The sequence below is a fragment of the Empidonax traillii genome, unplaced genomic scaffold, assembly GCF_003031625.1.
Source record: "Empidonax traillii isolate 1590-97213 ecotype Southwest subspecies unplaced genomic scaffold, ASM303162v1 scaffold3:size4013460, whole genome shotgun sequence".
NCBI classification, from domain to species: domain Eukaryota; kingdom Metazoa; phylum Chordata; class Aves; order Passeriformes; family Tyrannidae; genus Empidonax; species Empidonax traillii.
Window position 1 is genome coordinate 1,083,536 of NW_020955196.1, and position 72,089 is coordinate 1,155,624.

The window sequence follows — 72,089 nt, forward strand, 5'->3', positions numbered from 1 at the left end:
TAAGCCCTTTCCAGCAAAGCAACCAACAGCAGAGGGAGGGGAGGAAAAAGAAGGAAAGAAAACTTAACTTCAGATAGCAAATCTCTCCCAAGCAAAGCCCCCACACACATGCTTGAAAAGACTCAAGGGGATGAGAAGACAGCATGGACTGAGGGCATTGTGATATATGTAGACTGACAGGAATTCAGAAACTCTTGCCACATGCCTGACTATCCATGCCAGGGATCCCTACTGACCTCCCAAAATAATTGTAACATATATAGATCACACCAGGCTGTGATTTTAAGGAACAACACCTTTGCTAACACCAGAGCAACCCCTGAGAAAGACTTTGGGGTAAGACGTTCCCAGCTTGCACCAGTGGAATCAAAGCAGAGGGGTTTGTGCTTCTGCTCCTCCCCAGACCTGGGCCCCCAATGATTCCCCTGCCCCACAAGGTTGCAGTAACCCCAGGAACAAGGTATTATCATTGCTAGGAGAAGAATATGAGCTCTGTACTGAGCTTGCCAGAGTGACTAAAAGCACTGCATATTTTTGGCTGAAGGGTTTGTTTTCCCACCTGGCAAGAGAAATGGAAACTCTGTGGAAGGAAAGCTTTGTCACAATCAGCAAAAAAGCACTAATGTCAACATTCCATGCTCCAACTCTGCAATCTCTGCTGCATGTTTACATTTAATGTTATGTTAGAAAAAGGACTTCATCCTCACCCACAGTTCTGTCTACACATTCTTATGAAACACTCTTTAATTGCAGAGGAACTAAGGAAACAGTAGTTTTCTTAGAATAACCTATTTGAAAAGACAGCAGAACAATTGTTGAGGAACTTACTCTGCTCACTCAACAAGGCCTGATGCATCTCAAAAGAAGAAACTAGTTACCTGTACTGGAGAAAGACATTGGCTAGAAGCCAAGAATATTTCTCCCTCATTACAGTGGTATTTGGCACAGAGACACTGATGAAAACAATGTCAGTATGTAAGAAGTACAGCATTTTCTGATGACTTAAGAAACTGGAGAAGGGACTTCAAGAAATTCCAAGGATGCAACATGTAAGAAAGAAAACACTAAATGAAAAGAAAATTTACAAAGGAAAAAGGAATGGAAGAGTATAGAGGACACAGAAAAGAGAAATGTAAAATAAGAGCCCTACAGGAGTGAAATTTATCTCACTTCGTTTCAGGTGCTTACCATGTATGTGTCCACACCTGAGTTGTCTGTCTTCCCTGTATAGTCAAGATTGATCATAACCCCACCACTGCAGCCTAGGGTACAGTTCACCTGGCCAAGACTGGACCCCACTTCATGGTGAGATAAACTACATAAGAATTTGCCTCCCAGTACTAGCCACCTCTCCACAGCTGAGAAAGCATGACCTGTTCAGGCACCAACAGAGCATCTTATTGCTCCTTCTAACGCAAAGGTGAATTCTGAAATTCTTTCTTTCTGTCCCAAGAACATACATCTAGACATTAGACTACATTCACCAAATTAATCACCTGCAAAGAGTACACTTTCCTTCACCTATTCTCTGAAAAACAATTTCAAAATATACCTGCTATTTTTCATAATTTCTCAGATGATGAAAGCATAATTTATTTTTTGTCATTTCAGAGTGAACTGAAGTGAAAAGAAGGCAAAGATATAATGAATTATAATGTCATTTAAATAAACTGTTCTAAATGACCTAGCCAGTTTTCTTTCATATCTAGGAATGTGTCTAGGAAAGTGTCATTGTGCAACGCAGCACTGTGCAAAAATTAGTAATAAATCTGTATGCCTAGTCAGCATAGGACCACACAACACCAAGATGCTGGAAGCAGAAAAGATGTGCTACTGCTGCACTCTGCCTGCAATACATTCCCAAGAGAATTTATCAGTCAACTCATAAGGAGCACTGTCTTAGAGGAGCTAACTTTCTTCAGGTTAGTGAAGTGGTTTGGAGTAAACTTGGGTTCATTTACTTATGAAGCATTGCTTTTGGACCCTCACTCTCAACAAAGAAAGATGAATTGATCAATCTTATTCTAAAAAATGTTGCTTCTTAATACTGTAATTTCATCCTCTTTCCATAGCTGACTAATGCTGCTCTTGCTGCTGCATGTGAATAACAACTGCATGATTATTTTCCAGATTAGAGAAATCCATAACCCTAAGTCATTATTCTACTAAAGAAGCTCTCCTTTACCCAAGGAGTCCTTCATCATCCCTTTACTGACAGATTATTATTCCTCGGTGTCATGAAGAGGGCCCTGGAGGGCAGTATCCCAGTAAAAAACTTGCTCAGTATAACATGGCAGTCTACATCAAGGGTCCTCAGTGCTAAAATCTGGGTGAAATTTAACACTTCAAGGTTCTTCTTTCTGGAAAATCACATCGTCTAAAACAGAATTATTACTGGCTATGTCAACAAAATTATTGATTTTTCTTTCCAGCTCCAGAGAACTAAACCAAAAAGGCAATAGTTTTCAGTTTGGTGGTTTTTTTTTTTTTTTTTTGGAAGTCAAACTTCTTATTTCAAACAACTGTTTCAAATATATATATTGTTCTGAAATAGCCTATTTTGTTCTAAATAAAGTCTGAATTATGCATTTAGACAGTCTTGGCTCAAAATATCTTTTTTTAATTCTCAGAAGCTATCTGATACTCAGAGTTTCCATACCAATTTGAAAGGGACATGAAATGTCAGCATTTCCCAAATACTGAAGACATTGTTTTCCCAGACCACTGCTTTTAGCACAGCTAACCAAGACATGTTCTCTCCATACAAAGATCAGGTCCTTGAAACAATAATAGTTACAATCTCTCCCCCTTTTAGTTCCAAAGAAACCAACTCTGGAAAATTACTGTAAGCAATTTTTAAGAAAATACAGAGAGCATGCAAGACAGCCAAACTAGAATTCCAAATGGCTGAATCTCATTTTATATGTGCTAACCAAAAGACCAAGGAATGGATCCTTTCACAAGCACGGGCATAAATGCAAACCTACCCCCCACCGGGCCTGTACCTGAATCACACAAATGATGTGAGAGGATTAGAACAGAATCAACATAAAAAAAGAAGGTAGGGAATGCTGTTTCTCTTTCTATTCAGTCTGTTCCAAACCCCAAGTATCCATGATGTTTTCTGGTGTTCCAACCGAATATTTTATTAGCAAAAGTAAAATATGCTTTTGTATATAAGCTCAGAAGTGACTGATATTTTGAGTTGAGTCCCCTATAGTCACAGACAAGCATGCTATGGATAAGGTTCAGAAGAATCAGCACATTCTACAACTTCCATCTTCCTCATAACATTTTTTGTACACATTTTAAAACAAACAAAAAACCCCAAAAACCAATCAACCAAACAAAAAAACCATCAGAGTCAAATAAGAGATGTTTGGCTCTTAACATAGCTTTTCTTCCTTTTCTGAGTCCCTCAAGGCCAGAGAAACATTTGGCTCCCAATAAAACAAGATTAAGAGGGTTTGACAATATTTTTTTCATCATCTACATCAAATCAGATTGCCTTAGAGCTTATTGTGTACCACAAGACAATTTCTGGGGCATCACATGCAGCTTGGGCTGCTCTCCCCCTTCTAGACAGCTTATAAGAAAAACCTTGCTAACCAAGATCTTAAGCAATAATCAACTCAACAATTGCTGTCCTTAACAGCTGATTATCTTTGTCGTTTTTTGAATTTTTAGAGTGCTCTGGCAATGACACATGGAGGATTAAAATCACTTATGTGTACTCTGGTGAAGGGAGAGAGGAAAAGCAAAAATAAGGTTGAGAATTCACCAGCCGCTGCAGTTACTTGCTCCTCCCCATCTTCCCTGGGCTGAGAAAATAGGGATGAAGTGCCAGCTCCAAGCAGGGACAAGGTACAAAACACAGGTCACTTTTCCAAGCTAGGCCACTCCTCCCTCATATCTTAGAAGCACCACTGTAAGATGGAAAATGGAACTTATCAGCTCTGAAATTTTAACAATAAATATTAATGGTAAGAATTTTTATTAATATGAGTTTAAATACTAAATTGCAAAGAATCATTACACAGTGCATTTCAACTGCACATGCAGCAACAGTTAAAGAACACTGATATTACATTGGAAAGTCAGTAAAGGCTCTTGATTCACATGACAACTATTTTGGAAAATCGTAAAAAATTATGCTCAAACAGAATAGTTCAGTGCTTCCTTGAAACATATTTTTGCATTAATTTGATATTAACCTTCTTTAACTTCTGGCTATGCAGTTAACTTTCAGAAAATGTGCAGAAATGCACATTGGAGAATCTTCATTTCCAACTGAAAATACTGGCTGTGGATGCACACCTTTTCTTTCACTGAGTTCCCATCTTTTAACACTGGTAACTTGAAATAAAAAGTGACAATGCTGCCTGCCAAAAAGTGGGAATGAAGGATGTTTTCAGCAATTGTAGCTGGCAGTCAGAAAGAGAAGCAACACAGTTTACCTGTAAAATCCCTTCTTTCAGAGGTAGCTTCTCAATGTTAAGTGGAACTCTGAAGGTAACATGAATCCAGCAAATCTGGAAACTTGAATGCAGTTTATTGCCTGTACTTGTTAGAAGGTCAGCTCTACTGACAAGGAGTCAGCTCCAAGTGTAGGCAGTGAAGGGTTTTCTTCCTGTGTTTGCATGATTTTTCAAGCAGGTTACCCCGCTAGATTCCGCAACAGCAGCAGGTTAACAGATGTCACTGAAACAATAAATCAAAATAAAGAGAATAAAACATTCAATGAAACATTCAGGAATAGAGTGTAGAAGTTTTAAAAGTATTCAGGAGTATCATATTTCTGATGCTGCTAAAACTAGAGGTAAAATTACTGGTAGGTGAGGCAATAAAGTTAGATTTCCTCGTGGCTCATTAGAAAAAAACCACAACATTATCCCAGGTCTTAAGGGTCTAAATAAACCCAAAGAAAGCCCTTTCTAAATTCCAAGTAGGTAAAAAAATAGTTTCCTATATAATTTTTTACAAAGTTTTACTTTGCACAATTACTTTTTGCACAAGCAAATATTTTTCTCCATGCTAAATTATTTTTGCATGTAAACATTGTCAGAACTAAATTCTTCAATCTAGGACAGAAAGGATTATGCAACCAGACAATTTCATAATAAGCATTTGATTTCGATGTGTGGAGATAATACTTAAGAACCATATTTAAGGATTCTTTTTCAACTATGGAAACAAGATTATTTAATCAATCTAAACCTGTCAATTAGTAAAAAAAAAAAAAACACCAAAACAAACCTACAACAACAACAGCAAAAAAACACTAACCTCTCATGCCATTAAAACTGGGTTGAAAACATAACCTTTCTTCAGGAAAATAATTTTCAATAGCAAATATAGTATCACTTCTATTCAAAATTCTTTATAAATATGTCCTTGATTTGTTAGACCTTCAAAGATCAATTATGTTTGGTGCTCTGGTAAATGTTCACATTTTTACAGGGAAAAAACTGTTTATTGAAGATGTTTTCCTATTTTTTTGTATCAACCACTATTTTGTTTGTAATGTGTGGTCTCAGTCTACAATCATTTATCTTTATCATCCAGAAATACTTGACAATACAAGACACCATCAATCCTGATTTCAAAGTGGCAGACAATTTCACACATACAGTGAGCTTCCCCAAACAAAAAATGCTTCATTACTACCAATTTTATGGTGGATGTTACTACCTCTTTTAAATACCATAATTTTCATAGCTAAAGTTAATAGTTTACTTAGAAATCTGAGTTTAAAAATAATGTTTAAAGATACAATTACTTAAATATAGTAATCAGTCAGTAAATATTTGATTTTCTGCAATTGACTGGCCGCCTTACACTTTACCAGTATTAAGATTTATAGACATAGACATCCAAAAATATCTCCTTGGTTTTGCCATTCTAAAGGAAAAGGTTTGTTTCAAACCCTTCTTATAACTGCCACATATCCTTTCATTTCAATATACCCCATACTGTAGTAAGCAACTCGGAATTTGGGGAAGCTGGAAACATGAACTGAACTTTACATCTGGAATCTGTGTTTAATATTGTATCATCGAATGTCTGAATGTTTTAGAAATAGTAATAGCCAAAAATCAAGTTCAGAAGGAAAGCATTTGTTGAAAGTTGAAGTGACCCACTGCAAAGTGGAACTCTGACCATTCTGTAACAACCAAGGCACTTAAGTCATTTCAACCCAGCCTCATCCACACAAAAGACTTTAGTAGGATGTCCTTCTCAATCCTGGCACAAGGCAGCTACCAGTTTCTTTCTACCTCTGCACCCTTGTTATTAAAAAAATCTAAGTTATATTTTCTGCTGCAAAATATTCCAAAGTTTCGTCATTCAGAAGACCAGAAAGATAAGTATTATAATGAACACCTCCTACTGCCCATCTTTTATTTAGTTCTGTGCATTACTCACTTTTTTTTTTTCTCCAAATAAAAGGGTTTTTTAGCCTTTCTCAGAGCTCTCCTTATCATATTAAATTGGTATTAGGACCTGCCCCAGAAGAGGAGAGTAACCCAGGTTCTTGTTAATAAATCCCTTAGGGTAGATTAGCGTGAAACAACATTGAATAATCGGTGTTTGTAAACATATATATCTGTAGGGTTTATTTTAGAACAGTTTTGTTTCAAAGGTAAACAGGAATGTTGCAGTTTTGGATGTTATCATCTATAGTAATAAAGCAATATTAAAGAGAAAGAAAGGATAAGAGTCCTAACATATACATAATCATCAGCCACTGGATCCAGCAGTGAAAGTTAGTAGCTGCAGCTTCCGTGTATGTTGGTTGAAGTGGTGGTCCCAGTCCTGTAGAAGTGATGGTCTTGATCTGTTGAGGCTGGGCGAAGTTCCCCCTCCAAACTCAAAGATTTTTTAAGTTGTTATACACTTCAAGCTCAGGTGCGAAAGCGTCTCATGTACCTTCCCAGGGGCAGGGAGTTTTACAATGGGTAATGTCACAGGATATTGATGCTTCCCAGAGGGGTCTTCACAGCAGAGTCATCATGTAAGGGAGGACAGTAGCACCCCTTATCTTGCGATCCAGTGTGTAGCTTCAGGTATGCATGTCCTCTGGCAGCTGGAATAGCTGGACAATAGCACTTACCTCATCTGAAGGTACTTTCACAGCATATTCAGGGAGGGGTAGGCTTTGCTGATTCTGTAGTTGTTTTCAGTTTGACAAAAGCCTTTTGGTGATCTTACCAATGTTTAAGCCATTAACTATTTCATCCTCCGAGATTTGGGTGAACAACACTATTCCTTCTTTTGAGGGGAAGCAGACTTAAAAAGGACAAACAGCCATGTAATGAGGGAGCTGGTTTTTAGTTCATTGCTATCAACTGATGCCCATAAGCAAATAATTTCACTTCTGTCTTACCTAGACTGTACTTCAACCAGATTGCTTCCACTTGAATGACACCCTCAACTGGCATATAGTCAATCATTCAGCAGCTTATGCTAAATGAAACAACTTCACAGAGGTGGATATCTTCCGTAAAATAAATAGCACATCAAGAGATGTCCATAGGATCTTTATTTTCCATAAAATAAAAGGACGTCGGTAGAAATTTCTTCACAGTAAGGGTGGCTAAGCATTGAAATGGGCTATCCAGAGCGGTGATAGAGTCTCCATTCCTGGAGATGCCATGGTCTAGTTGACAAGACGGTGATCAGGTAAAGGTTGGACTTATTCATTCCAGAGGTCTTTTCCAACTTAAATGATTCTGTGATAGAGTGAAAATTACTACAACTACAACAAAACCTCCACCGTATTATCTCTCAGAGAAACCTCCAGAGCCTTCAGGAGGATATGAGCAGGATATTGGGCACAACAGGTCTCTCTGCTGCTGGTTTGATCCTCTCAGATGACTACAGCCACCACACAAATAGCATTTAATCCCATCCTGATCCAGGGTCAGTTTAACCTTGCAGCAGCATTTCCAAAGGCAGGCAATATACCTAAAATCATCACTGCTGGTACACAAATGATGATTTTGCCAAATCATAGAAATATGAGGCAATCTCATTTATCACTCCATGGACTGAAATGCAGACAAGAAAGGAATGATTCTTGAAAACCACACGGGTTTCTGTAAGTACTTTTTAACCACTGTTATACAACCTTTCACAAAAATCAGGGGTCTGCAGCAACAGTCATTACCAAGCCAGCAAGCACTGAGAAAAACAGATTATTTTAAACAAGCCAGCCCACTGCCTTGTCAAGTGGAGGTGGTACCAATAGATCAGCATCGCCTCTGCTGCTTAAGTAGAAAAAGGTAGCCCACTATGCTTCATAAGCATCAGGACTCAGAAATAAAACTGTCTTAAATTCAACAGGGAATAAGTTTTCTCTACTGTGCTCCAAGTTTTAATGGTCTTATGATGAATCTGGAAGAATGCTTCTTACTTTAACCCAAGTATCTATGAAAACTTCTGGCCAGCAAATGAGGTTATACTTCATAGCCATAAAAACACTTCAGAAATCACATTCTGAAAGTATTTGAAAAATAGGTATGCGAGTGCAACATAATCCTCCTAAAAGCTTGAATGTCTTGAAAGCTTCAAATTTGTATGTTGTTGCAAGATCATGAACAGTGGTAGCATTTAGGAAATTAATTGAAAATGTTTACAAGAAACTGATTTTTTTTAAACTGGAAAAAATGTTACTGCATTTTCACCTGAAATTAACAACACAGAGTCCAAACAAGCAGCTATATTCAAGTTCCTGAACAGGACAATCCCAGGAACAAAAACCCAAGCTGTCTTTTTGTCTTTTCCCAGATGGTCATCAGAACATCTAATTATTAACTTTGCTACTTGCTTTGAGGGTATATTTCAGTGACAAAAGAAATTTCTTCATTTGCTTTCTCTACTTCATTGCTTCAACAGTGATTTATAAATGCAGTAAAATACTGGGTTTGTTCACAGGAACACCTCTGTGTTGAATCATAGAAGCATTTTCTAAAAGAGTGCTGGAAAATATTAGTTTTCTAAAAGTGGAAATCTGCAAATAACAGCTGTGTTTCTTTTTCACTATAAGCCTTTTATGCATATAATTACATTATTTATCAGGATTGATTTTGTTTCTCTGCAACTTTACATATTACATGCTAGTAGAAAGGACAAATTAGAAATGCAAAGAATCCATATGTTACTAATGCCATTTGCTTTATCTACAGTGTTGCAGATTCTCTTTTGGCTCCTAATTGATTTCATAATTTGCTTAGATGTACAAGAATCTGACTCCATAATGAGCCCCTGTGAGCCTGTATTTCCATACAGTCTATCTGAAGTGCTAAGAGCTAAGTTAAAGGTATTTCAGGAGACTCCTGCAGTGTAACAGGCAACACAGCATCTAAAATTAATTGGCACAGTAATAGTAAAAAATTATGCATTTTCATCTATGATTCAATATTTACAATGGTAAAGCCACCTGGAGCTTGTAACCTGCCTGAGTGGGAACACACTTCTCTCTCTTCTGTTGTGGCTCAGTCAGTAAATTTCAAATGCAACTCAAACTTATTTCTAGACTGCTAGGCCAACAGTAAAACTGTTCTTTTAGCAGCTTTCCCATAATTTCCTTTCCTCTCAGAAAATGAAACAGAACCTTTTGGCAGTGGAGGCTGGATCTCTGGCAGCACAGTAATACCAAGAAGCCTGCTGTCTCACTCCAGCATAAGGGATAGCACTGTAAGAGAAGGCTTGTGAGATGAAAAGACAGCATCCTAAAACAAACCATGGGCTGAGATATTGAGGAAAGGTGATATAATGTAATTTCAGAGTTTTAGCACATTGAAGTCATAACGCAGCATATTGTTCTTTTTTCTAAACTACCTCCACAACAACCTCACCTCTGTGGTCACTGTAAAAAGCTTAGCATTTTCTCTGTGAAAAAAAGCTTCCTCCCATCTGTTCCAAATTTGTTTCTCATTAATTTCCATTTCTGCTTACTTACCATATTTAAATTAGGCCATCATTACAGATTAGAATGGCACAGATTCAGCACTTAGCTGGCCACAAAGAACCTGCCTTGTCCATATTAGTTTTAAAAGTTCTCCATTAGTTTCAAAGGTCTTCCACATATGCTCACAAATGCTCGTGAATGGTTTTGATATGTTTTTATTAGACAAAAACTTCTTCAATATCGAAACTCAGGTCCCTATCTACATTTCAGCAATGCTTTCCTTTAGTAATGAACCAAATTAGGAATCCAGAACTGCATCTCAGATTTGGCCCATAAATCTCAGGCTACCTGATTGAACTGTCCTGTCTGACTCTAAAATCTGTGGTCTTCCCACAGTAATATTGAAGTGGACCTAGACATTTTTGCACATATATATTATATGTGCTGCAGAGCACAGCAAAATTTTACTCATTTGCCAATATTAATTTCCAACAGATAGAATAAGTCTACTTTGCTTTTCCTGACCACTGTTCCCTTCTTTTACTTTCAACTTGTCCCCATTTAATTCAGTGTTTCAAATCTTAACTTCTTGCTCATTCGAAATCAAAAGTTTTCTCCATCATTGCACCAATGTCTCTTGTATTGACCTAGGAAAGAAGGAATCAATAACAATAAAGAAGGTATACGTAGTTATCATTAAAATATACATATGTGTAAATATTTAAATATTATAGAAATATAGTTAAAAGTCTCAAACTTATAAACATTATATATTGCATTATCTAACTATAGCACTTCTCAGAGGTAGATCATTATCAGTAGTCCAATGTTAATGCTCAGAAAACTGAAAATAACTACATTTTGTAGTATTCTATTATATAGATAGTCTAATTCTAGAGATACCTCTGCAGTTATTCTATAGAGTAAGTCCTATAGGGAGTGGCTGGACTTGTTTAGCCAGAAGGAAAGGAGGCTCAGGGAAGACCTTATTACTTTCTATAATTGTCTACTACGTACCAGTTTCCAAGAAGCTAACTCTTTATCACAGTTTACTCCTGTACAAGTATGCAGATAAGCCATGTCTGCACTCAGGGATATTTCCTAACTGATTCAAATTCATTGGAACAGATTCAAGGACGTTAGCTCTGTGAAGGTGCTCTAAGTGTGCTGATGGTACTAAATCTCTGGGACGAGCTGTTGACTCCCTCAAAGGCAGAAGACCCTTCAGAGAGACCTAGAAAAATTAGCATCTGGGCAATCACCAACTTCATGAAGTTTTACCAGGACAAGTGCTGGATTCTGCAGCTAGGACAGTTCAGCCCAAGATGTACAGAAAGACTGGAGAACAGCACTGTAGAAAGGGACCTGGTGGTCCTGGTTGATGGCAAGTTGAATATGAGTCAGCTGTGTCCTGGCAGTCAGGAGGGCCAACTGTGTCCTGGGGAGCATCAGGCAAAGCATCACCAGCTGGTTGAGGGAGGGGATTGTCTCACTCTGCCCTGCACTGAGGCAGCCTGACCTTGAGTCCTGTGTGCAGTTTTGGACACCACGATATAATAATGGTAATAAGCTTTAGAAAGCATCCAAAGGAGGGCAGAAGTGAAAGGCATATGAGGAGGAACTGAGGTCACTTTTCTAATTCAGCCCAGAAAAGAGGAGATAGAAGGCAGACTTCACTGTAGTCTACAGCTTCCTTTTCAGAGGAAGCAGAGGGACAGGTACTGATGTTTTTTTGTGGTGACCAGTGACAGGGCCCAAGAGAATGTAATGAAACTGTGTCAGGGGAGGTTTAGGTTGGATTTCAGAGGGTAGCCAGCACTGTAACAGGCTCCTGGAGAAGTGGTCACAGCACCAAGCCTACCAGAGTTCAAGAAGCATTTGGACAACACTCTTGGGCATGTAGTGTGATTCTTGGAGTTACCCTGTACAGGACCAGCAGTTGGATTTTGATGATTTAGGTCCCTTCCAGCTCAGGATATTCTACGTTTGATTGATAAGTCCAGCCCCACAGACACTACAATATCCTGTCTGAGAAGTACTAAAGACACCTTGATAGCAAATCATAAAACACAGAAAAAAAGGTGCAAGTTTTTTAGTCATTGATTAAATTAAAGACCACCTTGTCACAGTTCTGTCAGATGATTTAAGAAAGCTGGGAACATAGCCACATTGCACATTTTGGTTGTATCTGATAACCAAACAGCTTTCACAGACCCTGAAATTTTTCTCTGCGAAGTTCACCATGCTGAGCAGCTGGCCTTGTCCAAACTCTTGAAAAGGCAATGTAACTGCCATCTGTAGACAGAGCCAAAAATATCTCAGTCAGGATTCATTATGCGCAAAATCAGAACAGCTGCATTACAATAACTTTGCAGTTCTATTTATTCATTTTGACTTGGAAACAGTTCTTGTGTATAGAAGATCTATATCCATACTACTTTTAAGAGCTACAGAGATCTGGCACTGTGTGATACTCAGGCTGGAAGGGAATGCTACTCAGACCCACAAAATAATGTGTCAGTGTTGTCTTCTCAAATGCAGAAGGAAAATACGTATCACAAGGACAATGCAGCAGAAGAGCACTAGCTTGGCAGAGGATGGAGTCAGAGGCTGATCTGCATACAACAGTGTCCCTACTCATTTTTTTCAAGGCTCTGGCCATTTTTCTCAGCATGAACAGGATGGGTTTTACAGTCCCCTCAGGACCACTGCCAGTCAGAGTTTCTATAACCATAAAGATGCCTTTGTCCACAACTCGCATCTAATCATAAATATATGTCAGGAGTGTGCTTAATATAGGTAGGTAGATAAGATAGACAGATATAGATAGATATAGTAATACAAATGAGCAAACAGTTAGATTATCAGAACAGCAGTACAGCTGTATCCCAAACATTTAACTACTTTAAAAATTTTCAGTGAATACTTACAGGCTGACCAGTTTAATTACTACCATGTCATGGTCACCAGAAAATTAGCTGCCACAAAACACTGCTCAATAACTGCCTGAAACACAGGAGCTTTCTATGGTTTTAAAACTGCTAAACTGTCTAAAAAAGCCTAAAATTCTGGAAGACAGGACTGTTCAGTTTCAGCCCTGCCCAGAGAAGTTGAGTGAATTGCTGTTAAGTATAATTAAAGCATCTAAACTGCATTTGTTCCCTTTTTATGTCTCTTGAAGAAAGATGACTCCCACATTACTGTTATAAGTTACTTCTTCTCTTGAATTTTGAAGACAGCAAAAATACCTGCAGGACAAAGAAATATAGCAAGAGATGTTTATTGCACTGCTGGTTACCCATTTCCAGCACTGGGTGCACCTCAGAATCACACAAAGAGCACGCTGCTGTTTGAACACCACGCCTTTTTGTACCCTTCGATATCAGTTGTTGAATATTCATTCATTGTCCGTTTGTTGCCTTAAAAGGTAATTTCCCTGCTTTGGAGGTGGGTGTTACCTTTTGGCTGGTTGTAACATATCTCCCCTGGGCTCGTACAGGGGGGTCTTGCATAATCCTCACATTGCAAGGCATGGGGTGTCTCTCTGTGTATCCACATGGCACAGAGGAATACACTTTTATTTATAATTTGTTCCCTGTTCCCGGCCGCAAAAGATTCCCTGGTGGTAGGTCCAGACAGGACCCTTCACCTTACAGCTTCCATGGTACGCCTGTAAGGCGTATTTAGTATAATAAAGATTTATTTAGTTATTTAGTATAATAAAGATTTAGTTTATTCAGTTTTCTGCCTTAAAAAGTCACAGTTGTCCACATATATATGCTTATATGTGTAAAGAAATAGATTTGTCTGAGTGCTACAGCCTGAAGGTAAACCACATTTAGCCAAGGTTAGAAAAAGCAAAGTCACTTTCGTAAGGTTACCTGCATCTATCTTTTTTGAAATGAAATGCATAGTGGAATGGAATTTAACCGCTTTTGCACACTAGGAAACAACCTGGGACACAGAGATACCTGGAAAACTGGAACCAAAGCTTCATGGCTGCAGCAAATAATGATTGTAAAGCAGAGGAAACAAAATAGCTTTACCTAAAATACCTTACCAATGGCTGTAATTGCAGTCACCAAGCACAGCTCAGAATATGTTAGACCAGTGCAATGTCTAACAATTACTGAAATTGCCTGAATTACCAGATTTTCCATTACAACTCCCTAAATCTACTGGTAAGCATCACACAGCCCAGGAGGACTAACACCACTTTAAGGAACCTTAATGTGATATCTTAACTTCATGCATAGACTCTGACAGTCTTCAATAAAAGCTGGAACTCAAGACATCCAAAGGATGTTATCTTTTACCAAAAAGCTCCCCTGTACTCATCATCAGTTCTTTTAACTGCAAATATAAAGTAAAAAGAAGAAATACAGGAAAATAAAAGCATAGTTTTGAGAACAGTGTGATGCATAGGTACATCTCATTGGATAAATTTTCAAAGCAACATAGAAGTTAGAAAAATCCAGTGCTTCTTGAAAACGTTTTTCATTTCCAGTCCAACTCTGAATTCTCAGTGTAAATGTCGTTCACTAGCTAGAGCTAATTTAGCAACATCATATCTAGCCACAGCAGGCAAGACTACAGTTGTCCTAATAGTGACTGTTTAGCATAAAGCTAATGACACTCACACAAATTTCAGCCACATCCACAAGGTTAAGCATGCATATTTTCTGCTGTCACAGCGTGTGCTCTTTCCTGAGAGAGGAAATGGGAGTGACTAGATTCTGACTTTTACACACACAAGAAAAACATGAATCACGAATGAGTTTACGGAACTATCCTGGCCAGAGATCAGAATGATCAGCTGTTATCTGTTCACAAGCCACAAGCTATATTTATCCACTAGGCTAACATCTTAAAAGTCTTGCTGTCAAGACAAAACATCATGGTTTATCTACTGCCCAAATCTTTCTCCCCCCTACCATGTACCCCACCATCCCTACCCATTCCTTGGGAATGTCTCTTCCCAAGAGGATCCTGCTCTTTTCTCACTGTTTCTTGCTATGAAACAGAAAAACATCCCAGTTGATTCCTGGACTATTTCCCAACCAGGAATTAAATCCACCCCTTTTGTAAGAATGTTTTGTTTGTGCACCCTCACACTGCAAACAACTGGGAGGAAGGGGAGCATTCTTTCCTTTTTGAATTTCAGTGGAAACCTCCATCTCTGATAATGAATACTGTTATCATTCAGTGGTGATAGGCTAACCCATCAGTCTAAGCCTTCTGAATAGAAACTAAATAGCATGCTCCAGTGATTTCTCTCAGAAACAGTTATCTAGTTCTGCTACCTACGTTGTGGCAGCTCTTTTTCCTTTCAAGATTGAAATTACTTTTGCACAAATATTACTGTGACAGCCAAATGATTGTCTGTCAACTTCAGAGTCAGGTAGAAAGACTGAATAAAAAATATCTCTATTAAATCAAAGAGAATTTTAAGCAACTGTTTATAGGAATCATTTGCTGCTGACACACTATACAAAAATTAACTATTCCCTGGACTTCAAAATAAGAGTTCAACTTACCCATAGGTGATCACAACAAAGTACAAAGGAAATTAAAACAGGGAGACCCAAGAGAGTCGCTGTGTTAGTTCTCATTTCCTATTCGCCAAGAGGGAATGATCTGATTTCATTTGCATGTCAGTTTAATTGGTGAAACCATAAAAAACCATAGAAAACTCTAGAAACTATGGACTATAGAAAAATAAACAAAGGTTTCATTTTTTGTTGGTTTCTTCTCTATTTTGTATAGTCCTTTTAAATTTTAGCATGTCATTTTTTATACCAAGTTTGCAGTGTTAGTTCCCTCCTGCTCTGTTTGCTACTGTTCACATTACAGAGCCCTTGGGGAATTCTGCCCAGCATTAGAGTGGTATTTCTGCCTTGCAAAAAGGTGCTGAAGAGCAAGTACAAGACAATAAAAAGTACAATGCTGCTCCAGAGATTTTACTTTGCTCCAAGTAATTGCTCCAGTGTATAAATGGGATATTGTAAGAATATAATACAGTAATTGTATTATCTCCATTTTGCCTAAGATGATCTAAGGCACAGCAGGACCCAGACTGTTCCTGCACTTCTATTCCTCCTTGCATCCCATCCCTTAGGTCCACATGGACATAAGCAGTAATCAGCAGTTTAGCTTCCACAGAAATTGTCAAGAACTAGAGGAAAACCACTTGCCAGGTCAAAAAACAGTTTTCAACACAGCTAAGAATCAGATCCTTGTCACCTATGTCATGGTGGTTCTGTGCCTCTGTGCCATTAGCGACCACCAGGTTCCCTGTTCATGAATAAATGAACGCAAGTTTTTTAAAATACAACTGCTAGTTCAGGAATAAGCATTTACATCAACAGAGGTTTTAAAATGCAGTATGTGAATCAGTATTTTAAAGAAAGGCACTGAGGAAAAAATGAGATGATATTCAATCTTGTTCTACTGTTCCAATTTTTACAAGGTGTTGTTACATTTGTAGAAAAGGAATGAGGAAGAGTAGGCATTTGAAAGGCACAAACCTATCCAACCAGCCCTCTATGCTTCACATGATAAAAAGAGACTTTTCTTTGTCCTTTACACTGAAAAAACCCACTTAAGGGTACCTTACTATGGTGACAATGAGCTAACTAGATGAAAATTCCATTTTTATAGTGTAACATATATTCTTTGAATGGCTCTGGTCTATTATCACAGCAACCTCTTAGACCTCTAGAGAAGACAAATTGGAATCAGTTGGTTTTGTAAATGCAGAAGCTGTACTGTACTGAAACTGAATTGTGCCTAATTGGCTGACCACAAGTGAACTTTTCATCAACCCTGGAAATAGCACTTGATACTTTAGATGGAAATACTATTATCATTACTACTTTGATTCCTCAGGCTTAATAATTGCTAACTCTCAGACAAAGAGCTCTTTTTCTCTGGTGAATAATATATTTCACTTACAATTTCCTTAGAACACTAAGTAACAAGTAGCTTTATTCCCCGACCTGAGCTTTTTTTCACAAGCAACTTCTAGTTAACAAAATCCTAGCCAGCCATTTCAATATTATCTGGAGGCATTTCACAAATCCAGAACTGCTAGGAAAGACTCAACCACTCTTTTCAAAAACTAATTACCCAAAGTTTCAATGACCCCTCAGTGTCTCAGCTGCACATAGCCAACTTACAAGACTTCCACTTACATGATAAGTGCAAATATCCAGTCATACATGCATGAATGGCTGAGAAATGTGTAACCAATAGCAGACTCACCTACCCAGTCCTTCTTTCTTCAATATGTTCTAAATTCAAATTTGCCAAGTAGTTTAATAAAGCATCTCAAGTATGGAAGGGGCAAAAAGCCAAATATTGAAGTAAAAATTTGTTTTGTTTATTCCCACATATTAGACTTTCAGACCAGTAATATATTTTTGGGGGAATGAGAACTCTAAAGTTTGCTCTGGAAATGAGGACAGATAGACAGACAATTTGTTAAGAAGTGAAATTGCCCTTTTGCATTCTCCATCTTTCAAATTCATCTATACCAATAAACTATATATTCTTAATGAGAAATTGATTATGACAAAACAGAGAGAACAAGAAACTGTATGGCCACTGCAACAGCACAGCAGGAGTGCTTCTGTAATGAACACTGACATCAGTCACTGCAAAGCACAGGCTCTCTGCTCTGCACAATTAGAAAATAGTATTACTAAAGCAATTATATCCTGGTAAGGTGCCATTGGAGACAGACCCAAGGGAGTTTTTATGGACATAAGTATCTCATGAGCATCAAGTCTTTTTAGTGTTCTTACACTTTCATTCTGCAAAGTGGAAAAACAAAACTGAAAGTTCCAAATAAAGCAATGAACACTGCACAAGTAAATTTTGACTCCATATTAAGTTTCTGCTATGCTAGTGAGGAAGTATGAAGTTTCTTCATGAAACCCTTCTTTGCATAATCAGGATCTTCACACCAGGGCACCTTAATCACCCAAAGTCTTATTAATATATATGTGGAAAAGAATTAAATGCCTCTTCAGCCCAATGTATTCAGATTTGTGGTGAGGGGATTCAAATAAAGAAAACTTAACTGTTCATATGAGCTACTTCAAAAGACAAATCCTTAAATTATCCAAAACTAGTGGAAGAAGGGCACACAAATCCAGGTTTGTATTGCTGGTTCTGTCGCCAGCTGGCACAAAGAGGTGGAAGTTTCACAAACAAGAATTTCGCCAGAAAATTTAGCCAAGTATAACTCACTGAACTCCCAGACTCAAGAGTGCTGTGATGAGTTGAAAGGACCATGATGTTCTTTATATTAATACTAAATTAGCTAATTTGCCATACTTCCAGCTGATGTGCCAAGTCTCATGCTAAACTTAAATACCTGTGAAGACAAAGCTCCCACACAGCTGTGTTGGCTTGATATTCAAACTATTCTTTCTTCCACATTCAGAGAAATCATATAAAAGCAATGTAGACCCAAATTGCATGAGAAACCTCTTTATTTTAAGCATGATCTCACAAAGCAGACAAATTTTAGCTAATCCACTCTTAAAAGTCTCCTGTGATGTTAATGCCATAATATCATAATGTAACCACATCTAGAACTTATTCAGCCTTAAACTCCTTCAGAGTAAATGAACCAGTTTCCTCCTGCCCAGCGCTTAACTGATAGTCAGAATAGTTGACTGCAGTTATCTTTAATAGCAACCTATCTGTACTTGAAACCTTTCCATCTTAGCTTTCTCTTCCTAGTTTAGGCAGTTTTTTTCTAGTTTTTTCTCTAGTTTCTTTTTTCTAGTTTAGACAGCTTATCTTGTATCATGTTTAATAAAATCATAATTTTTGGTTCATGGCTGTTCTCCTGATCATTCTCTAATTTATCTCCTTTTTGTAAATGATGTCAAAAAATCACACAACTACAGCTGAGGCTTCATAGACACCAAACCCAAGAATTCTACTTGAGTTTTTAAATACTACATTTGTTAGTACCCCCCAAATCAATATTTCTCTTCAACAACTCTATGACACCAGTTTGTCTTTGTGTACAGACTACAGTAAATCCTGATCCTTTCCTCCACTGGGATATTACCCAATCTATATATATTCACATGCCACATGACCAGCAATGGCAAAATTTGTCTTGGCACAAGGTTCCCAGCCTGTCCAGGATAGAAATATTCTTAGAGGTGAACTACTTTCACTCTCGTTTCCTACTTTGGCAGACCCTTTTCATCCTTGTCTCAACTAATACTCTTAAGCAGTCTTTAACCCAGGGCTAGCCTAAACCCTCTCAAACCTGCTCCTCGTGAGTAGTCGCTACACACAGGAAACATGAAATTGTTGGTGGGAAAAGACCTATAGAGCTTGTCTAATCCTAAATCTAAATCTTTCCATGCCTGCTCTGTATATCTATATGATCACTGTATTTTGGCACTTGACAAATTATTAACAACCTTTATGACATTTTTTTTTTCCTAGAGAAATGATTGGCACTCAGGACACTCACACAGGATGCCACACAGCCTAAGTCCTTTAATCCTAAATTAAACCCTTTTTGTGTAACAGTGTAGACCAGGACTAATTATATTTTCTTTCCTATGTATTGCTATTTTAACCTGTTGTAAATTGAATGCAGCACAAAGACCAATCAGCACACCTTCCATGCAGGTTTCATAGATCAAAAAATATTATCAAAAAGAAAGCTGGTTACTTCTCCTATGAAAGCAAAGCTGTCCTGATTCACTCAAGTAGGCAAATGCCAGTGCTTTCGTAAAGAGTTCCCCCAAACCTCATCCCTTTACCTTTGGTTATAAGCGCAGCACGTTGGCATAAAATAATCAAATATTTTTATTGTTTAAGAAAGATTGTTTCCTTGCTTTCTGGAAGTGTATCCAAAGAGAAAATCAATACCACAAGGAATAGTTGTGAGCATAAGTGTGTTCCTGACAAATATAACCAGTACAATACTGGATGGCAAGAGATTGTTTGAAATGCGAGATGAACTCTTACTCAGAAGTGAGTATATAGGATAACTGTGCATTTTTTAGGAAGAAGGGAAACCTTCTAGGACAGAGAAACTGACCCCTATTTAACCTTCACAGAATTGCTGAATTGCAGTCAGAACCTTAGAACAAAGTAGCACAGGACTGATACAATTGTCACTCGAGTCAGCATCAGCACCACTGTTTCTCCAGCACTTTTGTAGTTAAAGAAAACACTATCAAACTTGTAATATCCCTGAAAGTAACAGAATACTCACCAACATGAATGTGTATATCACTCTTCAGTTAACTAAGTTCTACAGAATCAAGAAAATGCACAGATGACTACACAGAATCACAGGATGGGCAATGCTGGAAGTAACCACTGTGGATCATCTGTTCCAAACTCCCTGCTCAAGCAGGGTCATCCTAGAGCACATGGCACAGGATTGCATTCAGATGGTTCTCAGATATTGAGGGAAAGTCCACAACCCCTCTGGACATTAATTTATTCACAGTCTTACTTAAGGTAGGTGTATGTTTGCAAATCCAGTTCAAAAATATGTTTCCTTCCAAGCATAAGTAAATGCTAGCAGCAAAACATCGATGTGATGGCTTAGATTCATTGATGTTTTAGAACTACCACAATAGAGAAGATGCATACCATTCCCTTTCATTGGAGCAACAGAAAATACTTCTAGATTTCTGATGCTCCAGAGACCTTCTCAAGTTTTCCCTGTCACCCATAATGCCTCATAACAGTAAAATCACAGTGGCAGAAACACGGAGAAAAAGAAGCCTGACTCTCCTCTTCAACATACATCAAGGAAGGATCAGGGAAATATTCTTCGAGAGGTTCTTAAAAATGTTGATAGCAATATCAACTTCCACAGCAATCTTCTGTAGTGCTCCATTATCAAGGCTAAATTTAACACTTCTTTCTTTTCTTTTTCCTTTTTTTTTTTTTTTTTTTTTTTTTTTTTTTTTTTTTTTTTTTTTTTTTTTTTTTTTTTTTTTTTTTTTTTTTTTTTTTTTTTTTTTTTTTTTTTTTTTTTTTTTTTTTTTTTTTTTTTTTTTTTTGGCATAGCTTCTAAGCTCATTAATTTTTGTCTTCCTTAACATCATCTAATCTCTATATTTTTTTCCTTACTCATCACAATCATAGGGAACAGATTGCTCCCCTTCACTTTACAACAAATCTAATTTTTTGAAAACTGCAATCTAATTCCATTCTTATCATGCACAGATGTATAAAATTATGTGATTTTTAAAATATTCTTCCTCTTTGTAAGTGTATGAAGTCTAACTAGAAATAAAGGTCAATTTTCATCAGCTTGCTAGCTCTGTGTTGGTGTTCTCCATACTAACATCAACCTGGATGTCTATAAATATTTTGTATTAAAAAATTTTACAATTTTATACTCATATTTCATAAAAAAATTGATTTACCAAAAACTAAGGATGGAAGGAGACTCAAGAAGTCATTTAATTTTCCCTTTCCCTGGGATGTCATACTAAAATTTAATCAGTGTTCTTGTTATTTTTCTGTATAAAAGCACAGGAGTTAATTAGTCTTACATCTTTTCTATATAATAGTCTTGATTTACTTTGTCTACTATCAGAATCAATACTTTTATCAATATCTAAAATGCTGTAATGGTGAAAAGTCTCCTCAATGATTTAAGTTCAACCAATAAAATCAAAGTTCTAGGCTGCATGTTGTAGAGCTCTATCTACTGATACTTTACCAATTCGGACACCTTGGAGGCGACTGTGCTGGTCCAAGGCCAACTGCACTGAATGAATTACAACACAGTTTGCTCTTGCTGTTGACTACAGTGACAATATTTCTTTTCCTGTAATCACAGACAGAATCAGAGGGTGTCCTGAGCAATAAGTGTGTGACTTGACACAAATTGGAGACCTCAGCCATAGAAGAAGAATCACATTTTGGATGTGAATTTGGGTCAATTCTGATTAAATCGTCAGAGAAAGATGTTTAGTTTCACCATACAACAGTATAAATCCAGTTAATTTTAACACAGGTATATTACTACACTATAAAATTTACACTACTTTTTACCTTGTCAAGTTTTATAAAATCTCAGAGGCCCTGAACAACAGTGTTTGATAGATATGAAAATTTATACCTCCTCCCACAGGGCACAACAAGCACAATATAGTATTACCTTATGTACTGGTTTTGGCTAGGGTAGAGTTAACTTTAGCTTAGCAGCTAGTAAGGGGTTGTGTTTTTAATTTGTGCTGAAAACAGTGTTGATAACAGAGAAATGTTTTCCTTATTGCTGTGCAGGGCTTACACAGTGCCAGCACCTTTTCTACCCCTCACCCCGCCCCACCAGTGAACAGGCTGGGGGTGCACAAGAATCTGAAAGGGAACAGAGCCAGGACAGCTGACCCCAGTGGGCCAAGGGAATATTCCAGACCATAAAGGTTATGCTCAGCATACAAAGCTGGGGGAAGAAGGAAGAGGGGGATGGTCTGAATGATGGCATTTGTCTTTGAAAGTTTCCACTAAGTTTGGTGGAGCTTGGTTTTTCTGGAGATGGCTGAACACCTGCATGCCCATAGGAAGTTTGGCTTTGTTTGCATGAGTGCTTTTGCTTTACATATTAAACTGCCTTTATCTCAGCCTATGATTTTTTTCCCTCACTTTTCCATTCTTGTATCCCATCCCACTGTGCTACGAGGACAGTGAGTAAGCTGATCTTAGGCTTAGTCAGTGGCTGGAGTTATACTACAGCACCTTAGAAGCATATTTTTTGACATATGAAAAGCAAGTACTCTAACTTTTAACAGCACATCCAGTGAATGGGTAGCTCATTAACTCCTATCCCTCTGTTCCTTAGTGCTTCCCTATTGATTAGGAAGAACTGGAGTTAACAGGATACCATGCTTCTTCAAGAGGCTTCTGCATCCACATCATCTACAGGACCCTAAAAACATATAAACTAAAAAGAAAAAAGAACATAAAGTGAAAACAAAAAGGCTATCTGTATGATAGGACATGGTGATGGCAAAAATATTATTTTGTTTTCTATGGGTCTCAACAGAAAGGTTTATAATATAAACCTATACAAATTGTCCTCACTTCTCAGTAATATGAAAGAGAGTTCTGGTTTCTTTCCTGATCATTCTGCTACATTCTCTCTGCAGAGAGAAAAATGACTTAAAGTTTTATGATGCAGACTACAAACATTACTATACCACAGAAAGGGAACAATAAATACTCCTTGACCAATTTATAATTAGATCTGAATCTGAATTATTGATAAATAATTTTCCTAATACAAATTAGAACATGATGCAGCATTTTCACAATGTGAATTTGACAGGTAAACCTACCTCTGCCAGCCTAAAACAGTATGGCTGAATCCGCACATGTGCTTTGTCTTGGGGCGGGGGAGCAGTTTCAAAGCAAAATTTCAAAGCAGTTTCAAATTCAAATGCCAGGCCAAACCACAGAGGAGCTTGAGTGCATACAAAGTACCTTCCTCTTGGAGGAAGCAAAACCAGAATTGCCACTCAATGTGCACAACTAAGAGCTCCAATCCCTTGCTAGATGCTTGAAGATTTCTAGCACTTCATCCACTTCCCAATCTGTGCCAGTCACTGTACACTGCATTTCCCCTAGGAAATCACTTAAACATAGGCTTCCTGTGAAGACACCTGTATCATAGAATCATAGAATAGATTGGGTTGGAAAAGACCTCCAAGATCATCAAGTCCAACCCCTGATCCAACTCCAATTACTATATCATGGCACTAAGGGTCACATCCAATCTCTTTTTAAAAACCTCCAGGGATGGTGAATTCACCACCTCTCTGAGTAGGCCGTTCCAATGCCTGATTACCCTCTCTGTAGCATGTGTTTGGCACAGACTTGTCTGGCCAGGTTTCACCTTTGAAGGAAACATGGATTGATTTAGAAATACCCACAAGGAAAAACTGCCCATGTGTGCTCTAGCTGAAAAACCCTTTGTGGGAAGGCAGTTATACCAGATGCAGATTTCAGCTTTGGTGTCCTTGGAACATCCTCCAAACAACTGATTTTAAGCAAGCTGGTTCTACCTGCTGAAGACTTAGCCTTATGCAAGGCACATTGTGGTGAAGGTGAAGGATAAGTAATTGTCTTGTACTTCTTCACTAGGACAGCTCCCTAACACCTAGTGTTACAAATCTGAATTTAACACTCAAGATATTATCACACCTTTTTTTTCTCTGCCTGATAGTGAGGACTTTGCCCTATGTTTAGAAGTCATCTCAAGTGACAGCTGTGTTGAAAGAAAACCAGCTAGGTTCCTCTGCTACATCATCAACCATAGCACCTCACTTTTGTAGTGTACATAAGGCCCTAAGCATTTCCTGTCATTTGATTCTGCGATCATCAAAAACCGCTGAGAGAGACCTACAAGTAAGGTGTCTTTAGTTTTTACTTTCTTTTGAGGTTGGTATTTAAAAGTATTCTAACCTCATTCAGGCTTTGCCTCAAAGTAGTACTGTGCCAAGAACTCCAACTGTGGACCTTAAAAATTAAAGGACTTACCATTATTCTGCTTATGAGGTAAATGAAACATTTAATGCGTGGTATAATTTAACACTCATTCTTCATTTAATATTTCCATGTTACAGCTTTTAGTACGAGCTTTTGCATTTTGTTATGTCTTGTTTAGTATACAAAAATAAAATGCTTTATTCAGTGCCTTGTCTTAAACTCATTAGGTTTCTGCATTTCACTTTTACAGCTATACTCCTGAGTCACAGTGTCCCACCAAAACATGCTTGAAACTTCTGATCCAGAATTATGATTTCAATTGGTTTCACAAACAAGCCTGTTTTAATTACAAATTAAGTTATGAACTGAAGTGCAACACCTTTAAATGTTGGGCTGTTCAAAAACAGCTACATTTTCCAGCATCAGTTCAAATGCAACAGAATATGAATCTCAAAATCAAGAAAATACTCAAAATTCTTGACTTCAAACAAGTCAAGGAACAACTAAACAGCAGAGCTCAAACCAAAAACTTGAATTCAAAATTCCTTTAACTTCAGCAGGAGTTTTTTGAGTATAATGGTTGCAGTACAAGGCCTCATTGCATGTTAGTATTTAGTGTATCTTCATGTCTGAAATAAAACAAAATCTTTTATGAGTCATATCCAGATCCAGAATGTCTGACAGGTCTCATATGCAAAAAAGAAACATACAACTCAGCAACACAGGTACTCAGGTAGAAAATGAAACACAACTGTACATTCTTGCATTGCCAAACTGATGGCTACTACTTAAACACGTATTTAATATTTACACACTAAAAGAGCCAAACTACTCTTTCCCTAAATAATTGAGTAATTCACGTGTTAATAATTAATAAAATAGAAGTGTGCATTTGCCACAGAATGTGAAAAATTTCTAAACAGAAAAATGCTGAGATGATTCCCCAATGTATCGCAAACTTGTCCCAGATGCTGGTGTACACAGGGAGCAGCACAAATTCCCAAATCATAGCAGAAACAAATGAGCTTCATTCTGTGCAGAAACACACCTTACAAAAGAGAGGTTCATCACATTATGGTGGAGTAGTCAAGGGATGTTCATAAAAACTTCTGAAGACTCAGATACATTAAGTGTAATGCAACAAGAGCTCCAGATAGGATAAAGACACAGAGCCTGACCCACACCTCAGAAAACTTCTAAACACTTAAATGCTTCTAATTTAGTGGAGCTACTCCCTACTTACACTAGATGGAATCTGAACGAATCACAGTGTAATAAGAAAATTTACTCCTGACGTGTTTTTACAACTTGGCACACATACGTTGTCACTCAGAAAACCTTAAATTTTGCAGTAACTGATTGATACACGCAGATAACCCTGCCTTGTGCTCACAGACCGGACCATGGAACAGTGTCAGCATCAGGGATATATGTAGAGCACACAGTTCTCAGATCACCTCTGCTTCGCCTTCTGCTCTTCCAAGCCGTCCCTGCTCTTGCCAGGCTGCAGTTTACAAGTTTTCTAAACTTACAAACATACTACATATGGTCTTACAGCCTAATTTACAGAAGTGTTACATAGTCTGTATTTTTACTTCATCTAGGTTGTCTCAACCCTTCTGTCCCCCAAATACTCTGATGAATTAGAAAGAAACCATAAAATATTTACATGACTGTATTTTACTTTTGCACTAAATCTCTCCCTGATTCAGTACTTGTGAGAAAGTGTCATGGTGTAAAGGGGTAGAGAAAATTAAATGTAAAATTACAAAATGGGATTCCAATTAGAAAAGGAGAAGATTAGGAAGTTCAGTAATTAGATGGGAAATTTTCCTACTGCTCTGTCACAGAGCTTTATAGAGTAATTCCAAGTACACAAATCATTTACTGAGTAGTATATCTCTTCCTGTAAACTTTAAAATTTCTAGAGTTGTCTTTCTTTGAGATTTGAACTAAAGAAGAACCAAGTACTCCAGACTGCAACTGAAGGCGATATTTGATTACAGTTTTTATACAGTAACTGCTACATAACTTCCAGTACTCTGAAAACCATACTACATATCTCAGTTACTGAAGTCTCAATTGCCTCTGTGCCTGAGTCTTATAAAATGGGAATGACAATATCCCCTGAACTTTCAGGAATTTTGAGATTTACTGGTGTTTTGGGGTTCACCAACATACTCTAAAGAAGATCTGCATCAACTGTCTTCAAAACAGTATTTGAATGTTATTCGATAATTAATTATACACCCTGAAAAAAAGAAAAAAATTACCTAATAGATGCTCATGAAGCATGCGACATCCATTTTTGTTCACCTTCCAAAGGGCTGAGGAAAGAAAGGAAAACAAACAGAAGGTTAGACTATGGTTAGACTATGGTACTTCCTCTTAACACAAGACTGTGGGATAAACAGAAAAATGATGAAATCTGTAAAGGCGATCTTGATCCAGCTAAGTTTTGAGGAACTGACTTTATAATATCAAAAAATGTTATTTTTGTGTAGTAAAAAACCAAGATTTGAACCAGTGGGCAAGAAAAAACTAAGAAGACCATCAATCTAGTCAGTGGGATGCTGTTTCCCAATGAGATTCCTTTCACACATAGGAGATGCCAGCCCAGTTCTCTAAATTCATATATGAATTAGCATTTTCGATAATGGTAACTTTTGATAACAAAGTTAGACTAAGTTCATGTTTATCATGCCCAGCCTTCATATCAGATATTGCACTACCTCTCCAGTTCACGTTTCTTATTGCAACAAATCTAACAAATGCAGGTTGCACTCACCTTGAGGAAAGATAGAGCCAAATGCCAACACTATTGTACTGATAAGGAAAGATAAAAAGTAAATTTCATTTCCTGTCAACATGTTTTTCTCTGGGCCCTTTGATCTTATCTTGTGCTGAATACTGATAACACCCTGCATTCTATTATGTAATTATACCTGTGTTGTCCTCATTGACTGTGCCTTGTGCAGATTGAACCGCTCTTTATGTGCCTCAGTTCTGCACTGAACCTATTGGTTCAACTGAGGTAGCTGACACAGAAACTTGTTTTTCTTTGAATAGACAACTGGTGCTTTGAAACTGTTAAACAAAGTGAAGACATTAGAAATAAAGACAAGAAAGCTCACAAAAGATTCCCAGTTTTGAGGAACAAGTTTTCACCCCATCAATGTTCTTGCTTCTATGGAGAAAATTTATTCTCTGTGTCAGTGAAAAACAAATTAAAAAATAAGAGAGGAGTTGCAGTATGAGAGCAGTAGCATTTTGACATTACATGTAGTTACTTTAAAGTTCATTACTTTGCCTAACATGTGGCAAACAGACTTTCTGTAGTGTAGATTTCAAAAACAAATAGTTCCTTACTAAGCCCATTTGAGTTTCAAAGATATCAAGGTATTAACAAACATCTTGTAAAAATGTTACTTGATCAAAGCTTCTTGAGCCCTTTAAATTTACAAGAACATAATATAATATAATAAATTCCAGATAAGCACTTCTAGTCTTAAGCTTATTGTCTTCCCTTCCTCCAAATGGTAACTAACAACAACCTCTAGCAGGCCCTCTGTGAGGATGGATGACACAAACTAAGGAAGGCAGCTGACACAAATGTGAGGAAAAAAAACATACAAGCATCTTCAAATACAGCAGAGGTGTAAATGACCTACAGTTTATGTATCACTTACTTTTCAGTGCTTTCTCATCCTAGCATCCTGAGCAAATTCAGAGCAAACTTCCTGCCAATTCACAGCGTCACACTTAAGTGAGCACTGGGAGCCAAAAAGATTTAGAAAGAAGATATTCAGTAAGATAATCTTGGCAGCAAAAAATGGAGCTTTAATGCTGATTAGACTGAATTGAGCCTTGTAGGCCCAGATCTGCATAAGATCTGGTCCAGTGACTTGTGGTCCCAACCATAGCACTCAGTACCCCGTGCCACAGAGAAGCACATTACCAAAAAATACACACTGTCACTTACCTACTCTCAACCCAAACAGTGCAAAGGAAGGCATTTTCTATTCACTCCTTCTCCTCTGTCTGCTCTCACATTGTAAAATATGTCTCTTTTCCAAACAAATCTTCCTGTCACACACTTTGGTGACTTAATATAAAGGTACATCACTCCTGCATCAATGGAAGGAGGATTTCCCTCAGGACTGCAGAACTTACATTCTCCTCACATGGTGTCCAGCTTTCAGAGAGGGTTCACTTACTTTTTTGTAACCACTGCTGTCTTTACTTCCTTGTATTTTAGTAGCTGTGCATGGAGAAATAAAAAAAGGACTCCCACATACTGCTCTGAAAAATGTGATTTGATTATAAACCTAATAAAAAGCTGTCAGTATCAGCTTTTTACCTTTGCCTGACAGATGTAATCCTGCTCTTTCTTCTAAGTACATGAAAAACTATGGAATTCATTGATTTAAGACTATGAGATACAAAAAACACCATTCTTTTACCTTCCGCTTTCCTTCTCAGCCCCATATGCAGAAATCAGAACATCTCTGATTAAAAATGCTCCAATCTGAAATGAACCTCTTTCATATACACCTTCAGCTGCCTCTGTCAGTACATCTTATCTGAATGTTGAACCTGATTCCTAACTCAGTTTCTGGTTTTGGGATTCTTAAACCTTTCTCAACAAGGGTGAAAAAACCTGTCATCATACCCTTGGAGATTTCCAAACCTCACATAACTCAGACCCTGAGGAACATGATCCAGTTTTGAGATGAGTCTCACTTTAAGAAATAGGCTGGACTACATAACCTTCCAAGATCTCATCCAGCCTAAATTAATCCTATGATTTTATGTCTATCTTTAGAATCTTCCCATCTTTCTTTTGTTACAGATGGCAAATGTTCCATTTAATTTAAGATCACCAGCTTGGAAGGAAACATTCACTTCTTTCATTCCAAACACAAATTTGAAATATCTGCTGCATCTAAATGCCCCTAAAAAAACCTAAAAAACCAAACCCAAACTTTCAGAATTTTGCCATCTGCCTTGAAAAATTACATATATCTGACCTGGAATTTGGCTGTAATAGTTTTAAGGAAGTAAAAGAACCCTATCATTTTTAGGAACTCTGAAGAATTTTCTGTCTATTTGAGATGTCACCCATTTTGAAATTAAACATTAACGAAAGTAGTTGCTTGTATATATTACAAGTATATGTGTATGGACTAGCTTACTACTCTCAGATGCATAGGATAACAGCTTTCCATGCACATTTCATTCTTTATTACATGTAACAGTACCTTTTATACAGGCAGCAACACCTTCTTTTTATGCTGCTTTTTGGTTTGTTTGTTTTGGGTTTTTTGGTTATTTGGTTTTTGTTTGCTTGGTTTTTTTATTCATCCTAATTCAGCATAGTTTAACTAATGCTTTTAAGTGTCCCCTTAATAAGAGGCAACCAATAACCTTTTAGTAAAGTCAACCATAATATCTTTTCTTTAAAAACAGCATCACCATCTTTCCAACTTTTTTCATTATACAGTTCTCCTATATTTCTTATATAAATACATCCAGAAAATCTTTTTCATTATTATGATATGATACCATAACATCCAGTTATCACCATTGAATTTCAGGGTTGGTTCAAAGGCCACTTCAGTCATGCATGGACTGAATTCCTTAGTATTATGGTAGGGTTATCAGACTACACAAACCACCCTTTGTATGGTCCCCATATTCCTATGAAACAAGATTTCTTGCTGCAAAAAGATGTAAGCCACTATTTTCCTGCAGTTGTTTCTAGAACTTCCCTTTCTTTCTTGAGCTTTCCACAATTGGAAACAATTTGTCCAGGTCAAATTTTCAAGTTCATCTTTTTGTCTCTTCCTTCTAGTCATCCCATGTAATCTTACAGCACCTCTGGAGTACTACTTGATGAGGTCCCACAAAGCTGCATCTAAGGCAATCCTTCCTGTTCACATCAGAAGGTTAACTCTTCTTTTAAGGAGATTTTTTTTTCCCAATTCTGGAATGCAGCTGTCTTTTTTAATTTGTTTTTTTAATTTGTTTTGCAAAGCATCCTATCCTCTCTTTTTAGTATGGAGATCTTCAGAAGAACTGTTCTGACCAATTCCAGAAACCCTTTTTTTGTTTGAGATCTGTTGTGTTTAATATTTTAGTAGCTCTTAGATAATTATGGAGCTGATAATTTACATTCCTTCCATCCCGTTGATTTCAGTGATGCAACTACCTAATCTTAGAAAAAACACTCAGATAAGCTGTGCAAAGTAGACAGAGAGAGTCAGGATAAAACTTCAGAAACAGAAATGTTTCCCAAAAGAGAGAAAAGTTAACTGGAAGAAAAAAAAATTGTCCTTTCTTCAGAAGATAAGTAGAAGAATGTGTCTGTATTATTAAAATGAACTAGACTCTTAAATGCTCTGTAATTTCCAATTAAACTTGAATAGTATATCATTTTTGCTGCAACAGCTTTAAAATATATGTCAGATTATTGAATCACATTCTAATGATCAAGTAAGTCTGCTTCAAATATTATAATAAGTATTTAAATATGATGATGAAATGAAGCAATTTCAAAAATCTGAAGGTAGACTTAAAGATTAAAACCCAGCAATCAGCCTACAAATTGACATAGCTTAAAAGGATTAAAAAATATCTCAGCAAGTATTACAATCCTTTGAAAACCACAGTCAAAGGAAAGTGAAGTACCTACTGTCTTACTTTTAAATGCAGAAGAATCTAAGAGATACTTTTATTTACTTTTTAAAAGTAGAATAGTAAAATATCCTCTTATCTACTTTGGAAATAAAATCATAGTCAATTTATATTAAATTCTGTACATGCTGTTTCACAAAGAATCAAATCCCCTGACTGAGAGGTCTCTCATTAGCTGAGAAATCAAAGGTGGTTAATTTGATAGATAATGTTATGCATATGATTACTTGAGGCAATGGTAGAAGAATAACCCCAGTAGTAATAGTATGGTGATGCTGTGAATGCTGTGGTTATTTCTTGTTTAGAGAGCTCTTGCAGAAAGGGTCATTTGAACAGGAAAACTAATTGTGGGGGAATTCCTGTTAGGAAGAAAAATGGTTGCACACAATGTAGGGACTTTTGCTCATGTGGTTACTGTTGTTGATAGTTTTAGAGTCTTAGTTGTGTTGAGTCGTGGTTATTAAGGCAGGATAGTTAGTAGGGTGAGGTTGGGTTTATTAACAATGATAATGGGTGTTCAGCCTAACTGGAAGATGGATGAGAAGGCTAGGATTTTTCAAATTTGTGCTTATTTTAGTCCTATTTTTCCCCCTAGGGATGCTGAGGTGATGGCTATAGCCTTGACAGTGTTGGGTTAAGTGACTGAGATGTTAGGAAGAGAACGGTGATTGGGGAAAATTTCATTATTGTTGATAGTAGTAGACCAGTTGTTAGGGACGAGCCTTGAAGCACTTCTGGGAATCATAAGTGAAATGGCACTAGTCCCAGTTTTATTGTGGTTGTTACTGTCAGCTGGAGATGTGATGTGGGAAGGGTCAGTTGGGTATTGTCTCATTGTCCAGTAGATCATGCCTTAGTCATGCCTGTGAAGAGGACTAATACCCTATCAAATGACCTATTGAAAACTAAGCAATGTCATCCACCCTAATACCTGTACTCATACCACTATTCTCTTCCTGTGAATAGACACAGGCCTAGAAATACTACTTGTTTCCACATGAACCCATAGTTCTGATTACTTACATAATCTAAACCTCCTAAAAGGTTAATCGTCCTTCCACTGATTACACTCCTCCCTCACCACAGCCTTTCTATCTCCCCACCAAATTCCTATGAACTAGGATAATCACACATAGGCTCCTAATCACCACCCTTGGCCAACAATGACTACTCCTAACATACTATCTCACCACAAAAACAAGCCCAATGAACCAGCAATGAATAAATCTCATCCCCCACACTAGTACTGTCATGCTGACTACTCTCTCTCATAATCATAGCAAGCCAAAAACAAAGCTTGGGTCAGAGCTGACATCCTCCCATCACAAAAAGGAAAGAGAAGACCAGGTCAAGAAACCTGGCAACAGACCCTGAATTAAACCCTAGCAGCTTCTGCTACCAGCAATAGGACAGAGAGAGGAATTGGGGTGTCTTGAGGTATCATTGATGCAGGTATTCACCAACATATCCCTTGACATCCAAAGTTCAAAACCAGAAGCAGAAATCAACTGTTAGGGTAGCACAGGCTGCTCTTCCTCTTTTCTTTAGCACAGATCAAGCAGACATCAGGACCGTGTCTGGCCCAGGTAATTAACAGCCATAGGCAACTTCCTGTCTTAACTGTAATTAAAACTAGATCTGTACAATGTCCTAGTGTAGTAGCTTTCTATCCACTTTTAAAATAAAATAAGAAAGCAAATATACTAGAAGTGGGAAAAAATAGCTGTAGCAACTTAAGTTCACAAATAAGAACCAAACTAGAAGACAAGAAAGGAAAAACCGGTTCAAGTGACCTTCATACATCATATTTCAGGGCTTTTTTTCTACTCTTTACTACAGACTACGTAAGATTGTTTAGCACATTAATGCCTTGCTGCCTTATAAACAAGGAAGAAAATTAATTTTAGTAGGCTAAACAATTAATCTTGAAGAATATTTCATGCTTCCCAGTCTAGACAAATTATTGTCTGCTCTTGGTTTTGATGAAAATGTATATACAATGTCTTTCTTTTGACAGAAATCTTACCCCCAAATCAAGGACTCACTTTTGCTGCTAAACTTTAGTGTATTTGAAAGCAGAAGTTAAATATATAAAAATCCAAGAAATTATATACTTATGAAGCCTTCTACAGATAAGAAACTTAGTTTGAATGAAGTTCTAGTCCTGAGAGACAGAAAATTTTTACAGCTGACACCACCTGGCACTTCCTAGTTTTAAAGATGCTATTGTGTTCATAGCTGAATTCTGGCCTCTGTTTTGAAAACTTCCTTTAGAGAAATCTGAGCTTCTCACTGTGTGGAACTGAACCGTAAACAAGTATTTTTGTTTTGATCTGAATTTCCCAATTATCTGAAATGGGTCTGTATGGTGACATTTGGATAGGATTGCATTCAAATTTCCCACATTTTTTATTTTATTAATATGGTTAAGAGAAGTCCACTTTAATATACTTAAGAAAAGTCCATGCCTCCATAACTGTGGCATGGCAACAAAAGATAGACTGTTGTACAGATTTTACTCTTTATCAAAAGCATAACTCTAAATGTCTAAAATGTCTTATTCCTAAATTTCCCTTCCAAATTCTAGAAGTTAAAATTTTCAGACCTTTTTGTCCTCTTCTGACCTGTTAAAAATTGCTGTTTGTCATCCTGAGATCATCAATATTGCAAACAGCATGACTGTTTCATGACAACTGCTTTTAGTGCACATTATTTTATTCTCACAGTAATAAATTTTGCAAAAATAATTAATTCCTTTTATTTAAGTTGTCTTCTATTATGCATGGGCCCCAGTTTTTGAAGACTATTCTGGGCAAGAATTAAACTCAAATGCATGGCATCTATATTCTGAACTTGGAATGCAAGACCATTCAAAGTAAATATTACAGAAGCCTTTTACATATGAGGCCATGTCTAAAGCTTGACAAAAGAAAGTAGGGAACAAGTTCTCTCTCCTACAATTGTTTACTCATTCTTTATTCAGTTCTTTCTCCTGCTTCATGAGTTTCTTATTCCATCACACTGCAGAAACAAATGCAGGCCTTCCGGTGCTGACTTAATATATTACTGTCACTTTCTTTTTAGGAAGTCTATTATCCAAAACCAAATGAAAGTAAGATTTTAAAATAAAACGCATAGCTGTTTCTTGGCTTTCTTCCAAGTAGATTGTCCAATAATTTTCAATCTATGCTTGCTTTTAAACCCCACTGACAGAAATATTTTGTTGTTAAACACGTCCCTTCCTTCTTTATCTTAAGTGAAGTTGCAAATCAACTATAATCAAGGACGAAGTGTCCGGCCTGAAAAACCCCTTCTGCATCTCTAAACTTCAGACAAACCCAGACCCTGGTTTTGGTTTGAACTCTTAAGTCAGCATCTGTGAACACTTAGGCTCAACTACAACTTTTAGAGACTTCTAAATATGCAAATATACATAAATACGAAGCTAACTCACTGCCATCCTAGGCTAGAAAGAAAAGATGAATATCAGTAATCGTTCTCCTCATAAGAAACAGTTTGAAAATCAAATTTTCAGGAAATTTATGTGAAAATATAATGAACTTTATCCTGATTCCTAGGATGAGCCCCCTCTCCCTATTGACTCCAGTGGAAGTCTGGGGAAACCAAGCTTTTTTGGATTTACAGAGTTCAAAGCAGAGATTTCAGCATTGGAAGGAGTACAGAGAAAACTAGCAAATTCCTCTTGAACTAGGAAAGAAAACTTGCTATAAAGTAGGAAACCAGTGCTAGTGCACAAGAGCCCACCTAAATATTTGAACCTGTACCTGCTGTTCCTGGTGTCCTCTGGGAATCAACAGAACAGTGTATAAGTACAAGTTTGATAAGGATGAAGATTGGCTGAGAATACTGAGGCTGGATTTTCTTTGAGCAGAGGAAGTTTATAACCCAGGTTAGCATTTTTCACAGAACATCTCCTTGTCTGCAGCTCAGAGAAGAGGAATCTCTTATAGCCCTATCAAAATGATGTTTGCTCAAGCAAGAGAAGTGAGTTTGAGCTTTGAATATTTTCCTGTTCACTCCACAGCCCATAAATCAAGACAGTGGCCATCACAGCTGCAACATCTCCAGTTTCAAACCATTTTCCTGATAACATGAATAGCTTTGCCAAGGGAGCCCTCTTGATGTGTCTCCTCCACTCATCTAGACTCCAAAATTTTCCCAAAGGAAGCACAACCTGACACTGTTTTTATTCTAACACATCTATAAGCCTTCAGACAGGTTTACAGAAGCTGCAGAGCAGCAATGCCCTCTCATCAGCTTGCCATACACAGGGTGGAGTGTGATGAACAAGGATTGTGATCTTTCATTAACAAGTCAAGCTTGCAGTGCTGAGGAACCAAAAAAGGTAGTTTCCCCGCCCACCACTGCTTTCACACAGATTATTTCTTCTGACTTGAAATTCCCACTTTCTATTCACTGTATCTTGTTGTATACAAACACAACACCTACCTACCAGACTCTTCAGATCTTGTGCTCTGCAGTCATAAGGCCACTTTCAGCATAACAAGGAGTAGAGAAAAGTCATCCAGGACTCTTTCCATCATTGCTGGATCTACCATGAAAAGGACAATATGTCACTGAGAATTATTACAACAAATTGACAACAAATAACCAAATAAAAAATATAATAATAACAAAGCCACTGAGATGAAAAAATAGTTTTTCAATGCACTGATAAAAATAAGGAGTAATTAATCAAATTATAATAATAAAAATAAAATAATAATAATAATAGTGTCATTTGGACATTTGTTATGTGGGCAAATTAGATGATTCTAGAGATCCTTACTGATGTCACCTTTCAAGTAAATCAAAACTGAAAAACACTGACTTAAATTATATCCTTTCCAGAAAGAGCAAGATATGTGACAATGTGCAGAATGCCATGTTCAACAGCATCTTTCAACATCTTTCAACCAGTGCTATAATAAAAAATCCGTGGCCAAGATGCTCCACAGATATTCATATTCCAGCACTAGACTTACACAAATTCAATTATCTCTTTTTCTTGTGGGATCATGCTATTTGGAGAAAGAGGTCTTGTGAAATTTCTAATAAAAGGCCTAGTTCCTGGAAGAAATTTTTATTTTGCCCTTGAAGACCTAAGTAGTGCTGTTTCACTGCAGAATACAAAGCAAGTGCATGAAAAACAAAGGGCATTTAGCTGTTAAAGGTCAGAGCCTACATGCTTACGCAGACATTTCAAAATCCTTTGCAGGACTGTATCTTTGCAAGTAGAGTTCCACTTCGAAGAAATGAGAGAAAGAGGTATTACAGCAGATGAAAGCACATAGATGTGGGGTGAGGGGCAAGAGGCTGTAGAGATGTTTTCTGAAGACAGCAAGTTTAAAAATTATGTATCTTCTGTCATTAAAATGCCAGCTTCTGATTGGAATACCACACATAAAGGTGCATGAACATGCTCCAAACACAGCCACTCAAGCCAGCTGGGAGTAGATAACAGAAGAATAAAATAGTGATTCCTCAATGTTTGCTTCAATTTTGAGGAAAATGTTGACATACTAATGGAGTATTCCCTTGTTAATGTGCCAGTAATTAATTTTTTAAAACCACTCCATATTATTATTTTAATTTAAAGGAAAATGAAATAGATGAGACTAAATTATTGACCAAAGTGAGATCAAAGAATCGTAGAATCAGATGGGTTGAAAAGGACCTCTGAGATCATCAAGTCAAACCCTTGATCTGCTACCACCACAGTCACTGGAATACGGCACTCAGTGCCACATCCAGTGTCATCTTAAACACCTCCAGGGACAGAGAATCCATTACCTCCCTGGGAAGCCCATTCCAGTGCCTGATTACCATCTCTGTAAAGAATTTCTTCCTAATATCCATCCTAAACCTCCCCTGGCAGAGCTTAAGACTGTGCCCTCTTGTCTTACTGATAGCTGCATGGGAAAAGAGACCAACCCCCACCCGGCTACAGCCTCCTCTCAGGGAGTTGTAGAGAGTGATGAGGTCACCCCTGAGCCTCCTCCAGACTAAACAACCCCAGCTCCCTCAGCCTCTCCTCATAGGACTTGTGCTCAAGTCCCTTCACCAGCCTCGTTGCTCTTCTCCGGACCTGCTCCAGCACCTCAATATCCTTCCTGAACTGAGGGGCCCAGAAGTGGACACAGCACTCCAGGTGTGACCTCACCAGTGCTGAGTACAGGGGAAGAATCACTGCCCTGGTCCTGCCACACTGTTCCTAATCCAGGCCAGGATGCCATCGGCCTTCTTGGTCACCTGGGCCAGTGACAAAGCCAGCATTAGATTTCCTGCTATCTCTAGGTTCAATATATTTGTCATATCTTACAAAAATTAGTTAAGGCATATGCTTCTTTTATAAGTTGTGATGCTTCGAACTTGGCTCCCTGCCAAATCAGGACTAATCACTTAGTCCTGATTTAAATACCATATGTTGAAATCAAACTTTACATTCCATACTATCTATTCAGTCTTTGAAAAAAAACCAACCACAAACAAACGTTTTCAAAAAGTCACAGTCACAGTGAAATTTGAAAAAGTAACAACAGTTTGCCCTTGGAAGGGAGTAAAAAGCCATTAGGAGCACTACAGCTTTTTTTTTTCCTTTTTTTACTTTTTTTTTTCTTTCTTAATAAAAAATACATGGTTCAGTATGTTTGCCATATAGCCAAGGAGTAATGCTAAGAGAATAATTTCATACTAGGGTTTTGTCACCACCAAAGTACTTTAAATTATTTGTGCTACCATAACTTTCCTCAGAGGAATTCCTGCCCTCTGATTAGGGGCATTCAAGCTTTATTTAAGCAACACGTAACAGTAATGCTGCAGCTTTTGGGCTAAAAGTAAACTGAGAATGCACACTTCACCCAGTCATCTCTCCATCAGAATTTCTTCATCTGCAAGTCCTGTAGGGTAGATAAATGCCACACATGCATCCCTGTCCCAAAGGACAATCAGAATTTCAGGAGTTCACAATTTGCCTATGACATCATAATTTTACACAGAAACAAGGGAAAATTATCTAACTGAAAACATTGCAGTTTGGAAAGCTGTCAAGGTAAGGAAAATTTGCAGAAGTGAACAAAGCAGTGCTATCAACCAGTGCAGGTTGGTTAGCAGCACAGGAGTGTGCCCAGTGCAAGTTCCATACCACCCCAGTACACCTGCAGACTTGCACCATCCCAGCTACTCTACAACAATGCAAGAAGTGAAGGCAGCGGGAGAGGAGATAAATGCCTAAAGGGTTTGAACTTTGGAGAGACACCTCCAGGATACCAGCTTCAATAATGGCAGGAGAGGACAGGGAATAGAAAAAAGTAGAACCTGGTGCTGAAAGGACCTCTACCAGTCCCAGAAGATGACCAGGCAAAGGCACTAGGGAAAAGAACAGAGACCACTTGCACCTCAGCCCTGACCAGAACACTTTTGCTCTTCCTGACCACAAAGGGGTGCAAAGAACTCCTCCTCTGGAGCCTCCCCATCATCTCTTAGGATTCATGCTGACCAGCTCCTGGTGCAAATTTAAGCCATATATGCCATAGTTATTTTCAGAGCCCAGTGCTAAGAGTCCATGACTGCTCATGCCACATTTTTCAATGGCTATATATGTGGTTTTGGTAGTTCTCACCATCCAAAGCAAGACTGCCTTCCCAATCTCTCTTGCTTAAGCAATATGAAACAAAAGGTTTTTGTTTTCCCTGCGTATTTTTAGTTGAAAAATTGCCCATCACACATGGATGTGTTGAGACTTAAGCCTCCATAATAATTTCTGTAGCAATGCTCAGGTTTTTTATTCAGCTAGGTATGTAACATAGAATAGAACAGCAAGTATTATTAATCATAATCTAGCCAGAGCTAATGAGAATGTGTTTTTACTTCACAAATTTGATCTGCTGAAAGTATATTTATCTGGTACATTCTGTGAAACTCAACCCTCCCACACTTGGGGCTACTCTGCTCAAATCACCCAAAAGTTACCTGCTTACAGTTAGTGTAGCAATGAACTCAACTTGTGAGCCCTGTGAAGAGACAGGATGTATTTATTTCAGCTCAATGCTCTGTTTTTCGGTTTCCTCATCTTGCTGGCTGAGCAGTTTGGTGTCAGCCCAGGATGAGCCATATGGGAACTTTCTTCAAGAGGCTTCCTTTACCAACTGATGGAACTAGGGAACTAGAGAGTAGATCACTAAAAAATAAAAGGAGGGATTTTGTTTTCATATATTTCCTGCAAAACCAGACTGAAAGAACCTAAAATTACCATAAATGTGGTGGTCTGCTGCAGTAGTAGGTTTTATCTCATTCTCAGAAAATCTTTAAGAAATTAACAAAACTCTACCAAGGAAGCAGAGAACTTGAATAGCAACTTGAAATGCTCCTGAAGCCTGTACCCCCTGCCTCCCTTTGGGACTACAGGCTTTTGCCATATAGTCCTTGAACTATGCAACTATACAAGATAATTTAAAATAAATAGAGGAGGAAGGTCCATTCCCACTATATTCATAAGGATCTTGCTATGATTTCTATTACATTTTTACAAAGTCCTGGGAATTTTTTCAAATTGTGTTTCCTAATTGTTGTTGGGGGAGCAACATCAGGAGACATGTTCTTTCAAGTTTTTATCATCATCCTAGGGTGTGAGGCCATTCAGAACCTTGAATTTACTAGAACCTACATTTACTAAAGCAACATTTGCTCAGTCTTGTGTCATTTCGTTGCTAGGCACAGTTCCATCTAAGCATCCCCCTCACTGGTTCTTTGGTAAAGGTGGTTGGGAGAAGGAACTTTTTCATTTCTATATATTGGGATCAATTTTTAAAAACTACAGAGCTTGAAGATTTACCTGAGCCCAAGCCTGTCTCCTTACAATTTGCTGTGGAAAATTGGAGCAAATCCTCAGTCTGCAGAGCTTTGAGTGGAGGAGGACAGTATTTTCTGTTTGGAAAAAGCTGAATGTTATTCAAAGTTAATGACTATATCACAGTGCCTACCTTTTCCCCTCTAGATGCAATTGAAATGTACTTTCACTTCTAGAGACAATTTCATATGTGGAAATCACAATTTATTTAACTCTTTTCCTTTATTTTTTATTTCCACATTTTCTAATAAGCATTTTAAAAATTCAGTGGCATTTTTGCAGGGTGTTAGTCTTTCCTCTCATGTTAGTTACTAGTTTTATTTTACTGAATAATAAAAATTAGAGGATGTTGGACCAGCAGAAGTTACTTGATATTCTAGGGCTTCCAGAAATATTTGCCAAGCCTATTACACTAATGTTGCCCATAGCATCTGAGTGGACAAAACAAGCATAACACTCAACTGGAGCAATCATGTCCAGGTGTTGCACTATTTACCACTAGCAGAAGCTTGATAGCAAAGTCACAAAGTCACACCAGGTTATGTTGAAATGGTTGTTGCTCAGCATCCAGTTAGATGTTCATTGGGGTCACAACACTTCAAGACTAGTATGGCTCAGCATAGAAGAGGTAGATGAGGTTTTTTTTAAAAAAAAGTGATTAGATGTTCAAAGACATAAGGAAGACATAATCAAAATACGTAATAATTTGAGCTGCAGTAGCTGAGAAAGAACAGGAAAGATAACTGAAAGCGGTCTGATGTTACGCAGAGAATTTCAGCAAAGGAAGGAATCTTTTTCAGATCTTCTGCAATTAGGACCCAAAATGAAGGATTCTTCTCAGAGGCTACATTGTTTTCTATATTCTATTCTTAGCTATGCACCTTGATCCTTTTACTACATGGGCCTCCTAAGCATCTAACTCTCCTCTTATTCCTACTGTAGATAGATGAACATGTAAAAGTTACAGCCCACAGAAGCAACTTTAATGCATTTGACAGTAATTCCCTAGAGAGAACCTATGTAATAAATATTATTAAATAATGCAGACGTGTTAGAAGGTTACTTTAGGGAGATACAGTATTTTATACTTTGGAAGTGACTAACTTATCAAGATACTATTCGTTTCATGATAGGCAACACTGTTTCCTTTTGTCAACTATTCTGATCAAGAAATCAAGAGTAGTTGAAAGTAACATCATCTGCTGCAACTGAATCAAGAAAAATATCATAAAAGGAGTCTCTAAAAGATACTTTACTCCCCTAACTGCAAAACCTTTTACATTTTAAAGGTTAATGAGCAGCCTGGAAAACTTCTTTTACATGCAAGATAAACCATTTTTTTAAAAAAAGTGTGATCTTTTATTATTTCGGGATCCAGATGAAAGCAACTAACACTACTAAATGTCTGAAGAGAAGATTTAAGCAAGGGAGATTATAAGAGAATTTTGGTCTAAGCTCTAGATCTCACAGGGTTCTCTAAAGCATTAGTCCTACTTCCAAAATATTGGCTATACTTGAAAAAAAACCCCTCATGTTACAAGTCTTAAATCCATTATGCACAAATGAGCACACGCTTTGAGTGTTTGACTGCAACCTGAAAAGGTTTGAAAAGCCTTGACCTGATTGGTTGATAAGGACATACTCAAAGCCAGTGGTGCAGATTGCAGGTAAAGGAGTGTGTTAGACACCAGATCAGTTATTATTGGTTCAGAACTACCTTGTGGGGAAGGTGTGTGTGTGGGTTTGTGGGTGTGTGTGTGGGGGCGGTGTGTGAAGGGGGAAGGAGTGGGTTCAACCCCACAGAGGTGGGGTGGTGTTCTATTCCTCATGGCAGCTGCTGGAGCCCCCATGGGGAATCCCCAGAATAGTTGTCAGTCACAAACAGCCCAGGAAAACTATAACACACCACACCTCCTGTAGCCCCTCACCCAGTCTCAGATTGGCAGAGGCAAAGAGGACACTGCCCCTCACCTGGGCCTGGAACTCCCCGAGCGTCTGGTGGGTCAGAGGCCCTGCCTTGAGGGGTTGACCACAGGGACCAGAGCAGATAAAACCATAGGCATGTGTTTGCCCGTGCCATGGCCCTGCCATTGGATTTGTGAGAGCTGGTCCTCTACACGGCTTATACAAGGTCTTTTTCTCCTTCTCTCTTCTTGCTCCCTCTGCTCTCTTTCTTTGCTCCTTTCTTGATGCTTAGGGTGGCTTGGAGCTGGAGGGATTGGATCTTTATTTAAGCATTGTGGAATTGGTTGGATTTTGCCTTAAGTATCGTGGATTTATTGGATCTTGATTCAAGTGTTGATTTATTGGATTTTGACTTAAGTGTTGTGGATTAATAGTATATGTTGAGTCAGTACTGTGGTGGAACATTTTTGTCTAGCTTGTGCGGTGTCCTTTTGAACTTTGGCCAAGTTCCCTTATTTGCTCCCCTAAATTAATAAAGAAATTCCTTGGGAATAAGGCCATGGTTTATTCTTTTGATGCCATCTCAAGATATTAAAGAACCCTATATCTGCATATTAAAGTAAAACTCCTATCCAAGTCCATGAGCTGACAGGTCCCAGGACTTGGAGTCTTACAGAGAGTCACCTCAAGAGCATGTGGAGCCTGACCCATCCAGGCCCTGGAGCCAGGACCTCAAGCCTTCTCAGGTATGCCCTTCCTTGTTGCAGGCTGTCAGCACCAAGCAAATACAAGGAGACCTGATACTCCTCAAGGAGAATATTGCTGAACAATATTCAAGCCTTACTTTATTCTAAACAAAGTCAGTTGTCAAACTGACTTACCTTCCATCATTGTTTTGTCCCAGCAGGTAGGACTAGATGTGACATGCCTGAACTTTAGGTAGGCTTTATCATACACTTATGTAGAATTCTCAGAACCAAAGTGAAAAGAGATAAAGTGGGCAAGATAAAATTACCTAAAACAATGATCAGAAGTGAAAATTAACAGCTGATAACAGTGCACAGCAAAGTGGAAAGTAGTACATATATGGAGGAACAATCACAGGCATGCACTCGCAGAATCAGGGAAGATATCTGGAATGCATCAAAAACTGAAGATGAGTGAACATTTGGTTAGAGTATGGTGCTAATAACACCAAGGTTGTGGGTTACAGGCTCTATCTCCATACAGATTACTTAAGACTAGGACTCAGTGATCCTTGTGGGTCCCTTCCAACTCAGAACATCATGTGAAATCTGTGAACATGATAATGTAAGATAAAAAAAGGTAGATTTCATTTCACAGTACTGTATGTAAAACACAGTAGTTGATATTCTGCTTAACTTAGTGCTGGTAGTGCATTACCTGGAGTATTTCATCTTGTTTCCAAATCTCACCTACAGAAATACATTATTTACAGACAGTTCAGAGGACAGTAACAAAAGTTACTAGAAGAAGGGAAAATAGAAGCCAAGAAAAAAATCCAGAAGAAACGGGCTTAGTCTACAAGGAATATTGAGACTGACCATCAAAACATTCAAATAATGCATAGAAAGTTGCCCATGTCCAATGCATGATGTGCCTCAGAAAAATATATATTTGCAAACTTTAGATAGGTATTTGAGAAAGCCTCCTAATTTTAAAGACAATTAAAAACTTCCAGTGAGACTTACCTCAGAGGCTCTTTTCCAGTTCTGCAAAATTGTTTCCTGAATATCTTTGGATCTTTTTATTTTAGTTCACTTGTCCTTATTTCAACGAAAATTAATCTACTCTCTGACTTCCCAAATATTAATATTTCTGAAGTTAAGGAAAATGAAATCCAAAACAGGCCATTAAAAAGCAGAAATAGTAAATAAACACATTTAAGTACTATCAGGAAATTCAAGTAATGTTGAAGGTTTTTATTGTAAGAACACACTCAAGTACTATTGACGTAAAGAGCCTAATCTCTTTTAATTTCCTTAGATATTGTAAATACATGAATTTAAAAGATCAAAAAGTGGCATTTAATGACAAAGACTACTAAACAAAGTAAGTGACATTTAGAGTAAAATGTGAAGAGACAAGATTCATTTTCTGTCTTTAAACAATACACCACAACACATTTTTCTGCTCTGTCAGTTGAGCATTATGAAGAGATAGGAACACTTAGGGGAAACTTTAGATGTAGAGTACATCTTTCAAAATTAAAAAAAAAAAAAAAAAAAAGTAGGTGCAGGCTGGAGAGGATTTTCAACTTTTTCAAAACCTCAAAATTTTACATAAAAATTTCTTAGGAAATGCTGAAATAAGAAGATATCTCATTACAGGAAAACTTGAACCCTACTGCTGCTCTAAAAAATTATCATGAGAATTTCTTCAGAAATTGTGCCTGGATGTTCAAGGGGGCATGCCGTGTCTCCATGATTTGAATACCCTGGAGTTAGCATCAACTGTTTCAAGCCCAGAAATTCATCTCCATAATGGAATACAGCTGCTCTCTGCCAGCAGGAGTGACAGTAGCTAAATGGTGACAGGGAATCAGCTCTTGGAGCCTCAGATCCTCATCTACATAGAAAGTCAGGAAAGTTTTGCTTGGCTGGCTGTCCCAAAGTCTTGTGCTTGTCTTTTCAGCTCCAGAGTAAAGTTACAAGATGGATTTTCACAGGGCTGGGGAAAGAAGAAACATCTGCTATGTATTTAGACACATTCTTTCAGAAAATCCTTTCAGATCTTGAAGAAAAGTGCTCAACAGAAGATATCTCAAAAAGAGATCTCAAAAAAATTGTTTTGCTTAAAATAATTTGTACTTTGTGATCACATGAATTATAAAGGAATAAAAGGTGTGAGAACACATAAAGAGAAACAAACCTGATTGTGATATGAGTGACTAGCATATGCTGTACACTTCTATTTCAAATATTAGTAAAAATAAAGCAAACTTCTAGCACAACTCACAGTAAAGGGCAGAAGCAATTTTAGAAGTAATTGGTTTTCAAATTGAACTCACACAATCAGTGCAAAACTTCTGTCAAATACAGCCGTGCGCTAAGCTGAAATTCACATTCTGTATATGTTTTCATCTTGAAGACCTGTTAATGGGAAGAAATTGTACAAGTCAAAACTTTCATGTCCTGGCAGGCAGTTACCTGAAAGCCAGCTATGAATGTTTTACAACTGAGTTTTAGCTATGCACCATTTTCTTTACAAGTTTGGGAAGATTTGTACTAGCTGTCATGTTTTTCAGAGTTAGTTATTTGAGTTTTAGACTGGAAATTACTATTGGAACATTCTTAGAGCCACATCTCATTTCTCAGACCAATATGATAGACATATATCCCCAAAAAATCACTGGATCTTGAAGGCCTCATTTACTTTTGTAGCATTTATTTGCTTTAACCTAAATAATTTTCAAACTTTCCTCAAAGGAAGGATTTTGCATATTTAAGGAGTTTGGGAACTTGCCCAAACAAAAGGTAGTGGGAAAGACAGGAGGGAAAGTAGAAATAACATTAAGTTACACTTAATGAGTATTTCTCAATAAAGGATGGAGAAAAGTACTTGAAAGGAGACAGTTTGGGACAGAATGAACATACCCACATCTGATGAGAGTTTTTCTAACATTTTGGTATTTCCATGCATCCAGAAAAGATATTATCATCATGATGACACAATAGTAAGAAATGGAAGAATTTTATTTATTCGCCCATCTCTCTTTCTAGAAAGTCTTGGTGCACAGCTGTCTGAAGTGAGCTGCCAGAAGTTTCCCTAATCTTTGTGTCTGTGAATGACTGCAGAAACTAGGGTCCAGAAGAAGCTAAAAAAGCTAGAAGAGTTAACATGCAAAATGATTGGTGACAGTGATTAGAATGTAAAGATGTGACTTGTCACATACATGTGAGAGAAAAAGGGTTAAGGGGTAGAAATATTGTGTGGGGAGAAGTATCCTCACAGGGCTGAGCAGAGTGGGAGTTGCTGGGAGCTTTCACCTCCCTCACGTGCTGAAGTAAGGGACATTCTCTGTGTGGAAGCAAGATGAAGAAAATTTTGGAAAAGTTGCCACAAGACCTCTGAATCAGTAAGAGGTAGGAAAGAGAGATTTAATTGTTACATTTATGCCAGTTTGTATTTATGTGGCCACCACAGCAGGAGCTGACTGAGGCTACAGCAAGTCAAGACCTGGGATTGGAACCAGATTGTGTTTGCTCAGATGTGTACTGAGAGAGGACTCATCCTGCTTACTCTGACATGGCCATCCCCTCTTCTCAGCTCTGTCTACAGGTTTGCTACCCAGCTTTGAAATGCAAAACAATAGATTACTGCCACTGCATAGCTTTTTCAGCATACTGAATGGTTAAGCTGTGAATATGTTTGTTCCCTCAACACTGTAAAGGTAACAATTTTTTTACAACATAATTGTATCCCTCTGTTTCCTGGCAGATACTAACAAACCTTTAGCACTGCCATATGCCCAGCTGAAAGCTGGTCCAACACAAATATCATAAATATTCATACAGAGGAGGACCTCATCCCTGCTTTGAATATACCAAAGACAGAATGCTTTTCACTGTCTGGGACAGAGCATTAGTAGATCTGAAAAGTATAACTACAGAAGATGTAGATTAGAAAATACAAACAAAACTAACTAACCAAATGACAAACAAACAAACAAACAAAAAAACCAAGCAAACAAAAAATTAGGATCCTGGAACAAACAAAGCTGCCAAAAATCATACAAGCTGACCATGCCAGACAGGCTTTGGACATTTTGCACTCAAGCTTCTCTTTATCTCACTGTATTTGCTGACCTCTATAAACAACTGTATGTAGCTTTCATTTTTACTATTCTTTGCGTGCCCCTGGTGGTGCAGTGGCTAAACCACAGCGTTGTCAACGCTGAGATCTGGGCTCGATTCCCGGTTAGGACACTCCCCAGGCAGATGGAGCTCGCTAGCCCTGTAAGGCAATCCATCTACGTCCTGAGGACCTCGCTGCCACCGTCCAAGCATGCTTGGCCCCGGCAGATGAACCTCAGGATTAAAGGGTGGGCTCAGTTCCGCGCACACTGTGTCTCACCTAAAAAATCCAATGCGCAGGCTGGAAGGTGGAAAAACCTTCCCCGGTTCTTCGTTCGCGAAGAGACTGGCCATTATTATTACTATTCTTCACATGCTTCCGTCACACACTGACAGACTTAGGCTGCCAGACCATGTTTCTGTCAATGCATTTATTTTGCAGTTGCTTTGGGAAGTGACAGTGCTCATATTCACAGGCAGCCAGCTTGACCTCTTCTTCCCTGGAGCTTTCCTCTAGTCTTCTCAAGGGTATGTTCCCACCACACACAAAGACTTTTGTTTTGAGGAATACACGCACAAGCCTAAAAGGGTCTTGTTCTGCAGTTCTCTCATGAATTTGAAGTTACCCCACATTTTCTCTGGACCTGTAGATATAGTGCTTGATTTCAGCAGTCTTAGTCTGATAAATGTGAAACAAGAGCTCAAAATTTTGAATCTTAAAGAAGTTTCTCTCTCTCTCTCTGCCAATTTTAATTTTTCTTCTTTTCTTGCTTAGGATATAATTAGCAGAGACATAAAGAGTCATTACACTGTTGCCAGGAAAACATCCTTGTGCTAACCTCTCTGTTCAGAAAGTGAACCTGACAAGACCGTCAGCCCTAATACTCCTGACACCTGGCACCTTGCGAGTAATTTATCTTAGTGCCACACCAATACAAAATTCTCCAACAGCATTATTTTAGTCATCTTTGCATTCCATTTGCACACATGTAAATCACAACACATTTGACTCTGAAAGAGAAGTTTGACTGTTTTATGGAAAATTTTTAATATACCAAATTATTTTTAGAAATCTTCATGTTAACCCCTATGATTCTGTCTGAAATTCTCTACAGCAGTAAGAAAGCTTGAAATTAGGAAAATGTCAGTAGCAAAATGCATGTTTGTAAGTTTAAAGTAAGTAAGCATTATAATTAAAAAATGTTTAGATTTGTCTGATGTTTTGACTTTACTATGTTCCAGAAAAAAATTAAAATTTTAATTATTTGTTTAACAGCCTTTTAAAAATATATTTATAGGAGTTTTGTACAAGATCTCTATACCTCTGTAAGTCAAGGGTATACGCTCCAGGCGGTGTGGATATTACATCTTTTTTAATCTTTTAGGGAAAAATAAAAAGCACAGTCTGTAATTTTTTAGACTACTATTACTGTAGTTTATTTTTCCTATATTGCTGCATGCAATGTCACACAACCTATAGCACACAAAGGTAAAGGAAAAATTAGGTCTCTGTACTAAAGACCCAACACAGTTAAGGGAAGTGTTTCTTGTGAAAACTGCTGAGTTCTTTTAAAATTGAGTATTTCAGTCAGTTTTCAGTACAGTCTTTCCACATTCCTATTATAAACTCACTAACCATGAAAAATCCTCCACACATTGTGCCATTTTTCATTGCATATAAAATTAATCATTCATCCCTTTGAGACTGCAAAGTCAAGAACTAGAGGTGGTTTCTGAACTTACCAAGAGTATACTCCTAAGCTTCCAGAAAAACATTCTTGTATGGGTAAGACAATATTTAAAAGTCTCTTTCCCAGAGCATGAAATCTGAGATTTTTGTAATGTATTTTACCCTATGACATTAGAACACTATAAAAGTATTGCAGAGGCATCATAAGAGACCACTTCAAAAGTGATGAGTTACTTAAAGATGAGGGAATTTCCCACATAAGTGTTCCAAAATGACCAAAGCTGTATATCAGAATACTTTATTTTGGTGGAAGAGAGATTCCAAAGAAGTTTTCAAAGGCCAGGTCAGTATCCAACTACAACTTAAAGTACCTGAATTTTTACGAAGTCTGCCCCTAGAGTTCATACTACTTTCCATTTAAATCTGAATAAGTCTTCTTAGAGAAAATAGGCAAAACTCTCCCAGAAGACATTATTTTTAGATAGTCACTACTTTCCTCAAGCAATATGTTGGTGACGACACCTTTGCAGACTGCATGATTTGCTTTTGTTCTCAGTTACAACACTATAAATCAGAAATATCTCCATTGACCTCATTGGAATTCCAAGAGAGAAGGTCTGGTGAACTGACCTCTTGGCACCTGCTCACAATACCATTCATTAGACTCTCTTTGCATGTAAAAGAGACCTAATTGTTTGTAAGGATAGGAGCAGAACAAGTATAATTGAACAAGTGGAGAAGTATTCCGGGTCACATACAAAGTCATTCCTCACTTTGCAAGTAATTGCAAAGTCATACAGTGAGTTGGGGAAATTGCAAAAAGAAAATTTTCTTAAGCTGAAATATGAAACTGTTGAGGGAATAAAAAAGGTTGTAAGTTAGCTAGAAGATATATAGATGTAACAAAATATGATGAAACTGATGTAAAGTTACTGACATAAATTTAATGAATACCAAATACTCAGAGCTGCTACTAAATTAATATTAATTTAGCAATGTGTACAGACTAGCTGCTCTAACTAAAAGAATTCCTACCAAAGGCCAAAACATGGGAACTAGAAGATAGCAGTTTAGTTGTCTGAGGTGATCGTCAGAAAGGATTTCCTTTTGCGGATTTATGACATAGCTTCATCAGTGATAAGCTGACAGCTCGATCAAGCGAAACCTCCACAAGTTTGCAGACGACACCAGGCTGAGTGGTGCAGCTGACATTCCTGAGGGACAAGATGCCATCCAGAGGGTAGTGGACAAGCTTGAGGAGTGACCCCAAAAGAACCTCCTGACGTACAACAAGGTACAACACTTCCAGGTCCCTGGAAGTGTTCAAGGCCGGTTTGAATGGGACTATGAGCAACCCGGTCTAGTTGAAGATGCCCCTGCTCACTGCAGGGAGGTTAGAGTAGATGACCTTTAGTGGTCCTTTCTAACCCAGACTATTCTATGATTCAATGACAAGGAGAAAGTAATGAAAATTATGACAATGATGATGATGATTACTGTTTTTATTATTACTGATTGTAAAATTCAGTAATAAATAATCCAAATAACTAATAAAGTATTATCACTCTGTAAATGACAGTTAAAAAAATGCAGTGGTTCCATGACTTCTTTTGCCCAAGAGTATCTTCTTCTGACCTGGGTTTTCAAACAAACACATACTTTCAATTGCCCTCTATTATCACAGCCTAGGTGCTGACAATAAAGGAGGGCCCATCCTTTTCTTGTAATAAAAATTTTTTTAGTCTGTACTCTCAGAGCTCTGCAAACATGCTATGTAACTGTGTAATTGTGACACTTCTGAAAACATTTTTTCCCCTCCCCTTATGGAAATTATCTGTAGAGCTTTCACTGACTAAAACTCTCTTGTTAATTCTCTTGGTGGTACATGGGAACAGATACTACACTCATCTCTCTCTGCATTTCCACTGGTAACAAGAATAAAGTAGCAACAAAATCCAGTTTCTAAAATAACAAAAAACAATATTTAATAGCTTCAGGAAAGTAATTATTTGAGCAGAAATGCCAAATTTACATGCACTTATCAAAGGGGACCAGAGCACCTTTTCAAACAGTGGACAGTTCAGATCTGCCTCAAGATTCAAGTTTCTGTGCTTCTTCTGAAACAGGTAAACTCTTCATGTGTTCAGTTGCAAACTACATGCTCCAGCACCTGTTGAACTGGAAAAGAGCACATTAACCTTCATAAAGTGTTGGTTCCACTGAGGAGTATATTTGGAAATTATGAAGAGAAAAAAATCACCTTTGAAACTATAATCTCTCTTAAACATTACTTTAAAAAATGCATTTGACCCTGCCATCAAAAATTCAATTATGATATTTCACAGGTAATGACTTTTTATTTTCCAGTTCAACCATCCATAAAATGGAATCTTCTGTGTGATTACTGAAGCATTTGTAATTGGGCTTTTCCTTATGTCTAAGCAAAAGACCTACAGAGTAAGAAATAAATTTAAAAGTTTTTGTATCCTCCAGATTTAGAGGGAAAACACTGTAATGAGGTGAGCATGGAATTGTTCCTCTCTTAAGAGAGAGACTGTTCAGACATGCCATTTGTGACTAGTGGACGGAGAAACATTTCTTTTTTCTTTGCAGCTTTTTCTATGTTGCAGGATGGTTCACAATCCTGTGTGATGGACATGAACACCACATTGGCCAAATCATGGCAGATAGTGCTGTGAGGAAATGCTGCTTGCCTTCAGTGAGAGAGAAAGATGAGAAGCCACAATACAAACAGTAACTCACTGAACACAAGTTTATTCCAAGACCTATCAGAAACCCTCATATGTGACAACCTTTCTGATAGGTGAGTGGTTTAAGCTGTTGCTACTTCTTGGGTAACTGATGCCTACTCCAGGTTTGATGGGCACACAGTTGAAATAGTATTATCTCTCAAAATACCTGCTTTCTTCAGGAAGTTCCTACTGATTTCCTTCATTTAAGAGTCATTGTTTGTCAAAGATTCCTATAATGGTAGTGACAGCCTTTATGGATAAACACTAAGATCAACAAAGAGTAAGGAAAAACTATGAACCAGATTTTGCCACTCCATCCACTCAACAGTGGATGCCTGACAGAAACAGAAACATCCAAATCCATTAGTCTACATCCAGAACATACAGTGGACTGTGTATGACCCTGATTGTATCTTCTGGCATTGATAGTAACCTGGACTTGCTGGTCTACTTCCTTTCAGTGAGATCCCTGCTCTCATCTGCCTTATTATTGTGCTTGGCTCCCAGCTCTTCTTCCCTTATGGAGCAGTAGGCCCTCGATGGACTCTGTCAGAAACGGGGTGGGTGAAACTGAGAAGGCAATAAACACTAAAATTACTTTGCACAGACTAAAAGGAACAGACACAGACAGTGACCAATGGGGAGGCAGTCTGATGTCTTATTTTGCACTCACAGACATCCTCAAAGGACAGATATGGTGCACTGGGTGAAGAACTGTCTGAATGGCAGAGCTCCAAGGATTGTAGTCGATGGGGCTACAGCTGGCTGGAAACAGGTTACCAGAGGTGCTCCTCAGGGATCAGTTCTAGGGCTGTGCTGTTCAGTATATTTGCCAAAGACCTGGATGCAGGAGTCAAATGCACTACTAGTGAGCCTGATGATGATTCCAAACTGGGAAGTGCTATTGACTCTTCCATGGGAAAAGAGGATCCAGGATCTGGATAGTTTGGTGCACTGAGCAATCGTCAGTGGCACTAATTGAACAAGTGCAAATGCTGGACTCTGCACCTGGGATTTAGTAACACCAGGCACAAATATAAATTGGGAGAGGAGAGGCTGCAGATCAACCCTGCAGAAAGGGTCCTTGGGGATCACTATGAGTCACCGTGTGCCTGGAGAAACCCCATCCTGCGGAGCATCAAACACAGCACACACAGCTGTCCAAGGAGGTGATTATCCTGCTGTTTTCAGCATTGGCACAGCCCCACCTTGAGCAATGTGAGCAGTTCTATGCCCCACAATTTCAGAAGGATGTGAAGGTCCCTGAATGTGCCCAGAGAGGAGGGAGGGCAACCAAGCTGGTGACAGGACAGTAAGGAATGTCCTGTGAGAACTTGTGAGGACTTTGGGTTTTTCTAGTTTGGAGAAAAGGATGCTGGGGGTTGACCTTGTTGCTCTTTGCAGCTTCCTGAGCAGGAGAAGTAGAGAGGGCTGTGCTGAGCTCTTGCTCCAGTATCCAGTGACAGGACACATGGGAATGGTTCAAAACTGTGCCGGGGACACTGAGGCTTGACATGAAGAAAGCTGAGACATGGTCAAACAGTGGAACAGGCTTCCTCCAGAACTGATTGTCTACCCAAGCCTGTCAGTGTTCAAGATGCATTAGGTCAATACGCTAAATAACTTTTGGTTAGCACTGAAGTGATTAGTGACTTGGACTAGATGATCTTTGTAGGTCCCCTCCATCTGGAATTATTTTATTTCTAAAATTGGTGAACTGACTACACACTAAAATGACAGACTCAGTATTGATCTTACAGGTCATCAGAATGGTCGAGCATTGGTTTCATGGATCACCATAATCTTCATCAGACACCACATATGGTTAACTTCTTTGTGACCAAGAAGCAACAGTTATTCATCTCTCTGCCCTAGGGGCTTAACGAGCTCGTGGTTGTACATGTGCTAACAACTCCCATATGTCACTTCTATGAGACATCTTTTCAAACTGTCTAGTTTTTTTAGTACAAGCTAAACCCAAGGCCTGCTCTCAAACTGTAGCTAGCCTGGCATATAGTTATTTCTGTATGGCTTTTTAATATCTGTTTGTGTGTGCATATACATATTCTGTATCTTTTACTTCTGTAGGTTGGAACTAAACAATCTTTGAGGTCCCTTCCTACCCAAGACATTCTATGATTCTATGCTTCTACTACAGTGATTTCCAAACAGGAAATACAGAGTGTAGACTAATTAAAGGCTTACCTCTTGATGTAGAAAAATAATTTAGCTCTAATCACTTAATTATGACAGTTAGAAGTTGCATGCATGGCAATATTTCCTCTGAGTGGTCTCTTTTCTGTATCTCCATTTGAAATGCCCCTTAGAGTTCATGATATTCCCTTAGATGTTACTTAATTCTGCATCTTTTTTAATCAATATAGATATAAATTAAACTCTTCAATTCCTAAAGCAAACTACAATAAACATACAGAGTTTGTACCATGATTATGTAGAAAGCCCTGAAAATGCTGTCTCAATTTTTAAGACCTCAGATTATTCTGTGATATTTAATCATCATTCACTAAATATTCAGGACCTGCAGGAACAACTGTAGGTGAAGAACTATAGAGTTTTTCTCTCCTATAGTTTATGCTAAGGTCCAACTCTCATATCAACAGGTTCACAGTAGCATTAAATTCAGTCATTTGATTTTAATCAATCAGAAATTCTGGTGTCAAAAAGTAAAAAATCAAAGCTGAACACTAGCTTACTAGCTTTGATCTTCCTTCTTGAGATAATACTATAACACACGAAAAATATGAAACCGAGTTGTATGAAGTACAGCTTGCTCCAACCTCCATCACTAAGATTCAGGCAGGCTATATAAACCTAATTGGGGATTATGATGACCTTGTAATAGAGAAAAATTTGTAAGGACACCCAGTGAAAAATTTCCAGTTGTGTATGTTTTTTTGCAAAATTAGCCATTCCAGGACAAACAAAGACATGCTCAGTGACCTCCTTTCTTTCTCCAAGCAGATGATGTTCTTCAATACTAATTTCCCCCAAATTGCATTAAACAAATCACAGATTTGTTGCCTTAGCACTGACAAGATAACTTTAAGCAAATGAGATGGCATGTATTGTGGCTGACAAGCTCTGTATAGTGAAATCATCAGAAAAGCAGCCACCAGGAGAAAAGCAAGGTAGCAAAGCACTTACTGCTAACCTTTAAACTGATGTTAATGGGGTCCTAAAAAGACTTTGGAACAGGCAGATATTAAATGCAAAAGAATTTCCTCAACTTATTTTGGGGGAGAAATATGAGATACAGAATGCTTAACTTTGGGGTTTAATTTATTATACTGCAATATTATGTCATCTTAAATAGCCCATTTGACTTGCCAAAGAGCAAGGCACCGTCAAAAGCCCTGACTGTTTTTTTAGGCAACTTCCCTGCTGGAACTCCCAACTGCTGCATAAAATAAGTCATTTAGAGTCACAGGGTTCAGACAACTTATGGAGTCAGAAGTCCATATTTTTTCCCTCTTCAAATGTGTTCTTACAGATGCCCGAAAAGGTGCATTAAAAACTGCTTAGAGACAGTTTTGAGTCTTTAACCAGCAAAAGGTATTTATTTTAGGCAACGCTGGGGGCTAGCCAACTCGCACTGGACAAAACTAGCCCAAAGTTATCAGTGTAAAGTCAGGTATTTATACAGTTTTTGTGATAGATTACATAATTTCTACATGCATATTCATATTATGGTAGCATTTCATTATAATATTCATAGCAGGTGGAGCCTGGGTGGAGTCTGGGCAGAGTTGTTCTTTTGGGGTGCTGTTTCAGAGGTTGTTCCTGTTTGTTCATCCTCAAGGGGTCTCATTCCAGAAGCCTTCCTCGCTTTGAACTTTTCAACTTTCTTAGTTGGCTGTCTTCCTGACGGTGAATTTTGCAAGAATTTGGATTCATGCCCCTATTTTGCCCCTTATTTCATAGGGAACCCTTCCTTACGTCTATTTAGGTATGTGTGTTAGCCTTTTTGGTGTTCTTTATTTCCTTGTGTTCTTACTTTATGTTGTGTTAGTGTTTTAGCATTCTTTGGCCAGGTGTTATCCTTCATTAGCCTTGAGTTCTGGTTCCTTTAGTTCTTTACCCAGAGCTTGCATTCTGAGTTAACTCCTCCAGGGCCCTGCTCTGTTTCATACTTTAAACTGTCAGAGAAAACAGGTTATTCTCACAGTGCACAGTTTTTACTGGAAGTTGTTTGCAATGTGCAACAATCAGTCCTTCTGAACTCTGCAAGAGTTATTCATCTCTTGTATTGAGAAAGTTCCAGGGAAAATTGTTATTAAAGGCTTCATATCTTCTAGGATTAGAAAGTCTGCTATGGGTAATTATTTTGGGATTTTTAGTGCCCAAAATTGTCTAGGTCAATGACCATCGAGGCTAGTGCACTTACAATGTCAGTAAACATCTTATGTATGTATTTAAATTACACTCCTAATTAAAAAACAAAGAAACAAAACAAAAGCTAAACAAATAAAAGCCATCCACCATTTCATGTATTTCCATTACCACAGGCCATGTATGTATTAATTACGGTAATCTGTATAATTGCTTGTTCTTTAGTTAATTTATATTTAAATTTTATTTATTGTTTCTATGTACAGTTCCCTTTCTGAGGCTGTTTTACCCAATTAGCCTGTTCTCAAACATGTACACTCTTAGGTTGCTGATAATTGAGTTTCTCATTTCAGAAAATAAATATCATGCTTATCTACCACTTTCCAGGAAAATTAATACAACTCAGACAAGGAAACTGATAGATCTCTGAGAGGGATTTCCCTGGCTCTGTAAGGTATTTTTTACAGGGAATTTAAGTGTCCTCTTTGCTTTAATGCTATTTTTGCACAAAGACACTGAACTAAAACATAATGATCTTTCTTTCCCTCAGGGTTGTTGCCCAATCAGCAATCCATGAGCTGATGCACAAGTTAACATAACCTATCTATTGCTGACATGGCCAAATCAATACTTCATAGTTATTATTTATCTGGAAAAATTGTTTTCTTTTCACCTGAAAGACAGAAAAAGTTCACCTAAATCATACACAATGTCTACAGTCACTATACTACTTACAAAAAAAGCTTAAAGTGTTTGGTAAAAGTGTCTTATTGGTATTGCATTTCTACACTAGAAAGTCAAGGAAGTAATACCTTAAACTGCCTGGGACGAAACTTCCTCAAATTAGCACTGCACAGTAAGAAAAGACATTAACTTTACGGTACAAAAATGATGCATCATTCATCATAGATCAAAGCTTGTATTTTTCAAGGTTTCCATACTCAAAATACAACAATTTAATTAGGATTATAAACTGCTCAATGCTTTACTGCCATCTATTTAATATAAGAACTTCCAGATTTTGGTATGATAAATATCCATTCCTCATCTATTATCCAAAATCATCCATCACTGCTCATCTGTCTCTGTGCGAACTGTGATAGAATTTATAATATAAACCACCATTATTGGGATGATTAAGTACAAAGAGTTGAATCCTGTTGTCTGTGCAGAAGTGTGGATGCACAGTAACACCATTAGCTTGTACGTCATTTCCCTACATCTAAATCAAAAGGCACTGCCATATTTTCAGTTACAGATATGTTAGTAAGAGAGATGAAGAATGACATATGCCGGTAGCCTAATGTTTTACTGATGCCCTTGCCCTAGGTCCTTTTTCTCCCTCAGCCCATTCCTAAATGGCACACATGTTAAATATAGAAACATCAAATCAGGGAATGGTTTGGGTTGGAAAAGACCTTTAAAGTTCATATAGTCCAAGCTCCCTATAACGAGCAGGGACAATTTTTGCTAGACCTGGTTGCTCAAACATGCTGTCCAACCTGACCTTGAACACAGCTCCTCTGGGAACCAGTGCCTCTCCACACCCACTGTAAAATATTTCTTCTGTATGTCAAATATAAATAAAGTCTCTTTCAATTTGAAACCATTGTCCCTTGTCCTGACACCACAGGCCCTACTGAAATTACTCCCTCTGCCTTTCTTATAAGCTGCCTTTAAGTACTGAAACGGGGCAATAAGGTCTCCCTGGAGCCTTCTCTTCTCCAGGCTGAATATCACCAGTTTTGTCAGCTTTTCCTTACAAGAGAGGTGTTCCAGCCCTTTGACCATTTTTGTGGCACTCTTCTGAGTTCAGTCTAACAGGGCCATATGTTTCCAGTGCTGAGGAACCAGAGCTGGACAGAGTACTCCAGGTGGGATCTCACCAGAGCAGAGAAGAGAGGTAGAATCACTCAATTTACTGGCCATGCGTCTTTTGCTCCAACCCACGACATAGCTGGCTTTCTGGGTTGTAAGTTCACATTGTCAAGACACATAAAATTTTTCATCCAGCAGGATCCCCAAGTCTCAATCCATTTCTCTCCCAGCCTGTATTGACTCTTGGGATTGACCTGACCCAGGTGTAGCACCTTACACTTGGCCTTGTTGGATGTTAAGAGGTTTATATAGGCCAACTCTTCAAGCCTGCCATGTCCCCCCTGCATGATGTTATTACTAGAGAGGTCTTGTTTGGTCATCAAATAAGCCCCATACAGTTATTCACTTACCCCACACACATACCTTCTTTATAGTAGGGGTGAGATAATTGGAAGAGAAAGAGTGGAAAACTGGTGAGTTGAGATAAATACAGTTTAATAGGGAAAGCAAAAGCACATGCAAGCAAAGCAAACCAATGGATTAACTCACTGCTTCCCATGGGCAGGCAGGTGTTCAGCTGCCTCTAGGAAAGTCGGGCTCCATCATGTGTAGCTGTGACTCAGAAGACAAATGCCGGAACCAAATACGCCCCCTTTCTCCTTTGTCCCCTAGCTTGATAAGCTAAGCATGATGCCATATCATCTGACCTGCGGTCAGCTGGGGTCAGTTGTCCCAGCTGTGTCCCCTCACAGCTTGTTGTACACCCCTGTCACCTTGCTGGGGGTGTGGTGAAGAGCAGAAAAGGCCTTGGATATGCGTAAGCACTGCTCGGAGGGACCTAAATCATCTCTGAATTATTAACACTGTTTTCAGCACAAATACAAAACACAGCCTCATATAGCTACAATGAAGAAAATTAACTATTCCAGCCAAAATAAGCACAGATGGCTTTTCTTCCCTCCAGCAAACTGACTACATCTCTCAGCCATGTGTCACCTGCAGACTTGCTGAGGGTGCACTCAATCCCACTGACTGTATCACTGATGAAGATATTAGGTAGTATTGGTCACAGTATGGACCCTTGAGAAACATCATTGTTTACTGGGTTCCACTTGTACATTGAGCCATTGTCTGTAACTGGATGTTGCCATCAGCCAATTCCTTTTCCATCAAATTCATATGTCTACAATTTAGAGGAAAGAATGTTGGGGGGAGCATATCAAAGGCCTTACAGAAGTTCAGGTAGGTGACATCCATAGCTCTTACCTGATTCAACAATGCAGTCAATCAGCATTTCTTGCATACAGTAGCATAAGAGCACAGGCTGCTGAAACTGTCTGGCCCTTGAAGAGCACAGGCTGCTGAAACTGTCTGGCCCTTGTGAGTACTACTGCACAGACCAAGCACTTCCAGGGCATCACTGTGGGGCACATACTGTCCCAAAGATACTCTTAGTGCATGCACTTCTAGCAGTAACAACTGCCCTACTGAGGTTTTTATTAATCTCCCACCCTTAATGAAAACCCAAACAAATCAGAACATATAAAACAGTCTGGGGAGAATTTGCATAGAGGCTGAGGCAGTGGTAATGGATATCCCTTTACCAATATGTGTCTGTCACTACTGAACCCAGAAAAATTATGCCAGCCCTATAGTAAATCAGGGTGTTCAGTCACTGTATTTCCTCTGCCTCCACAGCCTCAATATTCAGTGAGCCTTTACCCCTTGAACCCAATCCCAAACCCTGCTGCTATGGCTCTGGAAGGTAGTCACAGAGGGTCCACTTCTCCTTGAGAATTTGTAGAGGAGAAGAGTGGGAATAGAAAAGCAAGGAAGAAAGGTATATGCAGGCACAAACAATTGGGCTTTTCATCATAAAAGACCAGAGCAACAGAGGCAGTGAACTAACAACGTTGTGTACAAATTATGCAGACAGCTGCTTGAAAAATTTTATTTCCAGTTTGTGTAAACCATCCCAGCCTTTCAAACTGAAAGCTTTCCCTTTTGTACTTGTGAAACATTATCAGGATATAACCTAAAGGATTCCATATAAACTTGTTTTAGAAAATCTGCAGAATTACTAAAGTAAATCTTGCTTTGTGGCAGATAAGCATGCAATAAAATTTTACTAAATTCTGTGGAACTCATTGTTCAGCAGAGAAGAATCTGTGGATACAATAAGCATTCTAAACATCTATGCTGGCTCTCTAGCAGGTCCAAGAGAGTATCACTTCTTGTTGTTTTGGAAATAATTAGAACGTTCTGTTTGCTTTTAAAGAATACCACCTATGTACAGAATGGGTTTGAGAATATAAGAACAACTATGCAAATTTAGGCAAAAAACCAGTCTAAGTGAGATAAGTAGTTAATTTTTAGGAAGCAATCCGTTCTTGTTATTATGGTCATGTGGTTAAATCAAACAACAAGCAGTACAGAACTTTTGCACAATAATTTCCGGAATTTCACCAAATCTTAATGGAAAACCCTTTCAAAAATAGCTTCAAAAAGATGCATTTAAAACTAAAATTATGCAAACAGTATTTTCATTTATAAATCTGTATTCTGCCATCTGTAGAAGTGTAGACAACCTTGCATGCTTATGCTGGATCTTTTATCTGTGTAAGTCAGGCTTCATATCCATGTCATGTAACATTCTAATCTTTAATATATCCATTCTATAGGCCTGCTGTTTGCAGAGACAATAGCATTATTAGTAGTGTCCTCAAGTAGCTCATAAAAGCATAATTTATTATCACTGTAAGCAAGAAGTGCAAAGAAATCTGTAACTTCTGGGATTTTGAGGAAAATAGAGGATATGGTATGAATGAATAGCTGGATATAATTTGTGGTACACAAATATTACTAACATTGACAATCACACCAACTGTTTCATACACAGCTGAATTAAACACTGAAAATTATTCAGTGCTAAACACACTTTAATTATTTATTTATGACTAAAAATGTAATCATTCTACAGATGAACAGAAAATCTGGACAGGTTTTGCGATGCTCCTTGCAAAAGATAATAAGCAGGCAACACTTCAGTGTCTCTTTCAGCAGCTAGGCCTTAACATCTGTCTTGCTTATTGAGGAATATTGTGTTGAAGGTTAAGATGCTATCTCTGTCTCAGTTGCAACGCAGGTTAATCAATCACTGTGCAGATCCCAGGCTGCACCTCTATATTCAGCCAACATCCAACAGAGAAAATAGTGTCATTAAGTAAGAAGAATGCCATTGCTTGTTGCAATTAGCAAGTCTTTATGAATAATTGTCTACAAACAAGAGGAAGAACTAGCATTGATGAAAACAATGCCCAGATGAAAGAAGGGGGTAATTATTGCCAGCATAATAATTATTTTGCATAACACAGGAAAGCTGTTTCCCATGACTGCTGTGGCAAAGGGAAGAGCATTATAACTGACTTGACAAGCAGCAAAGACTCAGGACTGATATTTTGACTGTCTTCCCTTGACAAGTGATGCCTTGACTGTCTTCTCTTGACAAGAGCAGCTGTCCTGGTTTTGAATTTGCTGTTTTTAAGCAAGCTGGGCTCTGCAACAAGCAATGACTCAAGCCAGTATTCTTGCAGGAGCACGGAGGGGATATGAATAGCAAAATAAATGCATTATTACAGGGCATTTCATATCCTAATTGCAAATAACACTACAGCACCAGATAAGTAGTGCAATAATTTAGTGCAATATATGGAGACAGGTAGTGGCTCTTCCCCAGTATAGTCCTGATGTTATCCCATTCAAAACCTTTTCCGAAAAGTATGGGTTATGCTTTGTGGCCATTTCTATTTTATCATTATGCTAGTCATTCATGCAGCTCAGAATTACCATTCAGTTTTGAAAAGATATGGAAGAACAGAATTCAGAGTGGAAATGTTTCTTCTCTATCTTAGACCTCTCCTTGCTCCAGAGCTACTGAGCTTGGATCAAGTGTGTCCAGCAGGTTGGGGTTAGGCAGGGAAAGAAAGGGGAGGAAATGGAAGGGAAGTAGAAGGGAGACACAGATATACTGGAAAATAATCAGAAAGGACCACAAAAATTATAGACTGAAGCACCTTTCCAGTGGGCAAATCCTGAGGGGATTAGGACTCCAGGATGGAGAAGAGAAGGCTCAGGGGAATCTCATCAATGTATATACAAACCTGAAGGGACAGTGCAAAGAAGATGGAGCCAGGCTATTTTCAGTGGTGCCCAGCAACATTACCAGAGGCAAGGAACAGCAACAGGAGAACAGAAATTTCCTTATGAATATCAGGAAACACTTTTCCTCTGTGAAGGTGTCTGAATGCTAGTATGAGTAGCCCAAGGAGGTGGTAAAGTCTCTCTACTTGGAGATACTAAAAAGACATCTCAACGCAGTCCTGAGTAATCATGTTGTTGTTTTGTGACTCCTCTACTTAAGCAAACTTTGGTGTTTCTAATGAGATTGATTCACAGCACCTTTGATTCACAATGTTAACTACTCATTCCCCAGCAGAGCTGAGCTCACCAGAAGAAACAGGATGCTTACAGGATTTGCTGGCATCCCAAAACAATTTCTTCCTCAGGTCCCACTGAATTTCTTGTTTATCAAAGCCAATGCCTGGAACCAGATACTAACTGCAGAGTTCACTACTTTGTAAGTAAATGTAAGTATGAACTATTCATTCTTAGTGTCATTTCTCAGTCATATGAAATTGGAATCCTACTACTACTCTGATAGGTGAGAGTTAGGGTCTCCAGATCAGTTGTGTTAAGTTGGCAGACCTAGCCTGAACATTTCTACCAGGATACTGTCATTTATTCTGTATCTCCTGCTTTAATAATGAACTTGCCCAGTCCTAGTAAGACTCTTGGCTGCTTTGATATTTTTAGTTTCCTTTAGCAAGAGAGGTGTGTTCAGGCTAGACAGAGATGTTTTCACTTCAAAAACATATTTTAGGGAGGCACATCTGTGTCAGAAAAGAGAATTTTGAGTGTCTTCACACCATTTAAACATAAAAACATAGTGAAGGTAAGTACTCATTAATGCGGAAAGTGCTATCTCCTTTTATCAGCATTTTCAATTATACAATTTTATACCAAATGAACTAGTTTGACACCCTTCTTCCAAGGCACAGAGAGACATTTGAAGAAATAACTCATTAACCTATTTTTAAAAAGTATGCCAAGCTGAAAAGAAGCAACAAAGTTTTTAACAAGGTATTTTTACTTTGCTAGGATTTCAGTGTTTGTCAGTTTTCCATTTTGCTGATTTAATAGAACTCTTGAATTCTTACATGGTTCCAGAGCTTTCAAAATAATCAGTTATAAATGTTATTATATCATTAAGGATTCTGAGCTAGAATACAGAAGCACAGTTTTCACAGAGATTGACTTAAGTTGTGTAGTGGTAATTTCATATAGAATTGAAATCTTTATTGTCCTTTCAAAAGTAAAATTCATTTTTCCTCAGAAGTCAACAACTTACCTATAGGAGCTTGGTGAAAAGTTGGTAATGGAGTTTTATTTTAAAGGACACAATGCAAGCAAGGGTCACACATTCACTGTTTTTGGACACTGACTCTGAGAATTTCTTCCAGTTTTCCTCTGTCATTTATAAGCAATCACTGATTAAAAGTATTTCAGGTATGACAGTAATATCATAGTAATTATTTTTACATTTAAATCCCATATGAAATAATGAATTAATAATTGGATTCAAGTTGAAGTAGAAAAGAGACAAAAAGGGGAAAAATAATAATGCTAAGTGGATTTGATGACATCCTTGCTTTCACTGGGAAGCTCCACATTATGTAGCCATAAAGATTCCCTCTACAGCATAAAATAGTGACCAGTACTATAGAAATTTATGCTGTTCTATGTTACTAGGACCAAAATGTTCTTTCTATACCTGAGGCTTAGACATCCTCAACAAAATTCTCAGCATTTGACAAGACTAGAAACTATGCTATCAGGTTAAAAGTGCAATTTCCATTCAAACTCTGAACCTTGAAAAGGAGCTAAATGAAGGAGAGCACATAGTCCAAAGTGGTACTTGCTATGGATCAGGAATTCCCAACTAATTCAGGAAGTAGGCTTTAGAAGCAAGGTCAGGCTCCACAGGCTGATTACAGAAGTGTTGTTTGCCAGTGTAGGGAGAAAATTCATACAACCAAAACTTAATTGCGATCAGTCTCACTTTGGTTCCTGGTAATATTATGTAGAAGACTATCTGGGTGATACTGAAGCTATGCTTGAAAGCCAATGCAATCATTAGTCAAGGCCAAGACAGGGTCCTGAGGAGAAAGTCATGCCTTGCTAACTCAACAAAGTTACTGTGCACTGGAGAAAGGTAAGGCAGTGGATATGGGGTTTTCTTGTTTATCAAAGCTTTTGAGACAGTGTCTCAGTATCCTTCTGGACAAAATGTGAGCATACAGCAAACAGGTGGACATATACAGTGGGTGAAAAATTGGCTGAAGGATTGTGTTCAAAGAGTTGTAGTAAAGGGGACAACATTTGGCTGGTGGCCAATTATCACTAGTGGTGTTCCCCAGGGCTCAGTGTACAGCTTCTGTGTTTTTATCAGCTACCTCGACACAGAAGGGGAGTGCACACTAAGTAATTTTGCAGGTAATACTAATCTAGGAGGAGATATTGGTTGCCTTGAGGTTAGAGAGCCCTTACAAAAAAGAGATATTGATGAATTAGAGTTTTTTGCTGTCACCAGCCACATAAAATTCAACTAGAACCCATCACATTCTGTACCCTGGAAGGTGTGGTCTGAAATGTATGTTTAAACTGAGGAATAAGAATCTGGAGTGTAGCCCTATAAGAAAGCATCTGGGGGTTTTGGCAGATGGGTATCTCAACATGAGTCAATAATGTGCCTTAGCAGTCACCTGTATCCTGGGGTAAATGAAGCCCAGTATAGCTAACTGGCCAAAACCAATGATTGTCCCAATAAACTCAGCTACTGGTGTAGCATCACCATAAGTACTGTGTGCAGTTTTGAGCTCCCCAGCACAAAAAGTTCTAGAATGTGTCCAAAAGAAGGCAACAAATACGGCAAAAAGACTAGAGGACAGGTGAGGATGTTTAGTTTGTTATTTTAGTGAAGAGTAGGCTGAGGCATAACCTCATTGCTGTCTATACATTTGTCATGAAAGAAATCAGAGAGGGGGATCCTGATTTCTTCTCTCTTGGGTCTGGTAATAGGACTTGAGGCAATGGCTTAAAGCTGCATTAGAATTTCTTATTGGATATTAAGAATATCTTCTTCATTGAGAGAGTGGTCAAGCACAAGAAATGGTCAAAGTCCAAAGCTTGTTGGTGTTCCTGAAGTAGCTGGACAATGCTCTTTGACATAGGAGCCTGCAACCTGTCCACAGAGAAGGTGACCAAAGGGTTTTTATGCTGCTCCTCAGCAGTAGCTAAATAATTTTATTTAAACAGTGTGTATTACTGATGTCCTTTCACACCTAAACATTTCTTTTGCTGTAGAGTCCAGTCTTATATTTAAAGCTTAGCAGCACAATTCCAGTCTCATATTTCTCTCAACAACACATATTTCCAGTCTCCAAAATCTAATACCTCTGGGAAAATTCTTTGTCTTGCAGAATCTGAAAACTACAAAGCACAGTCAAGGAGTTTAATTTTTTCCTTGTGTTTTCAAAAAGATTGTGCAGACACGGAAAGCTGGTCGTGGACCTTTGGGTAGGTGGGGGACAGTAGAGGTTTTTGACCCTCCTAGTATGTACTGAGTTTTGCCATATAATGGATGTTTGTTGATAAATATCTAGTAAATTATTTCTCCTGCATCTTACATTAATCACCTGTAGTGTAAGGCTCAGTCTTTTACATCTCTCAGCAGTGCTAGGAAATTATTGCTATCTGTAAATTTCCCAGAGATTCTTGAATGAAAGATGCAAAAGAAGAGTGACATAGAAGTTTGGAGAGAGAAGTTCTCTACATAAAAGTTTTACTCTATTTGACAACATTACAGTGATGTTTAATTTATCTGCCCTGAAGAAAAACATTTTAAAAATTTCCATAGGAGAATGCACTGATGTGTGTGAATACTCAGAAGGGAGGAATTCCCTTTCAACTACGTATGTCTCTTTATTAGTTAACAATCCTTTTATGTTAGTAGTAAATGCTTTGAAGAACAAGTGCCTACAGACAGTCTGCATAGTTTGAAAGGCAAGGGACTCAGTGGTTTCTGAAGACAAATGAACATACACAGGAGAAGAGAGGAGCAAGGGCAGGAGTTGATTAAAGACTCACACATCAAATGTGGCAGTTCATCACTCTAATTATGTTAGTAGAAATAATGTGTTTCATCTTGCCAGTTGTATTTAGAACTGGCAACACACATGGCTTATTCTCAAAATGTGCCCATCCTTCCCCTCTGAGCTGCAGGATATTAGAGCTCCAAAAGCTGCAGTCGCACAAAGAGCAGCAGACAACAGGGAAATGAAGAGTATCTGGATAAGACATAATTGCAAACTTCAGTAGCATTCAGTCTGTTATTCTTATGCACTAAGCAGAGAAACTGCTGTGATAGTGATAGAAGGTAGGGCTGTTTTCTGTTTGACCATATATCATAGTTTAATCCCAGTCAGCAGCAAAGAATCATGAAACCACTCACTCACTCTCCTCTGCCACAATGGGAAGGAGAATCAAAGGAAAAAAAGGAAACCTCACAGGTTGAGATAATAACAGCTTAAAAATTGAAAAAACCCAAAGTTTATTAATACTACTAATAACACTAATAGTAAAATCAGCAATAATTATAATACTACAAATTTTAATAATAAGAGAAATAATAATTTTAATGGAAAGGAGAGAATAAAACCCAAGAGAAATGAGTGATGCACAATAAAATTCTACACCACCTGCTGATTGATGCCCAGCCCAAACAGCAATTGGTCCCCTTCTGCATCACTCCCTACAGTTTATATATGGACATGATGTTCTATGGTATGAAATATCCCTTTGACCAGTTCAGGTCAGTTGGCCTGATCGTGGTCCCCTCTGGCTTCACTTGCACCAGTCACTGGCAGAACATGAAGCATTGAAAATTCCTTAACTTAGAGTAAGCACTGCTCAGCAACAGCCAAAAACATAAATGTGCTATCAATATTATTCTCATATTAAATCCAAAAGACAGCACTGTACCAGCTACTAAGAATAAAATTAACTCTTATCCTGGCTGCAAACAGGATAGTATCCATTCCTGATTCCCTACCATTTACATGCCAGATCCCATACTTCCCAATAACCAGCTTTTCCTGTCTTTTGTTATATATACAAACAGATATAACTTCCTTAGTCTGTGCACCTTCCTATAGAAGTCCAGTTAGATCATTGAGACCATGACGTTGGGCTCAATCTGTCCAGAGCCACATGGATCAGAGCATGGAAGATGGCAGGCTTGTGCTCCCACCCTGGGACAATTGATTCCATGTGTACAGCAGCCTCACCAAGTGAAAGCAAACTGTGGCCTGTATTCTGCTACCAAAGGTATGGAGAAAAATGTGTCACGATATCAGCTGTGGTGTATCACTGGGCTGCCTTTAACTCCACTTCACATAAAAATTCCAGCATATCCAGTACGGCAGTAGTCAGTGGTAGCATGACTTCTTTCACAAAATCACAGAATAGGGAAGGTTGGAAGGGACCACACTGCGTCATCTGGTCCAACCTCCCTGCTCGAGCAGGGCTATCCCTGAGCACATGACACAGGATTGTGCCCAGAGGGTTCTTGAATATCTCCAGTGAGGGAGAGCCCACAACCTTCCTGGGAGATCTGCTCCAGTGTGTGGTCAACCGCACTGTGTAAGTTCTTCCTCATATTCAGGTGGGACTTCCTGTGCATTGGTTTCTGACTGTTACCTCTTGTCCTACCACTTGACACCACAGAGAAGAGCCTGGCTCCATCCTCTTGACACCCTCCCTTCGGGTGTTTACAGGCACTGACGAGGTCTGGTCTCAATAATTTCTTCCCAGTGCTGAACAGGCCCAGATCTCTGAGCCTTTCCTTATAAGAGAGGTGCTCCAGTCCCTTAATTACCTTCATAGTCCTCCACTGGACCCACTCAGGAGCTCCATGTCTCTCTTGCACTGAGGAGCTCAGAACTAGACAGTTTGAAAGGAAAGAAAAGGAAGTAGTACTTTTTGTATCCATCTCATAATTTAGTTAAGGTTCTAGAGGGCAACTCTCTTGTTTGTGCTGGGCTCCAGGAAAAGTCTCTTTTAACAAGCAAGACATATATTACCAGCTAAGCTGGCAATAGCAGCTGTTTCCAAGCCCCAAAATATTTTCCCTTCACATAGTCAGTTGTTCTTGTATAATTTGTCTTGTGTCAAGCTGTTCATACAACACAGGGAATGAAGCACCTCTGACTCAGGTTTCTCATCTTCATTGCAAATGGGTTTGCATTGCCTTCATCAGCACAAGAACCTGATCAATCAAGTTGATTCTTGCTCTGAATTCCTGGAATAGATGACTTTCCTTCTACAGTTTAACTGTCACTTTATTTTTGTTACTATTGCAGTTGACATTAGGGGAAAAAGAAAATTATAATCATGATCAGGAGAGAAAGAGCTGTGGTAACCAGAGTGGCCATGCTTTGTATTTGGGGTGAATATATACTATTTTACAGTCCTCTCCCAACTTTAGTATGATGCTGCAGCAGTTGCAAACAGGGATACATCTAATTTATACTATTTTCTGAATTTTATAGCAGTAATAGATGCAGTCTCTTAGAAGTCCCTGCTTAGATTAAGGAAGTTATTAAAGCAAATACTATTCTTTTATCTACCCTTCTGAGAAAGATAACAATGGTGAAAAGATGTCTTCCTTTTATTTATTACTATTGTGGGATGGGAGGTTCCTCAGCTGATGAAAGTAAGAGTCATGATGTCAGATGGCCTACTTAGAAAAGAGAAAGACATGAAACAGATTTCATACCAGCCTCACCTCTTGCCTTCCACTCATTTGTCACATAAAAAGAAAAACTCCTGGGAGTAGGATTTGCAAGTAACATGGAACTAGTTGGGAGAGCTGTAAATTGTCATGCTTCTTACTTTGCTGGGCCACAAAGAACTGGGTAATACTGGACTACTTCTTCTGTGATTGTTTGTCACATGCAATACAAAAGGACAGGCCACAACAACCACCTGCACCATCCAGGTGTGCACTTACAGTGCCATTTTCACCTAACATGTAATCAGGAGGAGCCCATAGATTGTAGAGCATGTTGGAGTTCTCAGCAGTACTGGTCTCATTTGGGGCAGTTCACTGCATACGTTTACAGTAAGTTGTCAATGTAAGTTTTAAATTCATTAAGCACAAACACAGCTGAGATTTTGTGATTACAGATAAATTGCCTGGAGATGATCATGTCTGCATAAAGATGTTGTCAACAAAACCTTATGTTGACCTAATTTTTCTGCACACATCGGTTCTAGTCTCCCAGTTCACTGGGATCTGGTGTTACAAATTTCGTCCTTAATTACATTTAACACTGTGCTGTTTCTGCCAAAAGATACCACACACTAGGTAAATCTCCAGTAACACAGATCCCCTTGAAGAAAAGTCAAACTGCAGTTTCAGCCTCCAAAGTTCACACAAAGCAAGAGGAGCTAGAAGGTTGCAAAGACCTCATTCTGGGCAGGTTGCAATTTTCAGACTATCCAGTCTTGATAATTGCTTTGCACTGTGTCGCCAGAGAAACAGCAAATTTGGAGACAATTTGAATCATCATATGAATTTTCAAGAATTTAGTTTTTGGCCTGTAAACAGACACCATCTTAGACATAACTGACTTGGCACACAGCTATCACTCTTTTAAAAATAAAGAGCAGCTAACGAGTACAGAGGTTTGACAGGCTTCATAGTCAGGCTGATGGACCATTAGTCCTCTGGGTTTTGCAAAGTCTGTTGCTGCAGTTTAGCTTATAGTTTAAAAGCCTAACGCCCAATAGCCCTCTAGAGGCTATTGGAAAGTGAGCGAATTCACTTAGCTTCCTGGGAGAAAGAATGAATTTCAGGTCCCACCACTGAAGGCTGAAAGAGCAGACAGCAAGAATATGAAGAGGTAAAGATGGGGGCCAGGTAAAGGGGTGGAAACTAACCTCAACAGGGTAAAACTGGACTGAAAAATAATGGGATTATTCTCAGCAGCAGTGTGAAAGCCCTGGTGGGAATAGCACAGGCATGCAAAAGAAGAGACTTAAGGAAGATGCACTGGAAGGACCAACCTTTGGCAATTTGCACTTTTAGGAAGCTCTGAGTGAGAAGTTGCCCAAAACAATGGGACCTACCTATGCTAAAAGATACCTCTAAATGACTTTGGATATCTTTTTGTCTTCACTAGCACATGTGAACATGATTGAGTGGCAGCAAAAGAAGGGGGTAGGGCGGAGGACCATAAGAGGTAGAAATTGGCAGTAGCCAAATCGTACAAATGTTTGCTGTCTGTTTCTATTAGATGTGCATTATTTCCATCAGGCTAAAAGCTCCAAATCTTAGCAAAAAACACATTTGCAAGCAGTTTGCAATTAGAGAGGATTACTAGATACAACTATTTTTAGGTGGGCCTGGATTCCTGGTATCTCAGCAACTAATTTTCAGAGCTGTGAAACACTTCATTTTAATTCTGGTATAACTTCAGCAGTAGCAGCAAAGACCATCTGAAATCTCAATTTCAGATGCAGAAAAGTTTCTCCAGGTTACACTATGATAGCCCAGTTCAGGTTACACATATATATATATACACACACATACATACAAGGAAAACGTAGGCTTGTTGGGCCCTAAATCCAATGCAGACTGTCAGTGTAGGATAAAATAGCAAGACCTGATGAAATATCTAAGCCACTATCTATCTCAGGAACAGCAGAAGTGGTTCAGCCCTTATACTGAGGAAAAACTGCTGAGCACTGAAAAAATACCTACCCTTATACTCTTATCTTGAATGTTTGTTGTGTCCCCATATATCTCATCTCTAACTATCTTTTCTATGTCTTTCAAAGCTCAATATTTTTAAGTCCTCTACTTTTATCTACGATTTGGGTTCTCAGCCAACATTTTTTGCCCATAGCAGTGTATTGTCTCTTCTGATAGGAGACATGAAAATGAAGGTGACATTGTTCTGGAGGAATCAGACCACAAGACTATTAAATAAAACAAAACCTAACCGCATACACTTTAGTAAGAGAAAGCAGAACATTCCAAAGTTCAAATAAAAACAAATTACAATAATCTCATCACATTTTAACTAGTAATATGCTGGAGAGTAATATACTTAATTGGAAATGTAAATTTAAAACTTATATCTTTGTATATATACACATATAAAGATATGGTTAGCTATACTAAGTCTCCTCCCCATGCAGGAGAAGGGAATTCTGCCATACACTTCTCCTCAGTTTCTCAAGTGATTTTGCTTAAGCTGTGGAACAGAGTTTTAGGGTGACTTTTTGTGGTACATGGCACTGAATATTTGAACTCAAATCTACATCACAGTCAGGAAAACAGTATCACAGACAGAGGTGAAATGAACATGTAAGAGAGTCTGAAAGATTAAAATTCACATTTCCAGTCCCTCTTGGAAGAGAATGGAAGAGCTTGATTCAGGATAAAATCATAAATACTCTTAGCAGAGGATACCTGGAATTACTTATTAAAAATTATTCCATAGCTTCTTTCTAATTCATGAAAAACAGCAACTGACAGGTATGACACTCAACAAGAGTGTGTCATCACTGGAGTAGATTATGGGCATGGGAATTAAGAGATTTCTGTCTTGTCCAGACGGATATGCTCTATGAGCACAGTCAGCACAACTGTTCTGTTGTGTTTCATTTAACCTCTCCATAAAAGAGAAATTGCAGGCACAGCTTGCTGCATGGTCAAACTAATCTACTTAATATTTGTAAAGCTGAGAGGGCAGAAGGCAATATCAAACAGTGGGTTATATATCATGTCAGCTAACTCAGTACTTTTCCAATAAATCTGTCTTACTAAATGAATTTCTGTGCTTACGCAATGTTGCTACCAGTTTGAAACTCTCTGGGAATGTGTAATATGTAAAATATGTAATATGGAAATCTTTGCTTTGCTATGCTTAACTGCCAAAAGAAAAAAAATATACATTTATTGCAGAAAATTTATATTAAAAAAAAAAAAAGAATAAATTAAAATAACAATTCTGTGCAAACAAGGACTTCAAATAAAATAAGTATCACTTCTTTCAGTGAAGTATTTGGAGAAGAGTAGCCTTGAATCTAAATTTGTGCATAGCAACAGAAGTGATTTTGACAGCTGTATTTGCATTCTGTGCTATTACCTTTTTAAAACATAAATGTCTTGCTTTTACCATTTATCTGCTATAAAAGTAAATGTTACAGGAGAAAAGTTGGGGTTTGATTCTCTTCCCCCTTATAACAGAAGGGAAAGAGAGTGCTTGAGTACAAGTGCAATTTTTACAGGACAAAAAAAAGGAGCAGAAAGAAAAGAGAGATAAAAAAAAAGGAGAAAGAAACTCCCTGTTCTCCTTTTGATGTACTGCACCTACTGGTGCACTGTATGACCCCATTGGCAGCTTGGCTCTGCAAAGAGGACAAAGATAGCTGTCCTCATTTCTGGAACGGCCCTGTCAGGCTGTGTTGCAGCAGCTTTCAGCCATCACACTGGCCCATGGTCTCCTGATGGTCTGAGTACCACTCCCATGGTGTATGTGAAAGGCAACTAAGAAAAGTAATTTATTGCTCTGAATTCACTTGACTGCTGCCCTCA

At 38.2% G+C, this 72,089-nt stretch overlaps 1 pseudogene; it reads right to left on the reverse strand.

Annotated features, from left to right (window-relative positions):
• Positions 1–31,325: 31,325 nt before the first annotated feature.
• LOC114068345 lies at positions 31,326–36,143 on the reverse strand (annotated as a pseudogene).
• Between the last annotated feature and the right edge of the window lie 35,946 nt (positions 36,144–72,089).